This window comes from Perca flavescens, chromosome 12, assembly GCF_004354835.1.
Source record: "Perca flavescens isolate YP-PL-M2 chromosome 12, PFLA_1.0, whole genome shotgun sequence".
NCBI lineage: Eukaryota > Metazoa > Chordata > Actinopteri > Perciformes > Percidae > Perca > Perca flavescens.
This window is the reverse complement of record NC_041342.1, coordinates 877,600-949,688: the sequence shown is the minus strand read 5'-3', so window position 1 is coordinate 949,688 and position 72,089 is coordinate 877,600.

Genomic DNA, 72,089 nt, shown 5'->3' with positions numbered 1-72,089 from the left:
GTTTTGCGACTGGGGCTACGAGGTGCAGAGGCGATGCTCTGGTGCAATGATAAGCTGAGGTTTCTTCCCCCTCCTCCTTTCTCTCTTTCACTTTTAGGATTGAGGTTTTGAAAAAGAATAATAAAACAACTGTCAGCTAATTGGCAATAGGAGTGCACTATGGAGGAGTAACAAAAAAAACTACAAAGTGACTCCACAAGGGAAATGTAGAAAGCTACACTGTAAGCACATACACACGCACATGCACATACAGTCGGGTTTTAAGGGCTTTCTCCTGGTGCAGAACAATCCCCAGTCAACTGCTTTTATGCTTTCATTGTTCAATTTTTCATTTATTCTTTTCTTGAACGACACAGGGAGATACTGACATTAAGTCTCCGTCTGAAGAAGTTGACTTGGAGCGATGGCGGTCCATAGCTGAGTTTTTTGTTTTAAAGAAATGCAGAAATATATGAGAGGTAAGGTTTGTAGCAGCATACAGGTGATTCAGATACACTCAGGGAAGTCGTCACTCAGTTGTATATGCTTATTAAAGGAGGTGAAGGTGCACTCGGTCCGTATAAACTTTTAAACAAATTTGGCTAATGAAGCCCCCCGTGGGCTGTTTTCTATGGTCCATCAGCGTTGGAAGCTGATAACCCAACATAATGGGAAAATGTAATCTTTATTTCTCCGAGTCAAGTCAAGAGACACAAGCAGGTTTTTAATTAAAACTAATATTTAGGTCTGTTCTACAGAGATATTAGCAGACAGCTTTTAACACATTTGAGTGGGCGCATCATATTGTTTGTGTTTATTACAGTTTACAGTCATGCCGATGAATCTGAGGTTTGACTGACTGATGCACTGCAAAGCATCCAGGGCATGGAACTCTCCTGACTGAATCAGCAGTACAAAAGATTTGTTAGAAGATTTATTTTCTTTACGAAAATCAAACACTGTGTGCATAGAACTACAACCCCAATGAGAATTTTGGTAAATGAACAATGTGGATATGCAGTGCATAAGCCAAAAAGTTATACCTTCCTTGTTTGCTCTTGCATTGTGCAGCACATTGCTTATGCACACTAATGTTTCTGTCCCTCGCTGCGTGGGCTCAGGATTATATCACACACATAAAAAGCATTGTTCTAGGCTTTGGGAATTTTTTGCAAATATAAAACTTTCAGGGTTAATAAAAAAACATACAAGTACCAAAATAATAATTGACCTTGTTTGCAGATGGAGGTGTCCTGTCTCTTTTACAGATGTCTCTTTTATTATAGCAGCCTGTGCGGAAAATGCTTTTTTGTGCAGCAGGGTATTGCAGCACCACAGTTTGCCACTGGGGGGAATTGGCAGTGTGGTGCAGTGTCCAGCACGCTTTCTGTATATACGTCCATGGTAGACACCTGTTGATTACATAAGAGCCCTATGAAATCCGTTTTATTTTTTTTCAAATTCCGTTTTTTTTTTTTTTTATTCCATGTTTTCGAAGTTATCGGATTTGCTTGTTTTCTTTTCTTCCCTAAGCAGTATTAACCTTTAAAAACTCAGTGACACAAACTCACCATTCAGCTTTTTTATTTAAACTGTTAATACATTCAGCAAAGTATAAAAAAAATTACCGAAATAAAAGCTAATTGGATGCTTACCTATAACAATGTTGAGGACAATGCGATCTCGGTTGTCAGAGGTTTTGTTGACAACAACGAAGATTTTCTTTCCACGGATCTCTTGCAGCACTTCTTGCACGTGTGCTGGTCAAAGAGCTGCGGCAGGTGGGTCTGCCTGAGGCCGCTGGCGTTTTCTGGAAGCATGCCTTGCAATGTTTAACAAGAAACGGGCGTATCCTCTTCATTTTCTCTTGCGGTATGTCAGCTTCAGCACACATTGCAACAAAATCTTCCACAAACTCACACCTTGTATGTATTGATTTTGTTGTTGCCTCGATGGTAACATGGAGGGATTTTCCTGCTGTAGATTTAGCTTTGTTCTTGAGATGAGCTTTTGACTTCAAATGGTCGTCAAATGGTGTCTTTGCAGGTCCAGTCAACAGTCGTCCTCCAGATTAATGGTAGTCGCTGGGGTATTGTTCAGCCCGGTATTTAGCACTTAATTCAGAGTTTCTTCATTTATTTGTCTCCGTTGTTTTGACAAACTCAACATGAACGTGATGACGTATGGTTACTAGGCAACAGGTTGTGCCATTTGGCCACGGTTTAGGTAGAAACCTGTCTCTGCTTGTTGTTGAGACCTTTCTCTGCTTGATGTTTTAAACTGAAAAATGAGAAGGAAGTAAAAACTAATTGTTTATTTAATATGTCAACAAAATATATGCAAATTCTGTGCGATTCCGCGCGTATAACAGAATTCCATTTTCATGTGTAGATTCCGCAATTCAGTCCGTGTTTTCCGGAAATCATAGGGCCCTAATTACATAAATGAAGCACACAGCTTTAATTTGCATACAAATCTGACTGGCTCCTTTTCCACAGCAGTGGAAGCAGTGAGGCTCATGGTTATCATAGTATTAAAACTGGTGGCCATAATATGAAACTATATATAGTATCACCAAATCATCAAGGACTCCAGTGGTTCTACTGAAGAATATTGAGGATATCTTCAAAAGAAACCTTTCAACTGGAATAAGCAGAGGGGGAAATAAGAAACCTGGCTGCTACAGTATGTAGTGGACAAATCAAAGAACTATGGATGACATTTTGGCAATGAATTATATTCACCAATGATTAAGTGATTATCATTTTGTATCTTCGTAATGCTATTTTTCTGTGCTTGTGGGAAAACCCAGCATCTGGGATGTCAAAGCTGGCTTCGCATTCATGTAATGTTTTGAAAGAAAACCAAGCCAAGACAACAATAAGCTTTACAAATCTGACAGTTGTTCAGTGTCATTGGAGGCTGGCCTGCGTTTTAGTTGTTTCAGTAGAAGTGAACATTTTTGCAGACTTCTTTGAGTGTAATAAAACGGAACACCGAGACTGATCACAAGCCTTTATTTGATGCTGGAAGAGGCTTGAAACAATAAGTTTAAACAACACGTTCAGCAGTCAGCCTCGTTACCAAGGCCCGGACCCCCACTGACACTGACTCTCAACCCCCCAATCCCTAGTCCATCCTAGACTATACATCTGCCCATTGCACACAGTGCCCAAACAACTTAAACAGCTATATTGTATATATTTGTATCTGTTTCTGTATTTATGTTTATTCTTATTTAAGGGTTAATGCTCGACAAGGTGTCCATTCTCAGGTATGACAGTTTTTTCCAACTGCTTACACACGTTTTCAAAACTATGTCTCCTTTTTTCAAAACTCTACACACAATTCCTAAAACGTCTCCCACAAAATGCAAAATGCCTCACATCTCTTTCAAAACTCTACACTGCATTCAAAATACCATAAACACATCTCAAAATGAAGCATTTGCATCAAATGGCAAACACTTTTTTCATAATAGTAAATTTTTGGATATACCATGTATACACTGTTGTTCTAAATCTAAAGCTCTTTTGTCTTTCACAGGCTTATAGCTATATTTACAATGTTCTAGAGAGAAAGTCATCTGCTGAAAGTGGCTGAAAAGTGCACTGTAAAAAACAATCTAATGTTACAGTAAAACAGAAAATATTTATTGGGCACAACGTTACGTTTGTAAGAGTAGCTCAGTGTTGTATACAGTAGCATGACACAAGAACACAAAAGTACAAACATATGTAAACCAAAGGTATCATTTTTAGAATAAAGAATATGTGTGTGTGTGTGTGTGTGTGTGTGTGTGTGTGTGTGTGTGTGTGTGTGTGTGTGTGTGTGTGTGTGCGTGCGTGTGTGTGTGTGTTGTGAGTGTTTGTCCGTGTTTGTGTGTCGGTGCGGGGGGGTGTGTGTGGGGGGGGGGGGACAGAATTGTGTGCACTTTGTGCAAAACAAAGTCTGATTTGTAATGCTGAAATAGTCATTAGATAGTTGCATGCAGTATGGACGCCACTATAAAGCTACTCAAGATGGGCTTCTCTCCCTGATCTCATCAGAGATGGCTCTCCTTACTCTTCTTCTCTCCTCCTCCTCCTCCTCCTCCTCCTCCTTGTTGTTATCCCCTGTTTCTTCCTCCTACTCCCCTTGCTCTTTGTCTATTGTTGGCATCCATTGTTCAAAACAGGTAATCTGACCTTTGACCTATGTATAGGCCTATACTAAAGCAATGATTGGTTAGTGTTCAGTTATGACATAATGTGTTTGCAAGTGTGAGAAGTGTGTGTGTGCCCTGGTAAATAAGTGTAGCATTTTTATTGGTTGTGTTTAGAAATGGATAGCAAGTCACTTGCTGTTAGATTTTTGTGTCTTAGGTAGAGAATTGTGTGTAATGTTTTGAAAAAAGTGTTTTATGGAATTGAAAGATGAGTGAAAGGCTGAGAAATAGCTCATGGTTTTGGAGATTTGTTGTGTAGTTTTGCACTTTGAGTGAGAGGTTTCAAAAATTGTGTGACATGAAAAGATTTTGTGTGTAAGCAGTTGGAAAAAACTGTAATGGATGACAGCGAGGTGTGAACCGTCCAACACGCCAAAGTTCATTAATACCTGACAATGGACACCTAGAAGGGCATTAACCCGCTTATACCATGCTCACTTGCCAAATTGTTTTGTTTTTGTAACGTTTTACAATCAAGTTTTTCCAAACGATGACTCTGTTTCCCTGGCAACGCCTGAGGGTTTGACTAATACCTGGAACAATCATTCCCATCCCATAACATTCTTATGCAAAGCAAACATTATTCCCTGCTCCAGGAAATAAGAAGGACCTTAGATACTACTTGCCACCCTTAGCAAACAGTGATATTCATAGTCCACTCAGCTCGTAGAACCCTTCAGCTCAGCCATGAGCCAGAAAGCTAACGCTATGCTAGCAAGATCCAAAGTCAATAACATTGTGTACAGTTGGAAATCAGTATGACAGTATGTTTAACATCAAGACAAGCGAGCTATCAGACATGTCATTGTCCCCATCAGAGTAATTACATCACCTTCGGTGAATATAGCCTTGGCTGGGAGGAGTTGATGTCGTCAGACGGTGTCCAATGTTAATTGGATGTTTTGACCCTGAACCGTAACACCAAATCACTAACCATCTCCTCCTCCTGGCTTCCAGCTTGGCTCTTCCCTCCTGTTCCATAATCAGCAGGAGGCTCTTTCTGCTGACTCCCCCATCCTGCGAGCTGCTGACTTCCTCTCACTTCCTGTCATTCCAATGGCTGTGAGCATTCTCCATACTGACCGGGCAGGGAATCCTCTACAGCCAACCTTGACTGGGAAAGGCCATCCTTTCCCCCTGCAGTCGTGCAAAAGGTCCTGGTATTTGGCGCTCTTCCTTTCAAAGGCTTGATCGTACCCTTCTTCTCACGGGACTGTAAGTTCTATCAGGATGATCTTCTTTGCCTCTTCAGACCACAGTCCCACACCCTCAGCGTTGTCTGGACGACTTGGGGAAACTGCAGCCTTCCTCTCAGGTCTACCTTCATATCCCATAATACTTTTGTAGTAGGTTGTTTCTTATTGTTCTTGCTGTGGTTAATGGCTTTTCTCCCTCACAAATTTGATTGGTGATGTTGGTTTCCTACGTGTTTGGCGTTTCTTGTGTCTCTCCTGCTACAGGGTGTTAGCGAGTGTCATGAACACCTTGTCATGGCGCCATCTGTATCTTCCTTGGGTGAGTGCTGTTTTACACTCTGACAGAATGTGTGCCATGGTGCCCCTCACCCCACAAAGCTTGCACAGTGGGTCTTCTCTCATACCCCACTTGTGCAAATTAGTTGGAGTCGGGAAGGTGTCATACACTGATCACAGGAGGAAAGAGATGCGGAAAGGTTCCAGTTTCTATAGATCTGCCCATGTGATCTTCCTTTTGGGGAGGTCCCATTTGGTCCAGGCTCCCTGGGATGCTAATTTGCCTGCATATCTTACTTTTTCATCCTGGGAGTTTCTGGATGTCATTACAACTCTGCATTTTGCCACCTTGAATTTCTCCACCACAGATGACAGAGGAAGTTGGAGTTGTTCTGATCTTATATAAAGGCCTACTGAAGTGAAGCTTGGAGGGATTCCCTGCCACCTTCGGAGGTACTTGTTGATCGTCCTCTCTGCTCCTTCCACACTTGTTATAGGAACTTCATACACTGTCAACAACCACAGGAGTTTCTGCAGCAGTCGGTGTTGATAGAGCCATGCTTTGAATTTCCCTGGAAGTCCTGATTCTTCAACCTTCCTCAGCCATTCTTCTGTCTGCTTTTTAGTGTTGGTGATGTTGTTCCTGACTGTAAGTGAATAATCAAACCACTTTCTGAGGCATTTGACTGGATTCTCCTCTATTGATGGAATGATCTCTCCCTGCACTTTCAGCTTGAACCTGTTTATTACTTTGCCTTTTGTGATCACCATATTCATGGATTTCTTTGGCTTGAACTTCATTCTGGCCCACATTGAAAACAATTTAAGGAATTTTACGAACAATTTTGTCCGCGATGTGTAACGTTACTGTCGGCCGCTGCCTGAAGTAGCGACCTGAACAGTGAATGGAATGTGAGATAACGTTATTCGCTTTGAAACCAAGTCAGTTCAGAGGGGCAGTGTAACTTACTTCTTGCAGCTTGTTTGTTAACGCCATCCCGTGGTGTTACAGTTTTTTCCAACTGCTTACACACGTTTTCAAAACTATGTCTTCTTTTTTCAATACTCTACACACAATTCCTAAAACTGTACACACAAAATGCAATGAAACACTGCATTCAAAATACCATAAACACATCTCAAAATGACACACTGTTGTTCTAAATCTAAAGCTCTTTTGTCTTTCATAGGCTTATAGCTATATTTACAATGTTCTAGAGAGAAAGTCTGCTGAGAGGGGTTGAAAAGTGCACTGTAAAAAACAATCTAATGTTACAGTAAAACAGAAAATATTTATTGGGCACAACGTTACGTTTGTAAGAGTAGCTCAGTGTTGTATACAGTAGCATGAAACAAGAAAATACAAGTACAAACATATGTAAACCAAAGGTATCATTTTTAGAATAAAGAATACGTGTATGTGTGTGTGTGTGTGTGTGTGTGTGTGTGTGTGTGTGTGTGTGTGTGTGTTTATGTGTGTGCGTGTGTGTTGTGAGTGCTTGTCCGTGCTTGTGTGTCGGGGCGTGGGCGTGTGTGTGGGGGGGGGACAGAATTGTATGCACTTTGTGCAAAACAAAGTCTGATTGATTTGTAATGCTGAAATAGTCATTAGATAGTTGCATGCAGTAAAGACGCCACTATAAAGCTACTCAAGATGGGCTTCTCTCCCTGATCTCATCAGAGATGGCTCTCCGTCTTGTGAGAAGTGTGTGTGTGCCCTGGTAAATAAGTGTAGCATTTTGATTGGTTGTGTTTAGAAATGGATAGCAAGTCACTTCCTGTTAGATTTTTGTGTCTTAGGTAGAGAATTGTGTGTCATGTTTTAAAAAAAGTGTTTTATGCAATTGAAAGCTGGGTGAAAGGCTGAGAAATAGCTTATGGTTTTGGAGAATTGCTGTGTAGTTTTGCACTTTGAGTGAGAGGTTTCAAAAATCGTGTGACATGAAAAGATTTTGTGTGTAAGCAGTTGGAAAAAACTGTAAGAGGACGCAGCACTCAAGCACCACACAGTATTTACCCAGACCATGGTATAATGTTTAATATGTTTGTTTGTATATGTATACACCAATCCCCAAGACACATTCCACGTAGTGTAACTACTGTGGCAATAAATGTCTTTCTTTCTCTTTCTCTTTCTGATTCTGATTATATATAGACTGATCAATTATGATAGACAATATCTATGTCATATTTATTTTCAAATCTCCTGCAGCATAAAAAAGTCATTCTGGTTATTATACCTGCAGTCACATTTTTGCAGTCACACACAAAGAAAAGACACACACACACACACACACACACACACACACACACACACACACACACACAGGGTCCTCACTTTTATAGGTAGATGTGGTGTACAATACCAGTTTGTGTGTAGTTGTAAGTTCTTCATATCAAAGCCATCACTTCCTTATTTACTGTTATAGACATGAAAAGCACCCCTCATTCAGGCCTTTTCATAGTTAGGAGAGAAGGCACATATACACACACAGACACACACACACACACACACACACAAAAAGGCCTATTCAGTCATCCACAAAAGTACACACACAAATCACTCACACATCAACAATGCATAAAAAACTATTCAAACTATTCAACATTGTTCCTTTGTTGGATCAAATGACACAAGCCATCACACAGTGGAGGACACATTTGGTCTCTTCCACCGGGCTAATAATATGCTATCATCGGGCCGTACCAAAAATGCACCGCTCATGGCCATAATCTTGTTGTCAGCTGTCTCGCACTGTGGATGACATGCAGACACTCAAAGCCATTTGGCATGTAGGACTGAGATCCCACAGCCCTAGCTTAATTGGATTTTGAAATGTGGTGCGTGTGTGTGTATGTGGGTGGGGGGGGGGGGGGGGTGTACATACATGCATTGGTAGTTCAGCACATCTTAATGTTTTCATGTGTGCATGACATTGTGGGCACACATCTGACACAAGACATATCACTGTCAGGTGAAAATTTCATAAATTACATCTTTTCAGGAGCGGAGAAACACAGCCTGATGTTAAATAGCTTGTGTTTTGAGTTTATGTAATTGGTTTTGAAAGGGTTTCATCAGCTCAGGCCTTGTGAAATGTTTTCTTCCTAGACTGGTGGATGAAGCACTAAATATTTTACTTGAGTAAAAGAAGCAATAATGTCAATCATGCAAGTAAAAAAATGAAATTAAATTATTTCAACTTGAAACTATATCATAGTTTCAAGCAGACAGAAAGGTTCAAACAAACCTCCAGGTTATTGAAACATATTTGGAGGACAAAACAGAAGCAAACAGTGAAATTATGTCTCAAACTGTCTGTTAAACATCTATAACAGTTTACAGTATGGCTGGATCATGAGAGCTGGATTCCAGACTGCACATTGGCAACAATTAATTCTAACTAAAAATCCTGACCCAGTTCAATACACCCATGTAATTTACAGACCAAATTGCTGTAGCTGTGCACATGCACCGTTTTCCTATGCCAGGGCTCTTCAATGTTTTTAGACCAAGGACCCCTGAGCTGAAAGAGAGATGGAGCAGGGACTTACTACATATTGTATAAAACTGAGCTGCATATTAAACTTGGTGAATGGATATACATTGTTAATACATCATGTTTTAATGTTGAACATACATGTGGAAGGCAGAGGGTTTCATATTAATGTATGTTTTCATTTTGATTTTTGAAAAATAATAATTTGGCGGCCCCCCTGGAGTAACTTTGAGGACCCCCTAAGGGTCGCAGACCCCCTTTTGAAGATTTCTGTCCTATGCAATAAGGGATTAGTACCAACATTCAGGTGCATAGTCTGTAAGTTTTACCTCTAAATAAAGTGGGTTAGATAATCTGTTTCTTTTTTTTAATAATCGTTTTTTGTTTTCTGCCTTGTTGGATGCTTATGTTATGATGTTTACTGATCGTAGCAATTCATTTTTAACAATTCATTAATTTTATATAAATGATAAATACAATAGCAAAAACATGGCCCAATTTGTAATGAACCAGAACAACGTAGTCTCATCAAAGGGATTGTATGATATCGTATAAAAATATATGCACAACAACTTGTATGATATTTTATGAATTTACGACGATTGGTCACTGTTATGCTTACGTCACAGTTAAAAATTGTGGTTTGGGTTAAGACAGTGGTCCCCTTAAGTAGTACTTCTGGGACAAAGACATCTGTTTCCTGGATGAAAGTCTTGTGTTTTCCCCTTAAAGCTTTGGTGCGTATCTTTTTGATATTAATGACCGTCCGTTACATTCAAGCCATTACCAAATGAGTTGCTACAAAGCTAATTAAGACAACCAAATAAAATATTGACTTCTTTTGAAATAAGATTTTCCAGTTTAAAAAAAAAAACACAAATATTGAACAGGTGGTTGCCGAAGGGGGCAACCAGAGGCCACAAGCCCTGGTTACATTCAAGCCATTGCCAGATGAGTTGCTACAAAGCTAATGAAGACTATCAGCTCCACACAACTCTCTCTGGATTTCTCAGTAGGACTATGTTCAGAAGATTGGGGCATCAGGTGACTTTCCCGCGCTGAAACGTGAGTGAAGATAATGAGCTCTTCTGAAGAGTCCATCATGTTTTTTAATCCTCCGTGTCCTCCTTGGCTACTAGCAACTGTGTGGAGGAGGGGGGGGGTGCTATCACCGAACGCTTGTATCATGTGGACGCACCCACAGTTTTGTTGTCCATCCATCCATCCATCCATCTTCGTCCGCTTATCCGGTGTCGGGTCGCGGGGGGAGCAGCTCCAGCAGGGGACCCCAAACTTCCCTTTCCCGAGCAACATTAACCAGCTCCGACTGGGGGATCCCGAGGCGTTCCCAGGCCAGGTTGGAGATATAATCCCTCCACCTAGTCCTGGGTCTTCCCCGAGGCCTCCTCCCAGCTGGACGTGCCTGGAACACCTCCCTAGGGAGGCGCCCAGGGGGCATCCTTACCAGATGCCCGAACCACCTCAACTGGCTCCTTTCGACGCAAAAGAGCAGCGGCTCTCCGAGCTCCTCACGGATGACTGAGCTTCTCACCCTATCTCTAAGGGAGACGCCAGCCACCCTCCTGAGGAAACCCATTTCGCCGCTTGTACCCTGGATCTCGTTCTTTCGGTCATGACCCAGCCTTCATGACCATAGGTGAGGGTAGGAACGAAAACTGACCGGTAGATCGAGAGCTTTGCCTTCTGGCTCAGCTCTCTTTTAAATCACAACGGTGCGATAGATTGAATGCAATACCGCACCCGCTGCGCCCGATTCTCCGACCAATCTCCCGCTCCATTGTCCCCTCACTCGCGAACAAAACCCCAAGGTACTTGAACTCCTTCACTTGGGGTAAGGACTCATTCCCTACCTGGAGAAGGCATTCCATCGGTTTCCTGCTGAGAACCATGGCCTCCGATTTAGAGGTGCTGATCCTCATCCCAACCGCTTCACACTCGGTTGCGAACCGATCCAGTGAGTGCTGAAGGTCGCAGGCCGATGATGCCATCAGGACCACATCATCTGCAAAGAGCAGCGATGAGATCCCCAGCCCACCAAACTGCAACCCCTCCCCACCCCGACTACGCCTCGATATCCTGTCCATAAATATTACAAACAGGATTGGTGACAAAGCGCAGCCCTGGCGGAGGCCAACCCTCACCTGAAACGAGTCCGACTTACTCCAGGATCCTTGCGAGAGTGAAGAGCTGGTCCGTTGTTCCACGACCAGGACGGAATCCGCATTGTTCCTCCTCAACCCGAGGTTCGACTATCGGCCGAACCCTCCTTTCCAGCACCTTGGAGTAGACTTTACCAGGGAGGCTGAGAAGTGTGATACCCCTATAATTGGCACACACCCTCTGGTCCCCCTTTTTAAAAAGGGGAACCACCACCCCAGTCTGCCACTCCTTTGGCACCATCCCAGACTTCCACGCAATGTTGAAGAGGCGTGTCAACCAGGACAGCCCCTCCACACCCAGAGCCTTGAGCATTTCTGGACGGATCTCATCAATCCCCGGGGCTTTGCCACTGTGTAGTTGTTTGACTACATCAGTGACTTCCGCCTGGGAAATCGACGACAATCCCCCGTTATCCTCCAGCTCTGCCTCTAACATAGAGGGCGTATTAGTCGGATTCAGGAGTTCCTCAAAGTGCTCCTTCCACCGCCCTATTACCTCCTCAGTTGAGGTCAACAGTGTCCCATCCTTACTGTACACAGCTTGGATGGTTCCCCACTTCCCCCTCCTAAGGTGGCGAACAGTTTTCCAGAAGCACCTTGGTGCCGACCGAAAGTCCTTCTCCATATCTTCTCCAAACTTCTCCCACACCCGCTGCTTTGCCTCTTTCACGGCAGAGGCTGCAGCCCTTCGGCCCTTCGGGTACCCTGCAACTGCCTCCGAGTCCTCCGGGATAACATATCCCGAAAAGACTCCTTCTTCAGTCGGACGGCTTCCCTGACCACCGGTGTCCACCACGGTGTTCGTGGGTTACCGCCCCTTGAGGCACCTAAGACCCTAAGACCACAGCTCCTCGCCGCAGCTTCAGCAATGGAAACTTTGAACATTGTCCACTCGGGTTCAATGCCCCCAGCCTCCACAGGGATGCACGAAAAAGCTCCGCCCGGAGGTGTGAGTTGAAAGTCCGTCGGACAGGGGCCTCCTCCAGACGTTCCCAATTTACCCGCACTACACGCTTGGGCTTACCAGGTCTGTCCAGAGTCTTCCCCACCCCTGACCCAACTCACCACCAGATGGTGATCGGTTGACAGCTCTGCCCCTCTCTTCACCCGAGTGTCCAAAACATACGGCCTCAGATCAGATGAAACGATTATGAAATCGATCATTGACCTTCAGCCTAGGGTGCTCTGGTACCAGGTACACTTATGAGCATCCCTATGTTTGAACATGGTGTTCGTTATAGACAATCCATGACTAGCACAGAAGTCCAACAACAAACAACCACTCTGGTTTAGATCAGGGAGGCCGTTCCTCCCAATCACGCCTCTCCAGGTGTCTCCATCATTGCCCACGTGTGCGTTGAAGTCCCCCAGCAGAACAATGGAGTCCCCCACTGGAGCCCCATGCAGGACTCCAGTCAAGGTCTCCAAGAAGGCCGAATACTCTGAACTCCTGTTTGGTGCATATGCACAAACAACAGTCAGAGTTTTCCCCCCCACAACCCGCAGGCGTAGGGAGGCGACCCTCTTGTCCACCGGGATAAACTCCAACACAGCGGCGCTCAGCCGGGGGCTTCTGAGTATCCCCACACCCGCCCGGCGCCTCACACCCTGGGCAACTCCGGAGAAGAAAAGAGTCCAACCCCTATCCAGGAGTATGGTTCCAGAACCGAGACTGTGCGTAGAGGTAAGCCCCACCAGATCTAACCGGTAGCGCTCCACCTCCCGCACCAGTTCCGGCTCCTTCCCCCACAGAGAGGTGACGTTCCACGTCCCCAGAGCCAGCGTCTGCCGCCCGGGTCTGGTTTTGTTGTCATGACTTAGAATTCCTCATTAGGGAGACAGAAACTACACACTATAGCTTTAACATCTAAATACTCCGTTTCCCCGCTTGAATGTCCTGTGTTTTGGGACCCATCCACCACCACAGCACCCTCCCTACGTGTATTTTTGCAGTCTTATACTAGCATCTATGGTTACTAGCAGTCGCTGCCTACAGTGGCAGTCAGTGTGGGGCTTACAGTAATAAATATGTGGAATATGAATAACAGTGCATTAGTTTTCATAGCTATATGTACGAATGGTTCATGAGAACAGACTGACCAGAAATGCCTTTTGAGTAATGATAAACAAAAATCTACTGAAATATTAAATGTTGTTATTGTGACAAATGTTAAATGTTTGAGTCATGATCAGTTGAAGGATTCCACATTCCTTTACACAGTGAGAAAATGACCTTACTTTAGACTGTTCAGATAATCATAGATGCATTGTGTTATTCAGAGCAAAACGCCTTGAACAAGAAGTCTTGAAAAGGTGACATTGTGCAGCGGCAAGATTTTTACCTGAACGTTTTGGATAATTTTAGATGTAAAATCTGAACAGGCACTCCAGTCACTGTATACTGTAAATGTAATGGAGTACGATCTACAAGATTTCTCTTTATAATGTAGTGCAAAGATCAAAACAAGTTCAAATATATTCAAGTAAGGTAACAAAACCTCAAAACTGTATTTAAGTAAATGCATGAAATCATCTCAATTTCAATCTCAAGAGGTTGCCACACCAAGAGCTATGTGTGTTTTCACTTTCCTGTTCCCCGCGTGCATGTGTTCGCTCTTGCATGCATGTGAGTTCATAAACCCTAAAATGAAAGGTAGGAGATAGCTGGCAGTGTGTGAGATAGAAGTGGACGCTCCACTGCCTCCCGGAGAGACAAGGGAGCCGGCGTCTCGCCTGTATTCACCCAAACAGTGTTACCTGGCCTCTCCGGAATTTGCCGTCCCCTGTTGACTCCAAACAGAAATGTGTGTGAGGGAACCTGCGGCAGGAGCTACGCCGCTGACAGGTTTTCAGACTGTGATCATTCACAGTGTGAAGAAAGGAGACTGTTTTCTGGTGCCATTTGATGGAAGATTCATTGGCTAGACAGGGAACACAACTCAAGGAATGAACTCACGTACGGACTTTTGCCAAAAGTAAAATGTAAGAGAAAGAGAAACAGAAACACTGTAGACAAGTTTTCAATCTTCGGTTTCAATAGAATATTGTATGTGATGTGGAAAGTCTCAGTGTGACTACAGTTTTTTTTCTCTAATCTAAAGAACAAACAGAGATGCACCAAACTAGAAATTCCCACATACCCCATTAAAAAAAAAAAATTCACAGCAGCAGAGACATTTGAAAACTTTTCATTCTGTAATCTTTCACAGTGAAGAGAAAAGAAGTCATGCTGGTGAATAGAAGATTGAAAAACTAGGCATGAATAAAGACATAAGAGATAAGCCAGTGCAAACTCAGGTTGTGTTGAAACAATGAGTGGAAACATTTCTATTTCCATTCCCTCTTGACAGCAAGTCTAACTGAAGGCAGTTGTTGTTAGAGTAATGCAGAACATTGTTAGGAACTTTGCAATCACCACCTCGTTTCTCATAAGGAGATTGTCCCCACTGGCAAATTTCTTTACAATTATGTTTATACCTTTTGCAGTTATGTGAATAATAACAACTGTCCTTTTAGGGCGCCTGGGTAGCTCACCTGGAAGAGGCTTAGTCCTCGACGCAGCGGCCGAGGGTTCAACTCCGACCTGCAGCCCTTTGCTGCATGTCATTCCCTCTCTCGCTCTCTCCTCTTTCAAGTCTAAGCTGTCCTGTTGGAAACAAAGGCCTAAAATGCCCAAAAAAAATCTTTAAAAAAAAAGAAAAAACTGTCCTTTCTCTATAGCAACAGTGGAGGGTGTGCAATTGTTCCTAAGAATTAAAATGTCTAACTTTTGCGGGGAAATCAAGTTTCAATGGATTTGCCGATCAGTATGTTTTTGTTCACGGGGGCAAAGTCAATCTGCTTTAATCTGTTGCATCGAGTTTAACTTTGGTGTCCTTTGACACAGGAATTTGCGCCATTAATCAATAATAAAAAAGGACCTTTGAGGGGATGGAAAGACTAAACAAAGGATGACTTGGTAGCTAAGCTGTGGTGTACTTTTTATCTTCCTCTGGCGTAGTATAAACAGCTCCATGACAGAAGCATGGTAGCTCAGTTAGCAAGGCAGCTAGCTCGAAAAGCTATGTGATTGGCCAGGGCTACCATTTTAGCGGTTAGCTCACCAGCTACAGTTGTTTACTTACATTATGTTCACACAGGCCAAAGTGGCCTTAATCCAATTTAGTTGATCATATGTGACTCAGATCTGTTTTTAGTTTTTTTATAACTGTTTGAACAGCAAAAATAACATGGAATCTGATCTTTCAAGGTTCAAGGTTCAAGGTCACTTTATTATCCCTGAGAGGCAATTTGGATTACAGCCAGCAGTAACAAATATATATATATATACCAAACAGCAACAAATAAACACAACCACAGTACAACATCATTTAATTTAATTTAATTTAACTTTTCAATTCAGATTTGGGCCACTTTCATATGTGGTCCTAAATCAAAAACGGATCTGATTTGTTGCAATGCGACCTCAGTCTAAAGAGTCATATCAGAATTCATGCAACTTTTACATTACACTCAAGCCCCCGGCCCTGTTGCCAGCCAATACTACCAAACTCCTACGCTCTCTCTCAGGGATTTCTCAGGGAGATGGGTTGCCTGAACTCAGTGTCTTGCCGCGAGAGACTTGTAGCGATATGCTGACAGATGTAGTTAAAGTAGCCCGTAGACATCCTGATATATGAGGTGAAATCTGTTTCTCATTATCCTTGTTATCATCTGTTCACAAATTCGCTGGCTTCCACTGACTGCACATCAACTTGAATTGAAATGAAACTGTAAACGCTGACTTCACTGGCCGCTGTCAGCGTGCTGCTGCTGTGTAGGATGTCTTTGTCATTGGTCTTTATGCAGTGGTGGAAGAAGTATTCAGGAAGGAAAATATTTCATAATCAATCTTTTATTTCTACTCTCTAAATATCACATCCATAAATGTAAGTTCAGGAGCTCTAAACCTGTCTTTCATGTGTTTGAGAGTAAAGTCATTGAATATTTGGACTCCATAAGATACTCAAAGAACTGTAAAGCTCTGAAGACTCTGTGCAGATATATTCAACACTGCTATGAGTTGGACTGCTTATTGATTAGCCATGCCAGACTTTGCAGACTCCCTGGGATATGAATTGTTTATGTATTTATTTTGTAGTTGTGTGTATGTGGATTTGTATGTTTAACTGCAAATGCTCTCAATAAATTATAAAAAAAAAAAAAAAAAAAAAAAAGCTGTGGTGATTTTGTTTTTCCACTTCCTGGTTTTAGCAGGCCAATAGGAAGGAGATCAGGTTGGTTTAGCGAGTGAAGCACTGGCCAATGACTGTCTTCACCAGTCCCTGTTGGTTTCTTTTTACCATCAAGTTGTTTAATTTAGCCTTAGCTACTGAAACGTACAGCTATAGTGAGTAGTTTCTTTCTCCCCTGTGAGGAATTCTAAGTAATGACAACAACACTGTCCAGCAGCACCCCCCCCTCCTCCACACAGTTGCTAGTAGCCAAGGAGGACACGGAGGATTAAAAAACATGATGGACTCTTCAGAAGAGGTAATTATCTTCACTCCAGTTTCTGCGCAGGAAAGTCACCTGACGCCCCAATCTTCTGAACGTAGTCCTACTGAGAAATCCAGAGAGAGTTGTGTTGAGCTGATAGTCTTAATTAGCTTTGTAGCAACTCATTTGGCAACGGATGTTCATAAATGTCAGAAAGTTGAGCACTAAAGCTTCAACCAGACTTCACCGTATCAGTGGCAGTTCAGTAAATGCTTGTAGGGGTCTATCAACCAACATATTTTGACATTTAGGTATGAGGACAGCTTCATCTTTTAAAAAAAAAGTGCCCTCTTTCTGCTACTTATGCTATAAAGCAATGCAGCAAGTTCTCTGCCAAATGACAGAGTATATTGAATAAAATCAAGTTTAGAAGCTTTTCTTCCTAACACTTATGCAGAGAAAGCACTGAAAGATATAAAGAGGCAGAGATGGGTATAGATAGATAGAGGGATAAGGCAAAGCAAGGGAGACAGACTTTCTTGACTTTCCCGGAAGCCATCAGTCTTTGTTTGAAGCGTATGGACTGCTGTCAGGTAGCTGTGATAGAGACGTAAACAAACAGGAGGATCACAGCTCCTTATCTCTGCTCATTTCTCCTCCCTAACAAGACAAACACCAGCAATCCTGTCATGTTGACTGTGTGCGCATGTGTCGGGGCGGGCTCTTTGTGTGTTTTTGTTTGACTCGCTGTGTGTAGTTCAGTAATGTTTGACCAGAACAATGTGAATATTTTAAGAAGCATGATGCAAATCCAGAGAAATGCAACTATGAGCCCAGCAGGTGCAGGTGCTGCAGAAAGAATACATTGGTTTTTCTATAGAGACCTCATAGTAGTGTGATATCCAGCATATCTGGAACTGGTTTTATGCAGTCTGTCTTCAAACTTTTACAAAATGAAAGTTCATTCTTGACCTTTGGGAAGAGTATAAAGTCAGTGTAGAAGACCATATGATGTGGTTGAAGGCTCAAAAAATATAATAGTGGACTTTTGAGCAGTATATACAGTATATATATATATATATAAACTAGTGCTGTCAAACGATTGAAATATTTAATCGCGATTAATCACATTAATTGACATAGTAATGTCAATGTCCCTTGACTTCTTTTTGTCCCATTATATTTTCTCATTTTAATGCTCTTATCAACATGGAAAAGTGGATTGGCTTGCTTTGTGCAAATTATTTTTTTTATTGGAATGGAAATGGAAATAATATGGAAATTGATTTATTTGAAACAGGGACAATGCACAAATAAACATTAAACTTGTTAAACAAGAGAATATGTCTTGCGCCAGGTTATAGCAACAATTGCTAATTTCCACCTGTCGTCCCTGGGCAGGTAAACAACAAGGTAAAACCAGGTAAAACAACATTGGCATATATATACATAGTGTTCAATTTCACACTAACATTCACACTTGGAGCTAATAATCTGTCACACAATGTAACACTGTTACCTCCATTTTCCATTGCAGATAGTACTGCCTCATGCCTGAGGCGAGCATGGCTGGTCGTTGTAGCGACTTCCGGGGGCGTAGTTTGGTAGCGTTGCATTTCTCCATAGACAGTTTCCCCCGACTCATTTCCTGGTTGTCCTTCTCCATAAAGTCAAGGAGAGGGGTAACTTTTCCTGCTCCAGATCTCCCACCGTGGTCAGAAAGAACAGGGGAGACTCTTTGGTTCTCTCACTAGGACTCTAGAGTCACTACTCGCACCGATGCTAATCGCCGTGACGAGCCTACTAGCTACACGGCTCACAAGCCCAAACAAGTGTGTGTGGCCCATAGACAGTATATAAGAGGTGCGGCCGCGGCATGTGTCTGTTTTGTTTCCGGTCTGTGAAATACCCACCCTTCAATCACTACTATTGGCCAGGCGTCCAAGGTAAGGTAACCCCATTTGTTCAGGTCCTATCCCATGACCAATCGGCTATCCTAACCTTAACCACTCAAGGTGAAATGCCTAACCGCAACCAATCGAGCTGCTTTGTAGGGCGGGTCTTGGCGTGGCCATAGTGGGATTCATAATTTTGCTTCCGGTCTAGCTAGATGCAAAAGAACGTTAATCTCGCGATTAAAAAAAATTGACGGCGTTAAAATGAGTTTGCGTTAACGGCGTTAATAACGCGTTAAACTGACAGCCCTAAAATTAACATAACGTTAAGCAATATTGCAAAACAATGCTTTGTTTTGCAATACTGCTTAACGTTATGTTTATTTCTGTGCACCAATTATTAATTGGAGGGGGCAAATGAGCAGTTTGTGTGCATGGGTTAATACTTTTGAAAGCATTTACAGTACCTTACCAACTCCACATGCAATGTATAAACCAGTACGGGCCCAAACATTTCTTATTTTAATAATACATATATAACTATATAGCATTTAACTATGAGAAACATCAAAAACCTTGTTAAAGCTCATCTTGAGTCTGTGTTTAATTTATACTTCAGCACAAAAGTGTTGTGTGATGAAGTGACAGCTGCAAAGCATTTTGGGTTCGGAGTTCATTTTTAGTGCATGTTGTTACCATAGCAACCACAAGCCGAGCTGAGTTAAGAGCTTTGTTAACATTTTGCTTATGATGTAATGCTGGATATTTTGGAGGAGAAGGTAATCGGAGATCCAATGCCTTTGCCCATAAAGTTTTATCAATCACTCCGACCCTTCATGTTTCCGAGCGACATGTATACTGTTTACTCAGCAAAAAAATGCTACACTCAATCATAGCTGTGCACACATGTAGCAGCATCTGCAGCCTTTCTTAGAAGAGCAGGTTTACGACAGCCGTCTCTGGATTGATGTCAAAACAGCATCTGTGCATCATCATGCCTTCTTCTTCTCCTAACTATGACAAGGCTTGAATGAGGGGTGCTCTTCATGTCTTTTACAGTAAATGAGGAAGTGATGGCTTTGATATGAAGAACCTACAATTACACACAAACTGGTATTGTACATCACATCTAACTAAGCGAGGACCCTGTGTGTGTGAGTGTGTGTGTGTGTGTGTGTGTGTGTGTGTGTGTGTGTGTGTGTGTGCGTGCCTATTTCACACTTGGCGGGTGTATAGAGACAGAGTGCATGTAAGTCCTGCCCCCGCCGGAGGGGAAAAGAACTCTCTGTTCTATTTTGTATAGGCTTCGCCCTCTAAGAGCTGTTGCTATTGGGTTTATCCCTCGCGCATGCGCAGTGGTGAAGATTTCTTTCGTGCCCTTGTGCCCTGCACAGGCCTCTCTTACGTCCGCAGTTACTGTATATTACAGCTGCGAGACCAGATATTTGCTCCCGTATTTTATTCTCCACCTCCCAGCTGATTACGAGGATTGGTGAGAGTCCTGAGTACCCCCCTTAGCGGGCTTTGTTTTGGTACTCTGATCCGAGGATCAGAGGCAAACGAGAGGGAGGAGACCGATGCTGGACCTGTCTTTGTTCAACCGGTGCATCCTGGAGCGACCGTTCCACATCTTGACTGCCGTACATGCGTCGCAGTGTGTGCACCCGGCGAATGGTTCACTTCCGTCGACCTGAGGGCACGTTCCAGTCATCCCCAAACACAGAAAATTCCTGTGCTTCTCCTTCCTGGGAGTTCAATAGACATTTGGCTACTTTCTGGCCTATCGTACGCCCTCCAAATATATCAAGGCGGTTTTTCAGCCGTCTGTTAGACTACCTAATCGTTATGACACCCTCAGAGAGAGCTGCATTCCACACAGTGGAGGCTGTGCAGCATCTACAGACACTGAATTCGCCATAAACTGGCAAAGGGTTTGCCGATGCCCTCACAGGCGGTAGTTTATCTGGTGTGGACATAAACTCCACCAGTATGAAAACCAGGCTGGAGGTGGTGTCGGCGCTGTCAGTGATGCGTCTGCTGATTTTGATGCCCACGAGTCACGTAGTGGCTCCTTTAGGACACGAGTAATCACACACACGTTGCACATGAGGAAAAATTCAGAGATGGTTTGGCCGCCTGCGCCTCGACCCATCATGGCACAAGAGGCACATGCTGACCATATGTTCTAGCCTGGTTGCCAGCCAAACTTAGCCCCACCCACAACATTTGAGGTTGGGAAGTTCGGTCTGGACTTGATCCGTTGTGGAACAACTATGCTCGAACCAGAGTTGTTCAGACCAATCAAATTGTCAGGGCGGGCTTTATACGATGATGGACAGATGATCAACAGTAACGTAATCAACCACGTCACCAAAGGGCGCTTAGGTTGAATTTGTTTACAACAAAGATGGCTGCCACTGGAGAATTGAGATGTGTAGATTCCGCCATCGTGTCTGTTATAGAATATATCGACAGCGCATTCATTTTAAAAGAGGAACAGAGAACCACGATCACGTATGTATACACATTGCCACACCCGTCCGCACGACATGGAAACTGCCGCCTCTGCCTTTGCTCTGTCAAAGCCTGCCTTTGACTCGCAGCTTCTGTGACGTCTGTCTCCGTTGCTCTGATTGGTTGTAGGTCTATCCAATTGAGTGCAGAGGCATTTTCTTTCCTGGTTCAGTTGAAACATGCCCCATAATCACAGCCCAAAGGCAGCAGTATCAGACTCATATTCTGAGTATGACAACGTCAGGCTACATATCTTCCTCTTTACAGTCAAACCTGGCCTAGTGGAAACCCCCCGTGTTCTATTATTGGGGGTTCCCCTTGGGAGGGATTTCCCACGTAACAGACACAGACGCATTTCTCGTTGGATGGCCAGACAAGATGGGGAGATCCTCCATCTCTCCACATTGCCTGGAGCTTGCCACGGGGCTAAAGTGCTGAAACCCTTTGCTCTGAGTCTGTCAGGTAGACGTGTCAATATGAACAGACAACATGACAGTGGCGGGTACACTCAGCCCGGCTATTAGAAATAGCCAGGAGCCTGCTGCTGTGGTCACACAAACACCTGCACTTAATCAGAGCGGCGTACACTCCGGGGTTGCTGAACAGGAGCGCTTAGAGAGGTTAGGGTGTCTTGTTGCGCTACTTAGGCAACAGCTCCACCCTTGGAATTGTTGATCTGTAACAGCAGAGCCCACTGTGTGAGCCAATATGCTCTATGTGAATACACAGATCTTAAGTCACAGAATGAATAGCGACCTTAGCGCTGGTGTGTGGAGACAGGCTCGGACATCACCTTGTGTCCTCTCGTGTTAACCTACCCTCAGACACTCCTGGATACTGATGAAGTTTTTAAAGCGTATGTTGCGGCCTTTTTCGTCGTGCCACAAGGACTATGGAGAGTGATTGGGTTTTGCGCATCCCTTAGTGAAGCGTTTGTTGAAGGGGATCAGACGACAGAAACCTGTTGTGCGTTCTCTAGCCCCTTAATGAGATTTAATCCCAGTGCTCCAGGCTCAGGGGTTCCCCTTTTGAGCCTCTGGCACAAATCTCTCTCAGAATGTTGTTCCTGACAACCCCCTCATAGCCTTGACGTTGGCTAGGAGAGTGAGTGACTTATGCACGCTGTCGGTCTCACCGTCCTACTTTTCTATTAGAGAGGAAGGGAGCTTGGCTACTTTACAGCCAAATCCTTCAAGTCAAAACAAACTATTTGCGGCTGAGAATTTCTTTCCTTGAGGGTTTCTTCCTTCATAACAGAGAAGCGGAATAAGTGTCTCACCGAGCATGAAATAAAACCTGTACAGTGTGAGAAGGAAGAGGAGCTAGTCTGTGCTATCTGCTTGTAGATTTTGGTGTAACAGGTGGCATTGACTACATCAGCTTCGCCCTTAACCCAATAGCAACAGCTCTTAGAGGGCGAAGCCTGTACGGAATAGAACGATAGTTACGTATTGTAACTCCAGATTCTATAAGTATAGGCATAGCCCTCTAATATCCAGGCCACCTGCTTCACTAACATTGGCTGAAGAAAAATGCTGATGTTGGGAGCAGATCTCTGGTCTCGCAGCTGTAATATACAGTAACTGCAGATGTAAGAGAGGCCCGTGCGGGACACAATGGCGCAAAAGAAATCTTTACAACTGCGCGTGCGCAAGGGATAAACCCACTAGCAACAGCTTAGAGGGCTATGCCTATTCTCATAGAATCTGGAGTTACAATACGGAACTATTGCTCTCCATTGACTTTTATTGCATGAAGGTTCCTCCTCGTCAATTTTGTTTGCTAACGAACAACAGAAAAAGTGCCTAAAGGCTCCTGTGTGGTGATATTCACTATATACAAACAATGTAAAGTACCCATAAATAAAGTTTTTAGAAGCTGCCTGCTGAGCTTTTATGAAGACAAAAGAGGATACAAACGCCAGCAGGAAGAATGGGAAGACTGAGGGATCCTGACACTAAGCTAACGTTATGTCCGACGTTACAGATGGAGAGCGGAGAGTTGTTTCCCCCCCGAGTGGGTGTGGCTTTCAGAATATGACGCAATGCGCTCTGTCTCTTATTGCTGGGTACTCAATGAACTTGGCATTTGGAGCAGTTTCGACAGCCTTGGCTGAGCCAGGCTCCCTTCGGGCTCCCTGCAGGCCACATTGCCTTCTCCTACCTGGATGTGTTACCGGTTGTGTTTTATAAATCAAAAGATTAAAAAACAAACAAATTCACAAGGCCCTTTACTTATGCCATGTGGTAAAACCGCCTGTGAACGTACAGTACAAGTCCTGCATTCAAATGTTTACTTCAAGTGAAAAAAGAGGCATTATCAGCACAATGACTTCTGTTCAAGGTAAAGATATCTACTCTTATTTAATGCTGAATAGTTTAATGAACAATGCATCATATTTTAATTATGATATTTTGTGAGTAAAATCTGAATCTGCAACATAACCAGTAACATTTATCTGTCAGGTAAATGTAGTAGTACAATGTTTTCCTCTAACCAAGAAGCACACAGTAAGTCAGTAGTATACAGTTGGGTTGCTTTGAGGGCCTCTGTAAGTCACTTCGGGGTACAGTGGTTCTGGAGAAAGCTGCAAGCAGCAATACAGGAGGCCAAGCAATCGTCCCGTTCCAAACAGGCATGTTTTGAACAGACACTGCACTAGTTAGACTAATTGAAGAAATTAAGTTTTATCACAGTATGAGTGTATGTACTGTATAGCTGAACAGTATGCATGTATACACCTGGGTTTGTGTGTATGTCTTTGTATAAAGCCAAATGTAATGAGACCCCTCTCATCCTCAGGTCTGCTCACTCACAGAGATGCTGTCATCTGCAATTCAAATGAGCAATTCACTGATTAGTTAACAGAGCCAAAAGGCCTTAATGCAGACAAGTAATGACTGAAATGCAATTTCCATTCAATCAAGGTTTTTATTTATAATGAGCGAAATGGAACTCTGCCGAAAAGTAGAGGACAGATGGAACTTTGTGCAAATACTCTCTTAAGCAAACCCACACAAACAAATACACACATGCATTTTGCTCTGAATGTGGGATAATTGGCAAGATATGGGGGAGAAAATGTCTTTTTGCTGCTTAGCCTAATTAGGGAGACAACATTTTCATAGCTGCCAAACAACAGCAGACAAACCAAAGGTGCCCTATAAAGAATCTGTGGCTTCATTATAATGTGACAACGTGGAGTTCATCTGTTGCTGCGGTTGGAAGAGGAGCAACTGTGACACCCACAACTGCCAAAGATCAGGAATGCTAATGTGAAAGTTATTTTAAAGATGAAAACTTGTAAATGTGTAAAATGTGTAAAAGTAATATTGCGGAACAAGGCTACAGAGCGAGCATAGTGAGAGATCAATATGATACTCGCTTCGATCTGAAAAATGTTGTTCAGAGGAGTTTTGATGAAGCACCAAAGGTCAAAGGCCACTGTAGGCATTGATCACTAACAGCTGAAGGTCCTCAGAGAGCCTGTCCTGCTAGATCAATGATACATTAAAATAAATGGAGGACATTTTTCTTATCAGAGATGTCTCCCACAAAACTGGGTGTGGTGGGAACACGTGTATGAAATTAAAAAAAGGCATACTTCTACTCATCTTTCATCTATCTTCAATTTGCACATAAAATAAATGTGGTGGAAATGCCAAACAGTAGAAACAGAGCCAAAAATTACAAAAATATTTTTGAGACTAAATATGAAGATAAATTTAAAGAGAAGATGCAGCTGGAAACAGATTTTCCAAATGCCCCTTGACATTGTGGAACCTACAGTACGTCTTCTGCTGAAGACCAAGCTTTTATGTCATGCTGCCTCCATTCCAAAACATGAAGAATAAAAAGACAGTCCAGATGGGGCCCCTTGTAGCACGTCAGGCTCTCCTATTTGACGTGAAGCAGCAATAAAATGTATCAAGGTTACCGATGCTGGTTCAATTATGTAATCTAGTCACAACCTCAAATGTATTTCACTAATGGTTATTTATTGAAAGAGGAAATACTTTGCGGAAATTTTTAGAAATGTGCTTCAACCGTGCAACAATTTAATTTTATTTTTTTATTTATTTATTTGTTCATTTAACAGGGACCATACAAGCAAACATAGTTATAATACAAAGCCCGTAACTGATGCGCAGCATATAGAGTTTATAGCTAGTGCTAATTCTCAACTCTTGTCCCTGGTTGGGCATTTCTAAGAACATTATAAAACAGATACATACATAAGAAAGAGAGAAATAAAAAAGAAAAATCATTGGCATTTCTTCATACACACACACCTTCACTAACTACACAACTAAACAAAATAATACTAATAACAATAGTTAAAAATAGTTACAGTTTAGATTTGCCTTTAGCCACAACTTAATGCTGGAAGTAAATTTTTTGAAGTCCAATATGACCTTAATGTCAGCTGGTAATGAATTCCATAGTCTACAGCTCTTAACAGAAAAGGCAGTCTACTGTCCTATAGTATGGTATTGTACAGTTATGATTTGTACTGCTTTTAGTAACTCTTTGGCTGCTCTGTATTTGAATAAATCTACTAAGAGGCTCAGGTGCTAAATTATTAATACACTTGAAAATTTATTTAAGAAAACATAAATTACTAAAGCTTTCAAAGCTTAATATATTATATTTTTCAAGAATGTAACAGTAATGGTAACGGATTGGCTTTTTATCCATAATTTTTATTGCTCGATTGTAAAGTGAACCAATACGTTTTATTTCAGACGGAGCTACTTGCGCCCAAACTGTCATGCAGTATGAAATATGTGAAAAGACCATAGCATGCATGTACAGCAGGGCTGCCTGGTTTGGTATATAGTTTCTAATTAATTTAAAACAGTTAAGATTGCTTTTTATTGTTTTAGAGATTTTCTTTATATGTTTAGCAAATTTAAGTTGAGGATCTATGACCAATCCGAGATATTTAAATTCTGTTGCAGATTGAATTTTTTCAATTTGTAAATTAATCTTAAATCTTTCATTTAAATCCAATTTCTTAATAGAAAAACACATGGAAACTGTTTATGTAAAATTTAGCACCATCTGATTATGATTGAGCCACTGTCCAGCCATACATGCAGAGAGTACATCAGCTGCCAGCTCTGGTGACTTAGCAGGTACATAAAGAACTGCATCATCTGCATATAGCTGGAAGCTGGCACCTGAACAGTTTAGGACCAAGTATAGAACCCTGTGGTATGCCCATTTTGATGTTCTTGATTGAGGATTTTTCCTGGTCAACTTTGACACACTGTACTCTAGCCTGAAGATAGGATGCAAACCATTATATTATTATATTGCCCTTAGCCTTACCTATAAGTTGAGTATAATAGGAAGCTTTTGCTTTACGTAGTTCTAGTACCACTTTATTTCTTAAACCTTTGTATGTTAACAGATCAGTATTCATTTTTGAGCATAATTTTTTCAGAGCCAAATTACTCTTCTTCATAAGCTTTCTGATTTCATTACTTATCCATGGTACAGTTTCTTTCTTACTACATCTTTTTTTATTAAAAATGTATCTATTAGTCCTGAGATAGCTGTAGTCATAGAATTACAGCACTCGTCTACATCATCCACAGCCAGGATCTGGTCCCAATTTAAGTTATTAAGTTCTCTTTCGAACTGCACAGTTTTAGTTTCAGGAATGATAAATGTTAATTTATCACAACCAGATTTGCCAAAATACTGTAGCTGGTTAGTTTTCTAACTGTCAGAATCACGTGGGGTTGTGGTCTGAGAGACCTGTTATGAAATTGCACATCCTTATTATACGTTCTGGTTTATTAGTAAATGCCATATCAATCAGGGTCTTGGTCTGTCTTGCTATCCTAGTGGGCCCTTTAATCATGTGTAGATAATGTTTCATGATTGTTTTTATTTTTTTTTTTACCACTTTTTTCAGACCAATTAATGTTAAAATCACCATACCATACAAGTTGTTTAGCTACAACATCGTAAAAAGCAGTGTTATGTGAAGGTGGGTTATAAATAACAACAATATTAAAATTCATTGTAGGTGATAAAATTACATTCAAAGCTAGACATTCCAGAGGTTTTTTTAATTCAACTGTATGACATTTAAATTGATCTTTCATGTATATTAAAACTCCTCCCCCTTGCCTGTATTTCTGTCCTTTCTAATACATTGATATCCAGCAATGTCTATCATATTAGTTGGTACCTTACTATGAAGACAGGATTCTGTTAGACAAAGATAATCCAAATTTGAGTCCAAGAGGAGTACAGAAATCTGATCCCTTTTGGAGATTAGGCTGTGAATGTGTCCACCTAGTATTCCTTTTGGTTTAGACTTAACATCCCAGAGCACTCTAGCGTGATTCACAGTTTGGAAAAATAGATATTCCTTTTGATTTTGTACAGCACCACTGTCAAAGCCATTTGAGTGCGTTAATGGCATTTTATCCGGTCCTCTACGTGAAGCAGCACGCCTCACATTAGCCATGGCTCTGTCTTTCGCCCGAAAGTGGAAGTCCACGCTATCATTCCACGCCACCACAGCCTCGCAATTAGCAGCAGTTCCCGGTACAGTCCCCGTATATGATACAATAAACTGAGTTAATCTCTGTGGTTTGTGTCTGAATACATGTTTTTCCATTAACAGCCCAACTCTTGAGTTTACAACTTCATCACTGACATTGAACGTTACCCAAGGGAAATTTCCAGGTAGTCTTTTTTTTGTTAGCCATGCTAGTAGCATGGCATTGTCGGTCAGAGGGTCAGTTGGTTCACCACTTTGGACTTTACACTGAAAATATCTGGATAGCCATGGGATTTTGTAGATACAATCAGGGCCCCCAAAGAATAAATCCTACTGATTTTGGTGATCCCATGACTTTTCCTATAGTGCCCTCATGTGATTGCCATTAGTGGTTTTTAGTGAAATGTGTCAACAACAATTGGATAGACTGCAATGGAATTTAGTAACTCTTCCTCTCAGGATCAGTTGCAATAATCATGACAAAATATCATAAACTAAACTAAATAACGAATCACATTTCTATTGGCTGTGCTTTGTGTCTTTTTGTGTTATTAGCAAATGTTAGCATGCTCTCACGCTGAACTGAGATGGTGAACATGGTAACCATTACACCTGCTAAACATGCATTATCAATGTAAACATGTTAGTATTAAGCTCATGGCATCAGCATGGCTGTAGATAGGGTTGGGTACCTTTCACATTTTTATCGGTACCGGTACCTGAAATTCGGTTCCGGTACCTTTTTCGTTACTTTCCCTCTGTAATTACATGAAAATTATTTTAGTTGGAAAAATAATTCCAAACCTATTTATCAATTCAATTCAATTCAATTCAATTTTATTTATAGTATCAAATCATAGCAGAGTTATCTCGAGACACTTTACAGATTGAATAGGTCTAGACCACACTATATAATTTACAAAGCCCCAACAATTCCAACAATTACAGTAATTCCCTCAAAAGCAAGCAGTGCGACAGTGGCGAGGAAAAACTCCCTCTTGGGAAGAAACCTCGGACAGACCCAGGCTCTTGGTAGGCGGTGTCTGACGGGCCGGTTGGGGATATGATGAACAGTGGTGATAATAGTCAAATTAATAATGGAACAGTGATTTCAAATGGTAGTCGTAGTAGTTCATGTCATATCAGGGCGCTGCAGGGCGATACAGGATGTAGCGTGGCCCAGCAGAGCATGGATGGACGTAACAGGAAGCTGCAGGGTTCAGCAGGAAGCTAACTATAAGTTTTATCAAATAGGAGAGTTTTAAGTTCATTCTTGAATGAAGTTACAGTTTCTGCCCCCCGAACCCAGACTGGGAGCTGGTTCCATAGGAGAGGAGCCTGATAACTGAAGGCTCTGGCTCCCATTCTACTTTTAGAGACTCTAGGTAGCACAAGTAACTCTGCATTCTGGGAGCGCAGTGCTCTAGTGGGACAATAAGGTATTAGGAGCTCTTCTAGATATGATGGTGCTAGACCATTTAGAGCTTTGTAGGTCAGGAGAAGGATTTTAAAATCAATCCTGTATTTTACTAGCCTCGTGAGACTGTCCTGATCTGGCGAGCTCCAGTTTTCCACTCGCAGATCAGTCTGGCATCTTGAGGCAGAGAAAATTTGGAGCCGTTAGCCAAACGACCGGGCCAATCAGCGTTGGTTTTGAGGTGGGTTAGCTGGTGATAGACAGATGGTTTATCCAATCAGCTAACCAGTATTTTCAGACAGCGGTAGCCCTAATTCTGTTAGCCGCTCGCTAATGCTTTTTTTCTCTTGGATCCTTCTTTTGGAATATGGTCCGGGAACCTGAAATGGTGCCTATTATTCCTAAATTCTCGTTACACAAATGGCAAATATCCTTTACCGACATGTTGCTTGCATGCTGAGCTAACGAGCTATGCTTTGCCTGCAGCAGCAGGGGCGGGCTTGTGGTTGTATTTTCATACGCTTCGTGGATCTGATTGGTTAATTTGGCCCGTCTATCACCAACATAGGTGATAAACAGATGGTTCATCCAATCAGCTAACCAGTATTTCCACCCCTTCCCAAAAGTTCTCCAACGGAAAGTTCCCTGATAGATATGCCGAGCAAATGCGAAGCAATCCATCTGGCGGAGTCAGGTTAGTATTTTACAGGAAGCCAATGCAGAGAAGCTAATACAGGAGAAATATGATCTCTTTTCTTAGTTCTTGTGAGAACACGCGCTGCAACATTCTGGATCAGCTCGAGAGTCTTAAGGGACTTATGTGAGCAACCTGACAGTAGGGAATTACAATAGTCCAGCCTGGAAGTAACAAATGCATGGACTAGTTTTTCAGCATTGTTTTGAGACAGGATATTCCCATCCATCCATCTTCGTCCGCTTATCCGGTGTCGGGTCGCGGGGGGAGCAGCTCCAGCAGGGGACCCCAAACTTCCCTTTCCCGAGCAACATTAACCAGCTCCGACTGGGGGATCCCGAGGCGTTCCCAGGCCAGGTTGGAGATATAATCCCTCCACCTAGTCCTGGGTCTTCCCCGAGGCCTCCTCCCAGCTGGACGTGCCTGGAACACCTCCCTAGGGAGGCGCCCAGGGGGCATCCTTACCAGATGCCCGAACCACCTCAACTGGCTCCTTTCGACGCAAAGGAGCAGCGGCTCTACTCCGAGCTCCTCACGGATGACTGAGCTTCTCACCCTATCTCTAAGGGAGACGCCAGCCACCCTCCTGAGGAAACCCATTTCGGCCGCTTGTACCCTGGATCTCGTTCTTTCGGTCATGACCCAGCCTTCATGGCCATAGGTGAGGGTAGGAACGAAAACTGACCGGTAGATCGAGAGCTTTGCCTTCTGGCTCAGCTCTCTTTTTGTCACAACGGTGCGATAGATTGAATGCAATACCGCACCCGCTGCGCCGATTCTCCGACCAATCTCCCGCTCCATTGTCCCCTCACTCGCGAACAAAACCCCAAGGTACTTGAACTCCTTCACTTGGGGTAAGGACTCATTCCCTACCTGGAGAAGGCATTCCATCGGTTTCCTGCTGAGAACCATGGCCTCCGATTTAGAGGTGCTGATCCTCATCCCAACCGCTTCACACTCGGTTGCGAACCGATCCAGTGAGTGCTGAAGGTCGCAGGCCGATGATGCCATCAGGACCACATCATCTGCAAAGAGCAGCGATGAGATCCCCAGCCCACCAAACTGCAACCCCTCCCCACCCCGACTACGCCTCGATATCCTGTCCATAAATATTACAAACAGGATTGGTGACAAAGCGCAGCCCTGGCGGAGGCCAACCCTCACCTGAAACGAGTCCGACTTACTACCGAGAACCCGGACACAGCTCTCACTTTGGTCATACAGAGATTGGATGGCCCTGAGTAGAACCCCCTCACCCCATACTCCCGCAGCACCTCCCACAGTATCTCCCGGGGGACCCGGTCATACGCCTTCTCCAAATCCACAAAACACATGTAGACCGGTTGGGCATACTCCCAGGCTCCCTCCAGGATCCTTGCGAGTGAAGAGCTGGTCCGTTGTTCCACGACCAGGGCGGAATCCATTGTTCCTCCTCAACCCGAGGTTCGACTATCGGCCGAACCCTCCTTTCCAGCACCTTGGAGTAGACTTTACCAGGGAGGCTGAGAAGTGTGATACCCCTATAATTGGCACACACCCTCTGGTCCCCCTTTTTTAAAAAGAGGAACCACCACCCCAGTCTGCCACTCCTTTGGCACCGTCCCAGACTTCCACGCAATGTTGAAGAGGCGTGTCAACCAGGACAACCCCTCCACACCCAGAGCCTTGAGCATTTCTGGACGGATCTCATCAATCCCGGGGCTTTGCCACTGTGTAGTTGTTTGACTACATCAGTGACTTCCGCCTGGGAAATCGACGACAATCCCCCGTTATCCTCCAGCTCTGCCTCTAACATAGAGGGCGTATTAGTCGGATTCAGGAGTTCCTCAAAGTGCTCCCTCCACCGCCCTATTACCTCCTCAGTGGAGGTCAACAGTGTCCCATCCTTACTGTACACAGCTTGGATGGTTCCCCGCTTCCCCTCCTGAGGTGGCGAACAGTTTTCCAGAAACACTTTGGTGCCGACCGAAAGTCCTTCTCCATGTCTTCTCCAAACTTCTCCCACACCCGCTGCTTTGCCTCTTTCACGGCAGAGGCTGCAGCCCTTCGGGCCCTTCGGTACCCTGCAACTGCCTCCGGAGTCCTCCGAGATAACATATCCCGGAAGGACTCCTTCTTCAGTCGGACGGCTTCCCTGACCACTGGTGTCCACCACGGTGTTCGTGGGTTACCGCCCCTTGAGGCACCTAAGATCCTAAGACCACAGCTCCTCGCCGCAGCTTCAGCAATGGAAACTTTGAACATTGTCCACTCGGGTTCAATGCCCCCAGCCTCCACAGGGATGCACGAAAAGCTCCGCCCGGAGGTGTGAGTTGAAAGTCTGTCGGACAGGGGCCTCCTCCAGACGTTCCCAATTTACCCGCACTACGTTTGGGCTTACCAGGTCTGTCCAGAGTCTTCCCCCACCCCTGACCCAACTCACCACCAGATGGTGATCCGTTGACAGCTCTGCCCCTCTCTTCACCCGAGTGTCCAAAACATACGGCCTCAGATCAGATGAAACGATTATGAAATCGATCATTGACCTTGGCCTAGGGTGCTCTGGTACCAGGTACACTTATGAGCATCCCTATGTTCGAACATGGTGTTCGTTATAGACAATCCATGACTAGCACAGAAGTCCAACAACAAACAACCACTCTGGTTTAGATCAGGGAGGCCGTTCCTCCCAATCACGCCTCTCAGGTGTCTCCATCATTGCCCACGTGTGCGTTGAAGTCCCCAGCAGAACAATGGAGTCCCCCACTGGAGCCCCATGCAGGACTCCAGTCAAGGTCTCCAAGAAGGCCGAATACTCCGAACTCCTGTTTGGTGCATATGCACAAACAACAGTCAGAGTTTTCCCCCCCACAACCCGCAGGCGTAGGGAGGCGACCCTCTCGTCCACCGGGGTAAACTCCAACACAGCGGCGCTCAGCCGGGCGCTTGTGAGTATCCCCACACCCGCCCGGCGCCTCACACCCTGGGCAACTCCGGAGAAGAAAAGAGTCCAACCCCTATCCAGGAGTATGGTTCCAGAACCGAGACTGTGCGTGAGGTAAGCCCCACCAGATCTAACCGGTAGCGCTCCACCTCCCGCACCAGTTCCGGCTCCTTCCCCCACAGAGAGGTGACGTTCCACGTCCCCAGAGCCAGCGTCTGCCGCCCGGGTCTGGTCCGTCGAGGCCCCTGACCTTCACTGCCACCCATGTGGCATCGCACCCGACCCCAACGGTTCCTCCCACAGGTGGTGGGCCCATGGGCTGGAGAGATGGGAGCCACGTAGCTTGTTCGGGCTGTGCCCGGCCGGGCTCCGTGGCAAACCCGCCACCAGGCGCTCGCCCGACGAGCCCGCCGTCTGGGCCTGGCTCCAGGCGGGGGCCCGGGCTTCCTCCGGGCAGGGTCACTCCATCTCTACCTTGCTTCTTCATTGGGGTTTTTGAACCATTCTTTGTCTGGCCCCTCACCTGAGACCACTTTGCCTTGGGAGACCCTACCAGGAGCACAAAGCTCCAGACAACACAGCCCTCAGGTTCACAGAGACACACAAACCTCTCCACCACGATAAGGTGATGGTTCACGGAGAAGCCAGGATATTCCTAATTTTGGCAATGTTACGAAGATGAAAAACGCTGTTCTTGAGGTTTGTTTTAGATGGACATTAAAGGATATATCCTGATCAAAAATAACCCCTAGATTTCTGACAGTAGTGCTGGAGGCCAGGGCAATACCATCCAGAGCAGCTATGTCTTTAGATAATGAGGTACGGAGGTGTTTAGGGCCCAGCACAATAACTTCAGTTTTGTTAGAGTTTAACAAAATTATAGGTCATCCAGGATGTTATATCTTTAATGCACGCTTGAAGTTTAGCTAGCTGACTAGTTTCGTCTGGTTTGATTGACAAGTATAATTGGGTGTCATCCGCATAACAGTGGAAGTTATCCTATTTACTTAGAACATCATGTTATTTAAAAAAAATGTACACTCTAAAGAAATTAATCAAAAATAAAAATAAAACCCCTCCGTCTCTCCTCCCAAACCTCTCCCTACAACCTAAATTGAATAATTATTCATATCTTACTCACTGTAACTTTTTTTCTTGTATTTGTATTCTTTTTGTTTTATTTTTATCATGACCATTTTTAATTGCTCTTTAATGTTTCATGTAAATCACTTTGAATTGCCTTGTTGCTGAAAGGTGCTGTAGAAATAATGTTGACTTGCCTTACAACCTCAGTCACCAGGGCACAGAAACCACTGTTGTGCCTGCTTGTCTCAGAGGAAGTGTAACGTAAACAGCACCGCGACCGCTTTTACCTCGCCATTAATATCTAACGGTGTCTGTGTGAAGTTTTGAAAAACTGTCACCACGCTTGAAACCACTTTATTGTCATTTCTGTGACTCACTGTGACTTCAAGAAAACTGCAGAGCCGACGTAGTTTGCTCATGTTTGCTCCATTCGCACCTCTGCGTGTGTGTGTGTGTGTGTGTGTGTGTGTGTGTGTGTGTGTGTGCATGCATGTGTGTGTCGGAGATCCGCTCTCTGTCAATATGCAGAAAGGACAGATAAGCTTGCGTGTACGCACTCTCAGGTACCGAAATTTGGCACCATTTGATTTTACGTGAACCAATGTTCGGTAATACCGACGTGATTTGGTCAGTACAGGTAAAAGTACAGGGTGCGGTACCATACCCTAGCTGTAGACTCTTAAGCTGTGTCCCAATTCAGGAGATGCAGCCTTCGGATGCTGCAGTCGTAGACCAATTACGTCACACCGGCACGACGAAGGCTGTCCTATTTAAATTCATTTTAACACAGAATTCGGAGGATCCAACTGGTGTATCCTTCGCAACCTCATGATTCCCAGCATTCATTGCAAAATTCAACAGGTACAACATTTGTCTTATTCCATCATTAAATTCACATCTGAGAATGTATTTAGCAAGAAATTAATTGTGTTGTCAGGGACCAAGCAGTTAGGCATGAGGAGTCGCAAGGAGATTTCAAAAAGGGGTTTTTATTTTACCCACAAAATCATGACAACAAATAAAAATAAAGTTTGGGCCCTTAAAAGAGGTCAAACAAACAAACAAACTGAACTTAAGCTCTGACCATAGCAAACTCAAAAATACAACTGACCTCCTATACAAAAAAACAAAGGGGACTTATATACTGGGTGATCAGACCAGGTTTGACACCCAGGGGGAGACTAACAGTAACACTAATATATAAACTACAAATAAAAGAAAACAACTAAACACTTACTCCAAAAGAAATGTAATCTTAATTAACATTAACTGAATAAATGTACTAAAGACAATACAAATCAAAACTCAAATATCTTGAGGACAAATAAAGCTAACTCCCCCCCCTGACATAAAAAGTAGTGGTAGAGTCCAATTTAGCCACCACCCCTATAAACCCGCTGTTGTTCCAGATGCCACCCCTTTGTCCCTGCAGCCTGCATGCCTCACTCCAGGGTGTGGAATCCGCAACACTGGTAAGCTCAAAGAAAACAGTTATTAGAAAACCAATCCGAAACTAATAAAGTATATATGTAAACCAAATCCAGTGCCCTGTACGTTATTTCAAACTAAATAAATGTTTACAACAAAATATATAATGTGTCTTAAAAGATATAGAAACCAATCTTAAGGAAAACAGCATGAACTAAGATAAATGTGAGTGTATGAGGTTACCACCTTTAAGATGGCTGTGTGCCCACAGCTGTGGCCATCACATGTGTAGATGTTGAATATAGCAGTGTTATGAAAATTGATGGCGAATTGAAAATTTGTCTCAAATTTGCTTCAGAGTTGAGGAGCTCCATTACTGGCTTGATGCGTTGTTTTGGCCTCGGTGTTCAGCATAGACAGTATATAAACTGGACAAACAGGTCTCATTGCTCTGGACGGAGACCAGTGAAGGATATCAGAAGTCTCTTTCCTGGTGCTGGCTGAGCGTTACTGAGCAGCCTCCAACTGAGCTTGAAGATATAGATGTGACATGAGCAACCTGTCTGAAAGTTGGAAGTCTTCTGGTTTGCCGAAGAAAAGAACTAAGCCTTGTGGTGACGACTGCATTGAAGAAGAAAAAGAGTATACTAAAGCTTCTGTAACTATGGGGAATGAAACCTCCATGTGAAGCATCAGGACCCATTGTTGGTGAGATGAGCCAGAAATATTGACAGAACTGCTTGAGATGTCTGACATATTGGTCCTTTCTTTAATTAACCTATTTTATCTGCTTTTATATGTTTAACTGTTTTAACTGTTCTTTATTTGCGTATTTATCTCTCAGTTCTTTAAATTCTTATACTGCACTTTATAACAAATTTATTCTTGTCTTTTAAATTGTTTTTAATTGTTTTCTAACTTCTCTTTCATGTTTTATGTAAAGCACTTTGAATTGCCCTGTTGCTGAAATGTGCTATATAAATAAAGCTGCCTTGCCTTCTGGTAGCTGTGCCAAGAGAAATCTCAATTATTCCCAATCTTACAGAGATGGAGAGCGTAGATATACAGTATGCAAGGAGATAACATAGGCACAGGCTAATTATTGCTAACTAAAATGCTAGTTAACATTAGTAATTAAACCTAAACAGCTAATGCAAGTCCAAACTGCCTGCAAGCTTCTCCTGTTCTATACGGTAATTCCTCTACTGTGGGACAGTAAGTCTCTTGGTTATGACACAATCGTTAGCCTATTTTTATAAAAGCGTCTGCTACGGAGCCATAATGTGAGGTACAAGGTAATGGAGCCTTTTATACATTGTCGTGTTTCTTTAGAAATAAACAATGGACAAATAGAGTCTTTAAATGCTTCAGATGGAAAGTTATTCACTGTCAAAGTGACGTCAAAATGAACGGCAGTCAATGGGATGCTAACAGGAGGTGATGGCTTGTTAGCATCAAAATGGTCACATGGGAGGTTCGAGTTCTGAAGCAAAGCTTAACCCCTTGGTGTTCAGCTGCAGCTGCAAAGGTTGCTAGGTGACAGGAGCGGCACTTCGTGACGCAAGGGTAAAGCGTAACCGTCTGACGTAAACAGGAAATGCGCCGTGGACTAGACCGTCGACGTTCTAGTGGGCTTCGAAGGCTGTGGCCCCTGAATTGGGACACCGCTTTAGTCTTGTTATGTAATGACATTTGGAGGGAGACTAACCTGACATTTCCCTTGTTGGCGTATAGGCATTTTAAAGAATTGATTTAGCTGTGTGCCAATGATAACCAAGTGCATTCTAGTGATTTCAGAAATATTATACCTTCAACCAAAGCCAAACGTATTAGTGGTGTAGGCCTAGTTTTTATTTGCAATGCAAACCTCATACAGGGATTTATTTGGGATTTACTGCAAATATGAGCCACTCTGGAGAAAATACTGTCACATCAGCCTTCTGGTATTCATAAGGAGGAAATATGAAATTTGTTTTGCAGGCTTCAGTATCTTGCAACACAGATGGCAAACAAGACAACAAGCAGATGCCAGCACTTTAAGGTGACAATAAATTAAATATGGGAATAACAGTCACACTAAACCAAAGGTGGTTATCAAATCCAACAAGTCCAAGTTGGCGCTTGTTTTAAAAAAGACAAAGTGAGGACAGTGTTGTTTTATATGTGCTGGGAGTCTCATGATATGCAATCAATTAAGATGTGTTCCTTATCCCAACTGAAACTGTACAAAGCACTGCTGTGCTGTTTGACAATGAATAATGGGGTTTCCCTCTGCGTCTTCAGTTATTGTGGAATAGAAACCTGCAGATTCTTAGGTTCTGGTTAAAGAAGCATGTTTGAGGCTTAAAGATCAGCAGATTTAAGGGAAAGGTTGGAATACTTAAAACGGTGATACCAGACAAAAGACATCTGCAACAGAAATCACTGAGTCAACCTAGAACGAGCACTAAATCCCCAGAATGCTCCACTGGAGTCCTCTATGCTGAGAGGACTCTCCATGCACCTTGGCTGTTCGCTGCATATGCTTTCAGGAGAATGAAGTCCTGTGCCAAAACACACAAGCACAAGAATTTTTTAAAACATGACCTATTTAGCATAATTTAAATGATATGACACAGAAGTATTAGGGCATATATATGGCAACAATGCAGATTGTACTTAGGTATTCTCAACTACAGCTACAAAGTTAAATTTGATTATATATGTTAAGTATATATCTTTATAAAGTGTTAAGTTATCTTTGTAAAGGAAAAAGATTACTGAGATATCAAGTAGCTTTAACGGCCCTTATAAATAATTTTATATCAACAATTGATCTCATCAACCTTGTTTCCGTCAGCAGGCACAGCACACTACCTGCACAGCAGTAAACAGCAAACAGACACAGAGACTAGCTGGACACAGTTGAGCATTTAGCAGCTCAGTTATTTTTCTCAGCAGTTGGGGAAGACCAAAATAGTACCAAAAGAAGAGTGAATATTAGGCTACATCCCTAACTGGGGATTTCCATTGAATGCAGAACGTCTGCGGACCGGCTCCGCTCCGTGTCGGCTGCGGCCATGACTGACAGCTGTAGTCACGAGGACCCACGAGATCTCGTGAATTCAGGTAGAATAGAACTACAAAACCAACAACAGTTAGTTTCCATCCAGAGGAGTAGAGTGGAAACAACTCTGTGCTGTGTTTTCAAGGTGTAGTGCAGGGAAATATGATCCCTCTGTGTATTTTAATTTTAATTTTGAAAATGTTATTTTGCTAACCCTAACCCTGGGGGAACGGGGGTTAACAGTAACAAATTTCAAATTAGAAATGAGTTAATTTATTGGTTTTGCATTTGAAGCAGAAGGTTTTACATCCAATCACAGTAAAGGTGTTAACATTTAAATCAGACAATGCACTGATATCCTTTAGGTTGTGGTCTTGACCGGTCTTGAAATTCCCAAGTCCTCTTCATCCGAGACCGAGACAAGACCGAGTAAAAATGTGGTCTACTCCGAGACGAGTCCTTTGAAAAGTGGTCTTAAGACCAAGACTGATCTTGAGTACTACAACACTGCCTTTCAGTAACAGTTCCACCTCGTCATCGCTCCAAACTAATAAATCCCTGCTCTTAATTTTTGCCATTATTTTCTGTATTTTCAGACCACAGAGTGATGGTAGACAATCTGCTTCCTGTTTACACCAGCACGCACATGCCCAGTGTATGCCACTGGTCATGTGATATGCGCTTTCAGATGTGTTAATATGGACATAGATTAGTTTTGTACAGAGCCTAAACACAGTTTTGTGTGACGCATTCACACGTGATAAGCGAAGCCTGCTTTTACTTTAATTTACATGTACCACGAGAGTTGGGTACCCGGAGGTGCGCGGAGGATGACCAGGGCGAGGCCAGACTTGGGTCGGGGTTCCGTATCTTTTGGGCCAGACCCAATAGAGGTTACCAAAAGCGCATACCTTATCCCCACTGCGTCAACTCGGGGGCGGGGGTCTCCGGTTGGGCTGTGACCCAGACTAGGTTGGTCATGAAAGGTGTCGTCCGCAGCCCCATGTGATCCCATATTCGTCTTCACGAGAAGGGATAAACCTTGAAAAAATTATATACGACCCCGCCAAATCACAGACATGTTGATTTGCACGAGACTAATATTATCACAAGACCTTGATGTTCGGCGAAATACGGTAGGTCATTTGCGGCGCAATTTTTACTTTACAAATTACAGACATGGCCGATTCGCACAGGATTAAGATCACAGCTAACCTCCGTAATTATTACAAATGACTAGTGGTCACCAGGTAATACTAATCCCATGTAAAAATGGCTTTTGCCAGTTTTTTGTTTAGCGCTTGTTGTGCTGCCCTCAAGTGGCCAGAAGGTGCAGGTTTAATGGTATTGAATATCCATGTCTAGGTCTATTTAAAGGTCCCATGACATGGTGCTCTTTGGAGGCTTTTATATAGGCTTTAGTGGTGAAATGTTCATGCCATGGGACCTTTAAAGTAATTTTACCTTCTACCAAGGAGGTTGGTTGGTTGGTTGGTTGGTTTGTTAGCATACTGTAACTCAAAAAGATGACAACTAATTTGGGCAAATTAAATAAATCAGGATGGCATGAACCAGGGAAAATTAAGTAAATTAATCTATATGTAGATAAAAATCATTTTTAATAAAAAGAAAATTTTTTAAAAGTCTTAAAGAATTACTGAGAGATATGGCCCTTTGAAATTATTTTTTGCGTGAAATATAGTGCACTTACTTGAATGACTAAAATCTGGCACATGCATCAGATGATTGTCTATAACTGTGTCTATTTTGGCACAGATCTGGATCCAGATGGGTTGTGATGGATCAATCAATTACATCTAACATTTACAGTATTTCACAGGATAAGTCCCATTGAGATCAGGCATGTGAGGCCTGTCCTTGAAAACTGCAGCAGATGTACTGGCAGACACAAGAGCCGTCAATACATTTCATAATGAGGAAAGACAATTAAAGTAACAGAGGAAGAGGATAGAGAAAAAAGAAGCAACTGTTGAGAAATTAGAACAGAGCAACATACATTATTCACTTTTACACGAGCCTGTACAGAACAAACATAGAAGCACTGGCTTCAGGTGCAGCAGCGAGCTTTTGATTAAATGTTTTTTTATAGTCGCATACTATATAACAGTGAGCAATGATAAAAGTGCATTAGTGAGACGGATCTGTCCTCGAAATGAAGATTAATTAGACAAAGAAATGCTGCTGGAGATGAACATGCTCTTGATGGAGTAGCTTTCGGCAGTTTTTTTCCTCAGCCTACTTAAAATTCAACGTCAAACGGCGCTGCTATTGGCCTATAATTACAACATCAGTCATTATTGATCATTGTCACCTTAATAAACAGCTCTCAACATTCTGAAGAATTTGCCAAAGATACAACAGCAGGCAACAAAGCCGGCCTCTCTGCATTTATTTTGCAGTGAACACACAATGAACAGAATGGGCCAAATCAAAGAATTGTGGGATTTAAAGAGGCTCCGAAATCAACGTTCAAATGGTTAGTTTAGAAAAAGGGAGAGTGTAATGTCTGCTGAGCCTCAAGATAGTGCTTCAAGGATACACTGCTTTTGTTTGCATTGTTTTGTTGATGCGTGTGTGAGAAATAGCTGGGGGGAAATGTCAGTGTCATTCCATTATATACCAAGGCAAAACACAGAAAGATATGAATTTCACTCAAAAAAAAAGTGTGTGTGCGTGCGTGCGTGCATGTGTGTGGGTGCGTGCTCGTGCTTGTGTTTTGGAATACACAGAACAGTGTGTTTCAGGGCAAAGGGTTTGTCTTTGCTTCTGTTTTGTCTGTCAGTTATTATTGTAGAAGGACAAACAGATACTGTACAAAGCCAACAGCACATGCATGCATGTCATAGTTTCTAAATATTACTGCATGGATGTGTTGAGAGATGTGTGGAACTTAGTGCAGAGTGATTCTTCAAATTCCAGATTACATTTAACATTCTATGTACTGTATTTATTGCTACAATATCTCTGCATGTAAAGTGCAGTATGGCTAAGATTCGAAAAATCCAAAAATGTTAAAGCTAGCCTGTGGAGTTCCTAAGCACAAATGAAGCTTAGCTAAAGTTAGGCCTGTAACAATTCCAAATACTGCTGTACAATTGTACAAGTGTCTCAGAATTGATTGCGATTAACAATATAATTGTCTCTTTCAGTGGAATTGAAAAATATTTATTTATTACTTACAAATTAAAGTTTTGAGTTTGCAGGATACATCTGGTGGTTCTATCACTGTCATGTGATACAGGTAATAACACAAATACACAGCCTATGAAGTAAACTATGCCTGTTTATTATCATAAAACATTTTTCTAATTGTATCCCCCCTTGTAATTTTAGTTGCTATGAACCTGTGTAGGGTCAAGTACCAACAACAAAAAATTGAAGTAATAATAAAAACATATATTCCGATCAATAATCACTTATATAATTACAATTTGGCACATCTAAACAAAATCAACATGTAACACTAATGTCAGCAATTCATTGTGGTTAAACAAAGAAACAGCGATTATGTAAAAAAATATTGATAATTAGACACTTATGTAGTAACTGCTACAGGCCTAACTAAAGTTACTCTTTATGCTCTCAGTCATTCCCAATCTCTCTGTCTCTCACTCTCTGGTTTCTATCAGCTGACTCTGGCATTTCTGCATTAGCATTATATGTTGGCATTGGACATGAATCATTGCAATCATATTTCCTGGTAAGTCAGTATTTTCACTGCATACAATGTAGACATAACAATAATGGATTGAAACAGCCTCACAAAGACAAGACTGGATGCGGAAAATGCTGAAATGTACAGAATACACTTTAAAGCATAGGCATAGATTTAGAAGAGGTGGATTTATCCACTTAAAAAAAAATATTGGTTTTGGGAAATGAAGTCTATGTTGTCGCTTTTATTTATTTATTATTATTCGCTTTTTATGACATTTTTGAAGTTTTTTTCAATGTTTTCAGTTTACTAAGTTTACTAACTGAGCATCTTTGTATGAGAGAATTTTGTTCTCATAAAAATGTATTTTAACTGTAGCTACACACATAATTTCCGTTTTTTTTATTTACAGGGCAAAGTCCGGGTAATGAGCTGCAAGTCCTTTTCTGTTATTTAAATCAGGAGAGTCTTCGTTGCAGATATGTAAATATTTATTGTAGATAAGCATAATATGAAATGTACATGAAATGTAGAAAGTCTTTGGGGATTAGACTCCATCATTAAAATATTTAAAGGGGTAGAGAAACAGACATATTCCCCCCCGATGGTGCCTAGACACTGGTGATGGCGGCAAGGGAACCAGGAGGCCGAACGAAGGACCCGTCCGCCGGAAAGGGACTCCGGTTGCCGTGGGTGATGACGCCCGGAGGAACAAGGGGAGGAGGAGGGCTGCACGTTAGCCTGAGAAGCCAGCTGATAGCAAGGAGAGACATTTAAAGCAGGATGTCATGCTGTGATTGGATCATGAAGTTGTGGCCAATTCTGATTGGTTTACTGAAGAGTGACACCTCTTAACAGCTGATAAGATTTAGGGAGAGATGGTGGTGATTTCAGTGATTAGAAGTCTTCCTGAAAGAATTTGCGCTGAGCTTCATTTCACGGATTTTATTCTTAGAGTGCAGGAAATAAAGTGGTTATATATGTGCCCTCCCCCCCACCCCCCCAGTGTTTAAACCAAACCTACAACCCTTGCTTTAAAGTAATTCTGAGTCTAGTCCTCTGTCCTGCAAAGCCCTGCTCCTCAACAAGCACCTAATGAGCTGATTGGAAAACCAGACTGGCCGTAGTGAACAGAGAGAGAGGAGACATTGGCAGGCGGTCCCTCCTTATGGACCTAATTGGCGATAAGCCATCAATTAGACCAATACATAGTGTATATCCTGCAGCCTCTGGGCCACTAGGAGAGGAGCAATGAGGCAGCCAGTAGGAGAAGCAGGCAGAGCCAACACAACGCAGGACTTCTGATCATCCAGCTCTTTCAGTTTCTAGAAAAAGAAAATGATTTTTGAGAAACTTCTAGAAAATTAATAATTTTGGAGTCCTTTGTTGACAATGGGATTCCACGCGGTTCAATAGTGGATACTTTTTCTTTAACTTTTTCTTGAGAGTTTTGTTGTATTTATGTCTTGATTTTTTTTTCAAGGTCTTCTGAAGATTAAGAAAGTATTTCACATTACAGTTACAAACACTCAAGTGCTATAATTGTCAAAATGCTACCAAACAAGATCAGTTGGACTGAGCTTTGTGTGTGCTGCCAAAGGTTGTAGATTTCTGTAACAACCAAAAACCAATCTGCACTCATGCCGGGCTATATGTTACATTAGTTTTAACAATTGCTCTCTATGATATCTTTGCTTCAGCATCTCCTGCATGTACTGGATCCGTAAGAGGGCGACAGCATTGTACCAGTGAACTGAATTGTTAACATGCATGGGCAGCCAGCCATCATCTCCATGATAAATCCTTCAGAGGAGAATGCACATTTAAAGAAAGAGTTCATACATCACTGACTGAGCCAGGCCGGCCCTCGTATGTGTCAATAAATCTTCCCTTTTGGTCACATGCTGCCTGTAGTTGAATTAAATGGAATAATTTTGCACTTGAAGGAACATGTTTCTGCTGTTGGAGCCTTTATTATGGCCCAGCAAGCATTTATTGCCTCAGTTGTTATTCTAAAAATATGGAATCAAGCTAACTGGCAAATCCTGAACCTGTCTCATGCAGGTTTTACTAAGATGGCAGAAAAATAATCCTGTCATCCAGGCTTCTATATTTTTTGTTATGCCACCCTATGAACGATGTCACTCACAGTGCTAAACACAGTGATAAACACTCTGCTTCTACGTTGGAAAACTACTGTAGATGAATAATACTAATGTTTTAGGTCATAAATGTCATTAATGATGCTTAAAGGGACAGTCATATCTGGATTTACTGTAACTTTAAATAGAGCATCCGATGTAGCTGTAAACATTATAATGGACATACTCAAGAATCATTAAGGAAGATTGGAAAAGCAAGGCATATGTGACCTGTGTTTGAGCTTCACTGTACACAATGATGTATGTGCAGCGTTTGACACTAAAAGGATGTGCATTGGAAATCCCATTTATCAGGGGTGGGCCGACAAGCATGATTTGTGACATCACAGATAGTTTGGAAGCCATTCCTGGTCCAATATTTAACTTGCAAAAGTGTGATGTGGAAACGGGAAGCCTCAAGCGCACATCCACTGAGAATGGACTTTACAGTGAAGTAAGAAACACATGTTGACCAGACGTTCAACTTATATTTATAGATTCATGATTTTAATGAAGGAGGAGTAGATGTCATTTCAAAGATTGTACAAGATAGTTGAACTTTCCTTTCTCTTTTTTTAAACATCAGATACAAATTCATTTTTCAAAGTAGAGTAATTTATATACAATTTACACATCTTGAAATAAAAAACTTAAAAGTAAGTGCTTGGTTCAGTGCTACTTTGTGGCTTCAGTTCCTAACTGATCATAGCTAGTTATTAAAGGGATAACAAAGAGAGAGAAAAATAAAGATATATTTGTTTTTTTTCTCAAATGTATTTTTCTAGTAAATTACTGGATAGTTTCACCTTATGCCACATTGAGCTATACTGTACAGGGGGCTCTGGGGCACAGATTTGCTGCACCAATCAATCCCACCCCACCTGTCACCCCCTGTGCAGTGGGTATGTATCCTGTCACCTCCAGTTCCCATCAGGTACAGTGCACCTGAAACAAATCAGTACTCCTATGCTGGATGATTTGGACCTCAGTCGTGCAAATTCTCAGATGAGATTTGACCAGGACACAGTCTCGCATAGCCAGACCTTCCTCCACAGCGCTGCAAAGGAGGGTCTGACTAATCCACACAGCATTCCTGGATGGGAGAAAAACGTGCTCTGGTTTATTGGCATTTCTTTAAACCAATCACAATCTCTTGGGCGGCGCTAAGCGCCGGACTGAGCCACGGAAGGAACTTGTTTTGATGGAACATGTGTACGTTCAAAAGTAATTTTAGTCGTGCAACAGAAAACTCCGATTGGACAGATAGTCTAGCTAGCTGTCTGGATTTACCCTGCAGAGATCTGAGGAGCAGTTAACCATAGTCCAGAGTTTAGAACACCAACAGGGTGAAAAGAAGGACATACGGGGAAATTTCCGGCACAATCCCGGAAGTGGAAGGTCGTGGATATAGACTGACCAGAACACAACTGACAGTGGGGTGTTTGGGGGTCCTGTCATTACTTCACTTGTACAGTACAACTTTACATTAAAATATCTAAATAAATATAAAGTAGGGTAAAGGACAGCACTCCGAATAATATGTGCTAAAGTACTAGCATTGAGAAATACAGCAAATGTGTTTTAATTAGTAATTTAACTAATCTTCCCAAAACGTTGCAGTGTCCACTCAGCTATACTTGAAGTGCATGAAATGCAACTCATGATTACCATACGTTCTTTCCTGCTGGTAGAAAGCAAATGGAGGTAGCAACTGCCAAGCAAACAGTAAATGGAAATATATTGTTACACAGTGTGAGCGAGCCAATAATGGCATCATTATCATCCGCAACAAATATAGAAAACATCATTTGAGTTCAGGCTTGTTTGAATTATTTCCAAGTAGCAAAATGCTTTGAGGCCTGAGACGCGACCCCCCCCAGCACCATCCCTGCTACTGAGTTTGCAGAAATGCACGCAGTCCCTTTGAAATTCACCTTTTGTCAACAATGTGTGTTTGTACATGCGCCATGTACACACACATTGTTGACAAAAGGTTTTCTTTTTAAATAAGATAGTGCTTGAGGTAAAAGGCCTCATAGGGAGTGTATGCCTGTGTGTTTGTGTCTGCAATATCACAGAGGGGGTTGTGCACGTTTGTGTGTGCATGCGAGACTGACACTCAGTATGCTCAGCAGTATGTGTTTTCATGTCTTCTCAAAGGCTGTCAAATTGTTGTTGAATACACAACTGTGGGCAAATGCCACTCTGGTCACTGAGACTACAGGAGTGCCAAAGAATCTTAGTGGGAAAACTGGAAACTAGCATGCCAAAGGAAATACGTAAAAAAATAATTTAAAAAAACAACTGACACAGTTGTGACATACAGTAGGTGATATTGTATTAGGGGTGGCAGCATGAGAACTGAGGCGAGCTCATCAGGAGTGCAGCTCCCCTACGTACCAGTCTGTTGTGGAACATTACCTTTTTTTCGGCAGAGAAAGGATTAGAAGTGCTGCTGGGTCTTTCTTGTATTCAACCACAGGTGCTCTTTGGATATTGTGGGTGCACTGTGTTTATTTCTCATGTGAAGGACTCATTGCATGAGTGAAAACTGATCTCATTTCCAAAATTTATTAAAAAAATGTCTTCTTCAAACACGTTTCGACTCACATCTTGATGACAAAGACGCGTTGGTCAATTTAAATATATAGCCATGTAAAATAAAGGCAGGTATCCTGGTGGGGCTCAGTCATGCTTAGTTTAAAGAGATAATATGAAGCATGGGGGGATAAGATGGGTAGGTCTTTTCCTGCCTGTGTAAAGACAGAGCCAGTGTTGGAATGTAATAAGTACTAGTACAAGCACAAATACTTTGTTACATTTATGTTATATTCTTTTGGAAATTTTCACTTTTACTCCTCTACTTTTCCTAAATAAAATGTATATTTTTACTCCACTATATGTTTCCCCTCAGCGTCTTCGTTACTCGTTACCTGCAAGAAATGTTTTGGTACACTGGAGTAAAAGATTCTTCCTCACAAAAACAAAAATAAAAATTTGGTTTCTGTTTTTCACTTTGTTGATGTCATACTTTGAATTTGATGTTTAAGGTGTGGAAACCCTGCAAATTATGCTTTACTATAGGGAAGCCACAATAGAGTTCCTAATCAAAGTTTTTCTTTACTTTTTATTTTTACTTCTAATAATTAAGTACATTTAATCAGAAAATGACTTTTGATCCTTAAGTACAGTAAATATCAGATACTTTAAAAGTTTTACTCAAGTAATATTCTAAAAGGTGACTTTAACTTCTACCAAAGGCATTTTCTGGTAAGATACTTTCAAGTACTTTATACATGACTGGATATAGCACATATAGGTTTGGACTGAAATGGATTGGCATTTGATACATTTACAGTTTATTTAGAAAAATACAACGTTTCGGTCTTAGACCTTCATCAGGTAAATTCAAACATTCATCTCAACCATAACCTTAAATAGTTCGGTTGACTGACCAGGACCAATCAGGTCCAGCTCTTGAATGATGTCATTCATTCACAAAGTGGCACTCACATCCTAGGCAGTGGTGGCCTAAAGGTTAGAGATGAACTTGTAATCGGGAGGTCGTCGGTTCAATCCCCAGACCGACAGGATAAAATCTGGTGGGGAAAGTGAAAGAGCAGCGCTTGTCCCTCCCTCATTACCACCACCGAGGTGCCCTTGAGCAAGGCCCTTAACCTCCAACCAGTGGAGCTGCTCAGTGGCCAGCAGATCAGACTGTGGTTGTACCGGGCAGCTTCCAGGTATGAATGTAGAACTGTGTGAATGTGATCCTGCAAAAGAGAGGCTGCCTCTCAGTCAACCTTCCCTGAATAAATAAAGGGTTAAAAAAACAAACATCAAATTAGCACAACATGATATTGAGATTAAATTCATCATTAAGGCCTTTTGGTGATAGTGTCTGCAAAGTAAATATCAAATATGCCTTGCGTCTTTTTAAGACGTGGTTGCCCCTAATTTGATGTTTTTTCCTTGTTTTTTTCTTATTAGTTTATCTTCAGGAACTGTTCATTGTACAGGTGTATATGGACTGCTACAATGTAATTTAACCAATGTAATGATCCACTTTTGAATGGACTGTGTCCTCTCTGATTAAGTGTAAAAAAATATTGGGCTAATGCTAAATGCTATGAGCCTTTGACATAACTGGTCTGATTATCCATTGTTTTTAAATGTACTGAGTGGCATTTTTTCGACCTGGGAGTGCCACTTTGTGAATGAATGACGTCATTCAAGAGCCGGACCTGATTGGTCCTGGTCAGTCAACCAAACTATTTAAGGCTATGGTTGAGGTGAATGTTTGAATTTACCTGATGAAGGTCTAAGACCGAAACGTTGTATTTTTCTAAATAAATTATTGCTTGCGTAATGGTCAGTGTGCAGGACTTTCTCTAAGCTTCTGATCTGCTACTTTTGATCATATCCTATACACCTCCCCGACAAAAGAGGTGTGCAAATAAGCTTTCCTACAATACATTTCCAGTTAGCATAGCTAATTTTAACAATATGAGCGCGCCATTTCGATAGTGTTAATGTGACGTAAAAACCTTGACTGATCGCTGTTATTTTATGATGTTTTGGAATTATGTGGAGCAAAACATAATTTGTTTTTCTCAGTCTGAGACAGTCATGTGAATGTGTTGACACTATTATGTCACTGTTGTCTCAGACAGACTTTGCACTGAACAAACACCTCATGGCAACAGGTGAGTTTCACTGATATATGAGTTTTGACATATGACAGCAGAGTAAATTTACAGTGTCATCTTACTGTTGGTTTAGGTCTTGTGACATTTAAGTTACATTACACTAGAGGGTGTGATTTAACGTCATTATTGGGCTGAAAGTGATGAGGCTAGGACAGAGGCGCTTGCAATCAGATTGGCTGGGCGGATCTACTTGTTGTATAATTGCAATTTCAAACCAGAAGATGACAAAGACTTGAACATATTTTTAAAACTATGTTTTCCAATATGAAGAGGAACTGGGTGTACAAACCTTTTGGCTTTTGAATCTTTAAAATTATACATTAGAGATTTAACTGATTTGTAGTCTCCCAGGGATTTGCATATTAAGACAGTATAGAAGTTACGCCACTTTTTGTAATATGAAAAAGAAAAACAATATGTGTGAATAGACAGCAGCTTTAAGATAACCCAGAAACACCAGAATAAGACATCTACAAATGGTGGAGGCAATGATTGTTTCTGGCCAGACGCCAGTAAATAGAAGGGTTTATAGAAAACTGCACAGGCAGTTAAATGACATACTAAAAGATTTGTGGAATTAATTGGATTGGCAGAGCTTCAGTAGTGGTGTTGTGGAGATTTTATATTAAATCCATGTTGAGGAGTTTTATTCAGCAAAAGACCACTTACATCAAAGAAAAAGTTAATGCACAGAAGTAATACTTCTCATTATTGGAATGTTCTTCGCTATCACAAACTATTAGAACTTTTTGCTTATTGCTGGTGGGTTATTGGTGTACTATAACATTGCATCACCTGGGAACAGTTTCAGTAGACTGTCATAAATATTCAGTATCTAAAGTAATTGAAGAAAAGCCAGCCTAAAAATGGCTAAAACAAGGCTGGTTTGAGTGATATCCCCTTGAGTGCACAAAGTAACATAATTTATGAAAATAAAATAACAAATTGAGATCTCTTATCAATTCAAACCAATACCAGTTTGAGTGCTATTCCCTGGATTGGACACAAAAAAACATCATTTAGTAAAATAAACACAGAGAAATGTGTTTTTGCAAATGAACCCTTTAATTACAGATGGAATCACACCAATGAATATGTTGATTCTGTCAGACCGTTCTCATTCCCAGGTTTACACATACTGACGTTTGTGACGGCCCTAAGTGTCCGTATGAGACGCACCGGGTTTTCAACTAACTATAGTGTAAAGCCATCAGCCGCAATATTAGATGTTACAGTAAGAGTAGTCTCACATTTCCAGACCTTCCTCTACAGTGCTGCGGAGGAAGGTCTGGCTAGTCCACACAGCATTCCGGGACGGGAGAAACCAATAACAATCATCTTGGGCGGTGCTAAGCTCCGGACGGAGCCATGGTGCCTCTGCAAAATAGTCTCAGGAAGGAACTCTTTTTGGTGGAACATGTGTACGTTCAAAGATTGTTTTAGTCGTGCAACAGAAAACTCAGACTGGACAGATAGTCTAGCTAGCTGTCTGGATTTACCCTGCAGAGATCTGAGGAGCAGTTAACCATAGTCCTCACAAATCCACCAGAGGTTAGAACGCCAACACAGAGACAGAGGAAGGGGACGGACATCTGAACAATCAGGAGACCACATTTCGTGTCCTGTGGAAAACCAAAAGTTTGTGACATATTTATGTTGACTACTTAACCTACGCACGTAACTTCAGTTATGTAACAAAGATACTTATTTCAATCCAAACCATAATCTTTTCCTAAACCTAAACAAGAAGTTTTGTTTGAATTAACAGGTATGATGGCAGGTTGATTCTGAACATTTTGCAGTGGTTTAAACATGCATTAACATTTACTGGCCACTTGGTGGCAGCACATCAAGCTGTAAACATGTATTGTGTGGTGAACCTGCTAGCAAAGTTGTCTATTTACACACTCAGCATTCACGGAGCTTTATTAACATTTAATTTGAGTTGTGTCGGTTCCACCTGGCGAATGTAAGTCCAATACTCACTGGTTTGGTCTCCACCAACTCTTCCCTGAAGGAAATCAATGGCTCTTTACCTACTGTTACACAATGTTCTACCATCGTTCACCAGCTAATTGCTAATGTTGTCTATCGTTTGGTTTATGAGAACTTTTTAGCTGAAAACAGCTGCCTGCTGCACTGTAGAAGGGTCACTGCAGTCAGGTGATAATTCCTCGTGTTTGTCACTACGAGAGACCTCTACCATATTACCCATAGAACTATTGATGAATGCAGCTTTAAGGCTGACAGAACACAGCGACCCGCTAACCCTAACCCTCTGTTCCATGGGCTGTATGATAACTAATTATCAATAGGAACCAATCAGAATGAAATGGTTATAAAGTTGTGTTTCTAGCAAAGTTACAATAACTGCTGAGTTAATTGCCTATAAACAGCTAACATCTAAGAATTCCCACATTAAGAAGCAAAGAGTCAGGGAAAAGTTCCATCTCAACTCAAACTATCTTTAGACCAGTGTTCTCATAATTATTATTAAATTAACTGTAATTACAAATAGTTTGTACGCAAAAGAAAAAATTAACCCCTGCCGCTACTAGTTATAATTGCAATTCAGTAATTCTTAACTAAACAAAAATAAATAATAGGATTACGAAAATGACAACCATGTTTCAATGCAAATGTCAACTTTCTACATTCCTCTTGCTTTGTCTTGTCATGCTCTGCAAACAGCTCCACCCCCCCCTAAACTCGCCATGGCTTTTTGGCATGCCACACACGCTCCCTTCCAGCTGCACTCCCTCACATTGCTGTGATTCATCACTGGACCCTCCTTGATCCCTATTGCAAATAGGCCCTTATCAGTCACAATCCCCCTCTTGAGAAATCCATCCTTTTTTCATATGCGCCACTTGCTCGTAAAGGAATTCCAATAAGACGGTGTAAATCAAGGCTAACGCGCTCCTGTTCTCAAGGCTCCAGCTGAATCAACATGAACCTGGCGGTGGGCCTGAAAGCAGGACCGTGTTGTGAAGCGGCGCTTGTAAAAGGAGGTATTTGATTTGGCTGGCTAGGCACAACTGCTATGGTTATGTTCAACATTCTTTAGCTAATGGTCCATGTTACAGCTAGGCTGCACTCAGGGATTAGGAGGGAGCGGATAAAAATGGCAACACTTCGAAACTTTATTCTGCTGTATCAACCTGTGTGTTGACCTGTGAATAAATATAGTACAATACAAACACAATAACACCGAGTGAGTGCACAAAATGTGAAGTGACGGTATGGGATTGGACATGTACTGAGTTACTGAGTGCATCATTAAGTTTCCCAAAGGTTGATACACTCAAATAAAAAAAAAATAAAGAGTATTGAATTGACTTTCTCTTTATTTTATGTTTGTGCTGCTTTTGCACTGCTTTCCAAGGCACAATGTGTCATTTTCTATGTGTGTGTTATACTGTATGTGTATGTGCTATATAAATATGACACAGAGTTGTCGTTGGTTTGATGCCCAGAGCCACAGGATAGATCTAGGTGTGGAAAATAAAAGAGCTTCGCTCTTTACAACAGCTGAGGTTCCATTAAGCAAGGCACTTAATTCCCCGCTGCTTTGCTGGCTCAAATGCCAGAGATCAGACTGTTGCTGTACTGAGCAGCCTCCAGGTGAGAATGGGTGTAACTATGGGATTGTGAACAGGGCGTTCCTGAAAAAGTGAAACTACGCTGAGTAAATAAAAGTTGCAAAAAACAGCTTGACTTAGATAGAGAGATTTGTTTGATGATAGTAAAGGTAAATACAAGACTGCAATCACCCAGTTATTTCAACTGTACTTCTTGTGAGAAAGTACCTTTCCCTTATGTAACTATAAGGGTTGTTAAAATCATTGTATTTCACTCAACCGGAATATAATACATATTCTAGCTTTTTATTGAAGCTATGATGTTTATACAGTGAAATATTCTGATGTCTTGTGCATCATTTTATAAACTTGTCCCTGAAATATAGCCTGGTACATTTGGTATCGTTGGTAGGTCAGAACGGTCAACAAGGTTAAAAAATGTGCAAAACTAGAAGAGCACTTAGAGAGCGCAGACCTCCACCAAGCATGCATGCGTGCAGTGTGAATTTCCCCTATTATTCCGACACCACATGAATGTAGCATAAATGCCCTATGTCCCAATGTTAATGAAAGTAGGGATGCCACGGGAACTGATACTTTGGTACCAGGTCAATACCAAAATTCTGAAAACATGGTCAAATGAAGCTTTGTGAACCACTGTCTTTATTTTCTGAGTTCACTAGATGGCGCTCTCTGTTCAAAGAAGAAGGTTAAAGGAATGGGAATTCAGTGTGTTTTCAACCCTTTGATTGCAGAGGCACCGTTGTTCCGTCTGGCGCTTAGCGCCACCCAGGATGATTGTGGGGATTGGAGGAAGGTCTGGCAATGCGAGACTAGCCTCTGGCTTACCTAGGGTGACCAAATGTCCTCCTTCGCCCGGACATGTCCACTTTTTACGTACTGTGCGGGATGTCCGGGGGGGTTTTATAAATTCATGAAAATGTCAGTTTTTCACTGTTTTTCATGGGACTATTAAGCGTGTAGTTAAATTGACTGGTGCTTTGCACACAATACTACGGTACTTTGTTGTGTGACATAATTCTTGAGAGACTATCTTCTGGGCAGCTCTGCGACGCGCACATACACAGGGACCAGAGCAGACAGAGACCAGCGCAGACAGAGACCAGAGTAGACAGAGACCAGAGTAGACAGAGACCAGAGAAGACAGAGACCAGAGCAGACAGAGACCCGAGCAGACAGGGACCAGAGCAGACACGGACCAGAGGAGACAGGGACCAGAGCAGACATACACAGGGACCAGAGCAGACAGGGACCAGAGCAGACAGAGACCCGAGCAGACAGGGACCAGAGCAGACACGGACCAGAGGAGACAGGGACCAGAGCAGACATACACAGGGACCAGAGCAGACAGGGACCAGAGCAGACAGAGACCAGAGCAGACAGGGACCAGAGCAGACAGAGACCAGAGCAGACAGGGACCAGAGCAGACAGGGACCAGAGTAGACAGAGACCAGAGCAGACAGGGACCAGAGGAGACAGAGACCAGAGCAGACATACACAGGGACCAGAGCAGACAGGGACCAGAGGAGACAGAGACCAGAGCAGACATACACAGGGACCAGAGCAGACAGGGACCAGAGCAGACAGAGACCAGAGCAGACAGAGACCAGAGCAGACATACACAGGGACCAGAGCAGACAGGGACCAGAGCAGACAGGGACCAGAGGAGACAGAGACCAGAGCAGACATACACAGAGACCAGAGCAGACATACACAGGGACCAGAGCAGACAGGGACCAGAGCAGACAGAGACCAGAGCAGACAGAGACCAGAGCAGACATACACAGGGACCAGAGCAGACAGGGACCAGAGCAGACAGGGACCAGAGGAGACAGAGACCAGAGCAGACATACACAGGGACCAGCGCAGACAGGGACCAGAGCAGACAGAGACCAGAGCAGACAGGGACCAGAGCAGACAGAGACCAGAGCAGACAGAGACCAGAGCAGACAGGGACCAGAGCAGACAGGGACCAGAGCAGACATACACAGGGACCAGAGCAGACAGGGACCAGAGCAGACAGGGACCAGAGCAGACAGGGACCAGAGCAGACAGGGACCAGAGCAGACAGGGACCAGAGCAGACAGGGACCAGAGCAGACGGGGACCAGAGCAGACGGGGACCAGAGGAAACAGGGACCAGAGCAGACAGCGGAGCAGCATTGCACACAAAATGCCAAAGCGTTTCCTGCTAAAGATTTCCCACCGTGGTCAGAAAACACAGGGGAGACACTTTGTTTCTCTCACTAGGACTCTGGAGTCGTACTCGCTCGCCGTCACTCTCTCACTTAATTCTCCCTCGCTCTATCACCCACTCCCCACACACACAGACATGCCGGCTCGACACACACACCAGCGCACAAGCTCTGCGTGGAGCCTGCGTACAACCATAAAACAAGACCTGCCAGTACGTAGGACTACAAAAATGTCCTACGTACCGTCGGAGGGAGGCGGGGTGCACTGTGTGCAAAGCTGGCACATATGTTTCAGTGTCTTTATTATTTATCTTATTACATTGAAAAGGTATTAAGAGATATTTTGTTGAAGCTGGATTTTCTAACACAAGAGGTCATATTTAGAACATTTATATATATTTCATATTATTTATTTATTTTAAAAGAGACATTATTTTGTTGTTACAGATTTTATTTTATTACAGAAGTTATTTTTGCACCATTGAGGCATAATAAAGCATGTTCTTTAACCATTAATTAAGCCTGTCTGAATTTGTGTCTTGAGGCCGGGCCAAGTGTCCTCTTTTTTGGAAATCAAAATATGGTCAGCCTAGCTTACCGTACATCTAACGTTACAGCAACGGCTTTGCCGACTTTACCTGCAGCTCCCAAACCAAAAGTAAAGTCTCATTTTCTCTGCCGTTGTCTGTCACAGCCTAACGTTAGCTCCGATAGCTGATATTAGCTAACTTTAGCGCTTGTTTTAGCGGACCTCTATAACGTCAGTTAAATTAACTTCAACCAGTCCAGTGAAAAACAACAATGTCAGAAAGAAACAGACGTGACTAAACATACTTGCTGTCTGGGTGTTCCAGGTGAACTAATGGAAGATGTTACTGTATGCTAGCTGTGTGGTGATGCCAGGCTTCAGAGCAGCGACTTTTGGTATTGAGTATCATGTACTTTTGGTGGCATCGGTACCGACTACCAGATTTTTAGTATGGTGACACACTGCTTTCTGCTGTTGCATTATAATTACCATCTCTAAAAAGGCTGTTGGTTAAGTCTGTATAGTTTTGTAAGTGACATTTGATTAGATGTTTTTCCTCTGCTAAAAAAATGATATCACCTGCAGGTTTTCCAACTGTCCTCGCAGCACATCTGTGGTTGGTTTAATTAAAAACTTGCAGCCTCCCAGGCTTTGACAGCCTTGAATAAAATCATCACTCTGGCTTATTTCTTTGTATTGCATGTCTGCCAACAGCAATCTGACTTGTGTCACTTTTAGACATCATCTATTACTGCTGCAGCACTTTGGCAGAGGCAGTATTAGACAGATTCCCTGTATTCCACGCTGACAGCCAAGTGTTGGCCAGCATAATTCATTGAGAGTAAAGGTTTGTGAAACACAGCCATGCTTTTCTCACATGTAGTTTGCTATAACTATCAATCATCATTTAGACAAGTCTTTCAACACTTGATGGTGCAGAAGCAGGGCAGACAGAAGTCAGAATATGGGTCTGTTACAGTTCAGAGCACTCTAAAACACGCCACTCAGTTGATATAATAACAGTATTTGGACAACAACTCCCAAATAAAATGTCAAGTGCTCTTAGCAAGCACAGTGGAGGTTCCACTGAGCAACGTGCTTAATATGTTCCAGTGGTGACAGGTATAATGGTGTCTAAATTGGCACTTTCCTTAGATCAATAAAAGTTAATTTAAAGAAATGAGAGCTGTAAAACAAACTCATTATTAAGAAAGTCTCCGGAAAGAAAAGCAGTTGTACTGTGGCCATAAAACGTTTGCCATTTAAAGGAAACTGGTGACAAATTAAGGAAAAACTAAATAAATAACTGGAAGACCTCAATCCTACACCAATGGGAGATCGTGGAGCAAAGTGTGGGACAGCATTCTCTACCACCTTTACCAAATGAGCAAATATCTTTTGCAAGAATGGTTTTCATCCCTCCAGTTCTTCTGAGACTTCTGAGGAGGTTGTCTGTAATCAGCCCTTTGCTGTATCTCTTTTTTGTAAAAGCCCTAATGGCCAGCAGTTTTTTGAGGATGTTGATCTTCCAATATCTGTCAGTGTAAAGTTGCCTGGTCAACTCTATATTGCAATATAAACAAGTACTTTAAAAAGAAAGTTTGTCATCATCAGTCAAAGGTGGTATATTGCTGGTTCCAATGCCAAACCTTTTACTGGCCTGTTAATGCTTCAAGAAGCTATACTGGTACATAGATGGCCTTGATATAAAGGCAGGGAGAGATTGGGCTTTGTTTCATGGCAGATTAAAAGTCATATCATATGACAACCAGCCAGAAATTTAAAACCTGTATCTGTAGCATTCAATGTACAAGGAGAGAGAGAGAGAGAGAGAGAGAGAGAGAGAGAGAGAGAGAGAGAGAGAGAGATGTGGCTCTCAGGTGTGTCACTATTTGCTGTCAGAGAAAGTATTTTGGACATTTCTTCAGGAATGATTCAGTCACACTTATCTTTTTACTGACACTCAGGGGCGTCGGACTGGGGGTAAAACCGATACTGATTACCAGGGCCCAAGGGGGATATATTTTTATTTCACCTGGATATTTTCATTTCCTAATTAAATTTCATAATGCATGTCAGATGAAATGTAAAGTTAGTGTATTGGCTGAATAACTTGGTTGATTGACTGAATACATTTTGTATACAGAAAAAGACTATCTAAGGTCTCACCCACCCCTTGCTAATGCGCCAAATGGTTTAGTCCATCTGCATGCTTGAGCGTCTGGTGGAGCGCAAACTTCTGCTGTAGAAATGTCTTTCTCAAAGAAAGTCAAATCATGCTACCAAAAAAGAAAGGAAAGACAGGAGGAGGAGAGAAAACTAAATGAGGGGAAACAATTGGTAACTGACTTCTTTTCAAAGAAAGGTGAGCACAAACTAAAAAATGAAATCCATGGTGCTAAACTGCTTGAATATCTCTGTGACTCTTAGTGCTAAAAACAAACTGAGACAACCCATATAAAGAGCAGAACATACACTTTCAAATGATAATTTGGTTATACATGTAATCTGAGGTAAAGGCTAAGTAAATAAACTACACTAGCAATGATGTTTGCATATAACACCCCATTGTAATAGCCTAATTTAAAACATGTTTAATTTTAAATTAATAGGCTATAATGTCTATAATTAGCAATATGTTGAGGAACATGGGGGCCCATCAGGACTGCCTATGCATAGGGCCCAGGGTCTGGTGCTACGCCCCTGCTGACACTCATGTATCTTTGAGATAGAAAAGAGATTGAACTTCTTTCACACACTCAAGGGTCATGGGACTCACTGAGCACATTAACCACCACTTTCCATTTAACACAGAAGCTTCATTCAAACCTCGATAACAGCGAGTGTCTGTCCTGTCCTTGAACGCAATGCTGAATTGCTAACAACCGCAATGGTGACCTCTGCCCAAATTCCTCTCCTGTGCATCTATGGCGCATTAAAGGAGAGAAAAACACCAATAACTGCAGATAAGAAACATTTACAAACCAAGCGACGTACGTTGAAGTTCAACTTGACATTTGGTTAACCCACATGTATCATAGATCTGTGAAACATAACAATAAAGGCTCAGGAATCCTTATCTCTAAAGACAGGAAAGAGAACTGAACATATTACTGTGGAGGTGCACAAAACCATCTTAGATCTCCTTCCTCACATTTCATTGTAAAACCTCAGCTCCTTTCCTCCTTCCTTACACTAAAGAACTACACCGGTACAGTAAAACATCTTTTAAAAAATCTTTTCAACTTCCATGTGGAAACTGGTTAGCTGACAAACAAGTTTGGTGCAGTGTACAGTGGGTTTTTAGAGCTTTTTCTCTGATAACAGCTGTCTGCTGCAGCAAAACAATAAGTCCTTCAAACCATACGACAATATAGGTTGTTTATTACCCTCTAATTCAAGCAACAGGAGTGTTTCCTATTCATTCATATCCAAACCAGAGGACGTAATGGTCGCGATTTTAAATATGTCATTAACGTTGTGAAAAGGTTGCAGTATGGTTAGATTTGGGCACCAAAACTACTTAGTTAAGTTTAGAAAAACATTGTGGTTTGGGTTAAAATGACATAGCTTCCTTTGTTCTGTTTGTTCCGTAAACGTGCCTTTTACTCTCTCTTTTTTACGCAACACAAACCCCCGTCTCCTGGATGAAAGTCTTGTGTTTGTTTAGTCTGGATCAATTGAAGTACATTTCCAGGATAAAGCCTGACATATTCATTCTCAAAATCCCTTCACTATGGGAAACAACAAGAAGCTTCGAGCTAGCAAGCTACATGCTGTAAATGGAAACTTTTAAAGGTCCCATGGCATGAAAATTTCACTTTATGAGGTTTTTTAACATTAATATGCATTCCCCCAGCCTGCCTATGGTCCCAGTGGCTAGAAATGGTGATAAGTGTAAACCGAGCCCTGGGTATCCTGCTCTGCCTTTGAGAAAATGAAAGCTCAGATGGGCCGATCTGGAATCTTCTCCTTATGAGGTCATAAGGGAAAAGGTTACCTCCCCTTTCTCTGGTTTGCCCGCCCAGAGAATTTGGCCCACCCATGAGAGAGAGAGACATCATGGCTTTCAAATGAGCAAAGTGGCAGTTGGTCAAGGCCACACCCCCACCCTCCACCGTGCCCCCCCTCTCTCCTCCTAACTAGTTACAGACACAGAAATGGCACATCCTAAGGAAAGCTGGCTCTAGTGGTTGTTATTCTGCACCAAGGCTGAATTTTTGGAAAGAGACTTCAGATACAGTATTAGGGGACCACTAAGGTCTATATAAAAGAGACTTCAGATACAGTATTAGGAGACCACTAAGGCCTATATAAAAGAGACTTCAGATACAGTATTAGGGGACCACTAAGGTCTATATAAAAGAGACTTCAGATACAGTATTAGGGGACCACTAAGGTCTATATAAAAGAGACTTCAGGTACAGTATTAGGGGACCACTAAGGCCTATATAAAAGAGACGTCAGATACAGTATTAGGGGACCACTAAGGCCTATATAAAAGAGACTTCAGATACAGTATTAGGGGACCACTAAGGTCTATATAAAAGCATCCAAAGAGCACCATGTCATGGGACCTTTAAAGTGCATTTGGATCGTTCAACAAGGCAGGCCTGCTTGGTTCTTTCAGTGAATGGTTGTAAAGATTTACAAAGAACATGTGTAAGACATTTACTATCTAACTGGGACGTTTTAATTGGCAGGATTGCTGTGGACCAAGTACACACGGCAATACACTGGTAAGAGCAAATTACATTTAACTATGTGTCCAGCTAATTCAGTTAGCTCACGTTAACAGTTAACTTCATTTTATATGTCATGTGGCATTTTCTTTTGCGGGGTGCAAATGTTCCACCCAAATAAGTTCCTTCCCAGGACTATTTTGCAGGACCCAGAGCATTTTTTCTCCTATCCCAGAATGTATCTGTGGTGTAGCTAGAACTTACTCCACAGCACTGCAATGCAAGTGTTTGTTTGACCAATCCACCACCCCAACTCCCTCGTGCAGAACTTGGTGCTCATACTTTGTCACATTACTACCTGCTTTGCTCCTGTGATAATTACTATGGCTATTAGAGGCCACCGCCACTATAAACGTAAATATATCGGAATTGCTGTTTGAACAAACGACCTATGGGAGTGTTTTTCGGGGCAGGACAGTCTCGGCCAAAAGCAGCGCTGTGAGAGCATTGAGAGTGAACCAAAACAGTAAATGTGTGGGCTGGACAGGTGAACAATGAGCTGACACTTACTATAAAGCTCCATGAAGCCAAGGGGAGCCGCAATTCAGGTGACCATTTTCTGGAGGTTCATCATTATGAGCGACTCCTTTCACATTGTAGATGATTTTGAAAAAGTAACTTAATACTAAATCCCCCTATCTCTAATGCTATACTATCATCTGATTTAGGTTCTAATTTTGCTTTTCAGCTACGGTTCTCAATCATCCCTCTCATACGTGTCTGACTTGAACCAGAACAAATGTGCTTCAGTTTTAATCAATACAGCTGTCTAGATGTCTCACGTTTCACTTACACTTTACATGAGTAACTGCAGTGATTGTGTATTGGACGGTGAGTTCTGTGAACAGCCCTTTGAGTACTCTGGCAAATTGGATAATGTGTAAGGGATTCAGTACGCTCCAATAAAATTAGTTTGTAAGATGTGTCATTTGATCACGTCCAATGGCAAAAAGGTTTCCAAGAACTACAGTGTGTGTCTCTTGTGTGACTTTTTTCACATTACATTTCATTTAGCTGACTTCCAATAGGTGCATTCAACCATGAAGGTACAAACTTAGAACAGTAATAATAAGTCAAACTACAAAGTGTTACATGTAAGTGCAACATGTTTGTATTTTCTTTTTTTTGTCCTGGTAAATTAATATAAATAGGCATATAATGCACACTTTTGAACCATCTGTCCTTGAAGGCCTTCATGGTGTTGCACTCAGTTGTACACAAAGTGATGAAAGTAGTTCTGTGAAGAACACAAAAGATGAGCTAGAGGAGACCAAAATGCTTCTTAGATATGCCAACAACCAATCAGAGCAAAGAAACGTGATGTAGCGCTGAGCGATGGACAAAAGTAAACCGACTACAGCATGCAGAGACGAGCTGCCATGGTGAAACATCAATATGTCTGTGAACGATTGTAGCCATTTTTGTTGTCAGTATTTGAAAATAGTACTTCAACAGAAAGTTACACATCAGCTGCAGCCATCTCGTTTTTTTTTCAAAAATGCCTCAACGGCGCTCCTTTTTACCCCTCCCCTTCCTCTTTGAGCTTGGTTTATGCTCGCCGTAGTGTCCCTGGTGCATCGGTGCGCGAGCCAAAAATGACGTCATCACGTATTTTAATAAGCGCAAAGTTGTCAGTCCGTGTATCAAAACCTGCCCCATATGAGATAAACTTTTGTAATTGGCCCGACCCAGGCCTGAAAGGCTGGAAATCTTCGTGACTGGGTGGAGGACCAGACCAATCGCCAGAGCAAACAAAATATGAGCTCGTAGGTTCATCTGGTTCCCAAGATACAGTCCTACAAGTATTTCCTTTCCTTTTCTACTGAGAGGTCTTCACACCCCGTCTAGTCACATTCCATATAACTTTGAATGCATTTTTTGAAATTGTGTGGAAGGTGTATTCAAGCTATAATGTGTCTTCAAGTTGCTCTTTAATATTCATCATCATTTTCTTATGTAAGTTTAGTTTATGCAGTATACCCACTAAGAAAGCTCCAGGATTTCCATATACCCACTTAAAAATGCTCAATGACATACAACATACTTTCCATCATATTTTAGATATATTTTGAATTGTCATCTGTGTTTTTCTTCTTCACATAGGCTACATAATGGTATTTCCACTGTAAATTGGTGCATAAAAGTGCATCCGAATACAGGAAATGAAGTCGTGGATCCTCCAAACTTCCCTGGGGAAGGACACCCAGACGCCCTACTATGATATGCCCCCCCCAAGGGAAGATTCTGGCCCATATATATATATATACATATATATATATATATATATATACATACAGTACAGTATTCCCACTACAATACATTAGACTACACCACAGACGTGAAGGCACTGAGTTGGAGAACTGCCTTTGAGTGACTTGTGAGCAGGTCGAGCTCGGTGTGAATGGATTTCCTCCCGGGTGCTTTGGATGATTCTATTTGATTGATGGCATTTTTCAACTCAGTGAGGACCGGGAAATTGCTTCACAAAGTGAGCCAATGGAGTCGTCGTGACGACGAGTGTCTTATCTGTGCCTTCGGTGTGTCATTTTTGTGTGTGTGTGTGTGGATGGTTGGCATTTACTGCATGTTCCCACGTACAGTAAATGCTTGTCAGTGTGTGTGTGTGTGTGTGTGTGTGTGTGTTGGGAGGGAGGGTTGAGGGTAGAAATGGGTCATGCCTAATCAAGGGAAAAGACATCTCCATCAGTGGCTGCTCTCGACAGATGATAACCTAAACAATGATCTCGTCTGACATCTTCTCATTCATTCATAATGCTGTTTGCTGTGAGGGAGCGTGGGTCTGATCTGGAGATAAATCATACTGCAGATACAGTTGATTTTACAAAGTTTTCTCTTGGGATGAAGATCCCACATGCTCCATAAACCCATCTGAAGGCATTTTACTAGGGTTGTCAATCGATTAAAAAAAATTAACTAATTAATTGCACAATTTGCTGTAATTAATCGCAATTAATTGCTTTTTTAAATTGAGACTGAAGCTTGTAATAATGGATATTTAAATGCTAAATCACTTAACTTTGCAAATATGAAGAAAAAAACAAACAAGGAAAGATTCTGCTAAGTTCAGAATGTTTAATATCTTTCAGAACAACAGCAGCAACAATTTGGCTTATTTAGTCCTGCTGAAGGCTGCTGGAACGGCTAGAAACTGTCACCGTCCCCGGCTGCTGTCGCCTGCTCTCGTCTACTTTACAGGCGAGGAGCAGTTCATCTCCAACGAGCCGAGAGTTCAGTTCATCTCCAACGAGCCGAGAGTTCAGTTCATCTCCAACGAGCCGAGAGTTCAGTTCATCTCCAACGAGCCGAGAGTTCAGTCGCCGGCAGGGCAGTCGGGACTCACCCGGAAATGGCGAGTGGAATGAGTGTGACTAGAGTCTCTCAAAACCTGACGAAAATCTTCTAAACTGACCTTTGTTGAGCTGAGATGAAGACAGATTCAGCAACTGCACGGCCTATTTCTCGCTTAAAATGTTTTCAGAAACATGTTTCAGTGAACTATCTTAGTACAATATGAGATCGTATTCTGAACGGCCGCCATGACAGTCTGGCTCTCAATATCCGGAGAAAACAAACCCATGTGACGCGTTCGTCCAATCAGCTGCCGGTTTTCAATACTTGGGCAACAATACAGAGTAGCGCCGCCTGCTGTTATGGAGACGTATTACGTTTCTCAGCCGCCACATGAAGTAAACAAACACAGCTGCGTTAATTTCATTAATTTTTTTTTTAACGAGTTAAATATTACAAAATTAACGCGTTAATTTTGACAGCCCTACATTTTACATTTGCATTTAGCCAATGCTCTTATCGGCTGCCAGTGAGTGAGTGCTGTGTTAGGCCGGTTACACACTGCACGCGTCGCGCGAGCGTGTCAGCCGCGTGGCGGTTTATATTTCGTCTCCCATGGTAACAGGTTAGAGCTTACACACTGCCGGCGTGAGACGCGTGCCTGCTAGAGCTAGAAGCGACGCCTATTTTTCATACGAGACGCGAGCGTGTTGGAAGCGTTTCCAGGCAAAATAGAATAGGAAAATATGTTTATATGTCATTTAGACACAAATGCATATTAATAAATGACATCTTGATGTTTGAAAGTCTAGGTTTTGACATCGATGTAGATATTAATGTAATACAAAATTTCAGAGAAATTATTTTGAAATGTTGCACTGGTCATACAGAACGAAATATTCTGTAACATATTTTGCAGTCAATACTGCCGATGTTGTCTTGCTTTAATCAAATCAGTAGGCTATATATAAGGGTAGTAGGATAGGCTACAATAACAACGTGAGTGACGGTCCAACATCAGATAGGCTGTATAGGCTCTTTACAGCTACACAGACAGCCCACTTACCCATTTTTCAGAGTTTGAATCTGTCAGCACTATGTCCCGAGATCAACCCCCCCTGTACCTAGCAGCAGGATCAGCAGGAGCAGCGCCGCGTCAGACACGCTTCTGGTGTGTAGGACAAAATCCACGCAGCTGAGACGCAACAGAAACGCCACGCTCGCGAGACACGTGCAGTGTGTAACCGGCCTTAGAATAAGTGAAAGTTCAAAGGAGCAAATCGTCATGTGAAAGGGTCAGAGCCACATCACGTTGATAACGGAGTCAACAGATAATTAGAGAATAACCAGGTGAGACAGAGGGCTGCCACATAAAGAAATCAGAGCCAGGAGGAAAATGTGCAGGCAGGCAAAATTAGCTGAAAGCTGAGGAAGATAGCAGAGCAGAGGGAGAAACCAAAATTCTAAACTACTCTGCTAGGTATTTTCAATTTACAATGTTCACAGCATTTTGATATGTGATTAAAAAAAAATTCTATTCCAAATTTTTAAACAATGAGTTATACATGTATGTTAAATTTTCAATTTTGTTTATAGTGTCAAATCACAACAGGAGTTATCTCAGGACACTTTAAAGATTGAATAAGTCTAGACCACACTCTAGTTTACAAAGACCCAACAATTCCAACAATTGTAGCTCCGCCTTAGTTCTGAAGATCTGATTGGTGCGCCACCTATGTAGCCAAGCTCCGCCTATGTATGCAGTTTTTTGTCAGGTTGACGGTCCAGTGAGTGAGTCAGAGATAGCAGCACTAAGGACGAGTATGGCGAGTGGTGGCGACCCACAAGAGTTAGAGGACCTGCCGGCCTCTTTAAGATCACAAGTTTGGGAAAACTTTGGTTTCCCAGTCAGTTCCAGTAGTAGGCTACAGGCGAGAGAGTGGTGGATAAGACGAGGACTGCGTGTCGGCGTTGTTCAGCAGTTGTTGGGTATGTGAGTGGAAATACATCTAACATGCTAACGCATATTCAACGCCATCACCCAGATGTGCCAATCACTGGAACGAGACAAAAAAAACCTGTCCAACTTCTCCTCCCTACAGTGCTTAACCAGCCTTTAGGTACACATACGAATAGGGCCAAAAAAATCACTAAAGCAATTGGCATTTACATGGCATCTTCAATGGGCCAATATTCAAACATAGAGGAACCTGGCTTCAAGTATTTGCTGTATGTACTCGAACCTCGTTACAACATGCCATCCCGTCCACACACGAGGCAAACTGTCCCTTCCATATACAACCAAACCCAGACGTTAATGGACAGTGAGCTGTCAGCTGCACCCTCTGTTTCACTAACGACCAGTTGGGAAAGGTATGCCTGTCACACTTAATAGCAAGAATACTTTCTTTTATCTTTTATGAGGGAAAGTCTTGCCTAAGTAGAATTTTCTTTTTGTTATTAGTCTATGTAATTTGCACGTTCATAACTAAGAGATGCTGTATTTTCAGTTTTATAGCTGATTGTGTTATTTTGTTTACAAGTTCCAGATGGAGTGTAGAGATGATGTGGGGTACTTACTGCTTACTGTTTACATCTTACTTTACATACTTCAGGCTGTTGCAGCTAGCTCAGTGGAGAGACTGTATGACACTAGTAGGTACAGCCTGAGACATGCACAATAAAAAAAATTGCCTTCTGCGTTTTTGTTTTTCTTTTCCCTCCATTGTACCGAACTCATACCGAACCATGATGTCTGAACCGAGGCATGAACCGAACCGTGACTTCTGTGTATCGTTCCACCCCTACAGCAGAGCAAGGCTTTTTTTTAAAAGAAAGCTTATTAACCTCACCCACAGTAACTAACTCGTCCCACCAGCGTGAGACACACAATTAGTGCAGCGGAATAAGCATAATTAACAAAGCAGCAAACACCTTGCTGAAGGCACTTTACGACAGCAATGAAACAAAAGGATGCAGCAGTCCAACTCACATAATACAAGACTTACACAGAAATAGAGCTTACAAAAAAACGCTTAACGTTATGTCGCTCGTCAAAGCTGGTCCTTCGAGTGGCAGCAAAGGATAACAGCTGAGTTGACTGTACTTCTCTTACTTGAAAATGTCGGCAGGTTAGATGAAATGCTAGTGGCACACCAATGATAGTTTGTTCTTATAGTGTTTAGTGTTGTTCCTCTTACTGGTTCCCTCAGGAAGAAGCAGCATTTACCACAACAGAACAAAATTGACGAAGAAATTCCCATTTAGTCATTAATGAAAGATCTATTAAGGAATCAATGTTCTCTTGACGTTTGTCATTGGGTCCAGTTTGGTAAAATGATAATATTTTAATAAACGAAGGCCTTACCTTATAAAGTAAGGTGTTTATTAGGTCCCTTAATTTGTAATGTTTATCTTCCTAAACTCTGCGTAATATTTTTGAACAAGAGACTTACTTGCGTTTGGGTCCATGATGTAAATATTGTAAATATGTGTGAGTCCAGGTGACATCATGAAATGGAACATTGATGTATGAATATTATGTAATACACTGATTCCCAGTCTGAGGTTCTTTCACTAGCAAGGACCACACCATCAACCAGATACGTTTAAACAATTTAATATTGAAAGATGTTTGGTATGCGAGGCATGAAGTCGCTGGTATGCGAGTCGTTTATAGTCATCAGTTGACTTGACGTTGACGCCGTTGTGGGGAGTCTTCGGTAGGGAATCCGCAGTAGCATCTGGGCACTATAGACCCCGTTAGGACCTTAACGAGAGAAGAAAGGAAAGGACTGAAAACAGGGTGGGTGGGAGGGGCGCAAAATAGATAATAGATAAATAGATAGATGTGTTTGAGGTGTGGCCTGCGATTATGGCCTATTGCCTCAGGTTAGTTGTGAGCAGACAGCTGAGAAATTCTTTCCAGAAACTCTCTATCCAGTGTTTCACATAATTTTTTTTTAAAAGATTAGAGAAAAGAACAGTTTAAAAGAAGAAAAAATAAACATATCAGAAATATGTTTTTATTTCCTATCTTTTCAATCCGACCCCAAAGATTTATTCTGCGACACATGGGAAATCCCAACCATGGTCATGCTATGAACTACTGCATTAAAATATGACACAAAATCACAGCTGTAATTTAGTGGCTTTGACATAAATCCAGTGATTGTTTTTTTAGAACCCAAAACTTTTTCTGAGCCATATTTTGTACCAAAGACCCTTTTATCACAGAAACCCATATCATTTTAAGACAACATATACAGTAAGTGACAAATGAATGTCCCATCATAATGCCTTTAAAGCTAATCTATCAAGTCGACACTGAATGCCCCATCCTGAATTGCACAGATCAGCACTTTGCTCCCCAGTCCTGACTTTCTGGATGTCGTGTCAGCAAAGCACTGCCAACTGTGTCAGGGATTACAAACTGCATGTGGCCACTACAAATTCTTGACTGGCACTATTAGACCGCTGTTATATTGGGCCTTGAACCCCTCCCCCCCATCTCATCTGACAGTACCCTTCCTCCCCCTCCACAACTCCCCAGGCAAGGCAGCGGCACTATTTTCGGCCTCTGGGCCCAATGCTTGACATACTAATTATATAACAGCGATGCAAGCTTACTTTTTGCTGCTCCATTTCTTTTCTGTGCCATAGTTTCATGTTACACTCACTCTTTCTTCGTCAGCACAGGGCCCTGCAGAGCTCCTTGCGGGCTTCTGCTCCTCCTGAAGATGTACAGATTTATACACACTGTCTCTGGCATGCTGGGGGTAGAGGTGTTGTGGCTGCATTGTTTCACACATAGAGACATACTTCCTGTAGGTACACTAGTGTATTCTGGCCTATTAACCCTTAGCAGCTGAGTGATGCATGTTGCATAAATAATTGCAACAAGCTCTGTGCCACCGGCCACAATGCAATGGCAAAAAGCCGGTTGAAAATGGGCAAAGTATATCTTTAAATTGACATAGGTGATTTTGTATCAAAAATACAGATGCTACGACTTAATTCTCTAATCAAAACTTTGGAACATAAAAAATGCTGTGAATACAAACAAAATGTACAGAACAATGACCGAAAAATATATGCAAATGTATCACTATGATGTATTATTTTGAAAATATGCATGCAGAAATACCTTTGTATATTTAACACATACACTAAACACATTAATTTATAGTTCAATAGTTTTCAGTAACAGGCCTGATGGTAAAAGTAGAAATTTGACCATTTTACTCTCAGAAAATGATTGGTAGCAAATTGCAGCATCTCTAAATAATAAATGCGCATATGTGTTACTGTTTGAAGTAGCTAGCAAGAGTTCATGCATATGCACGTACTTCACAGCAGGTTATTTCTATGTGTGTGTTTTGCAAGGGTGTATGTGTGTCAGTGCTTTTCATCCAGTGCAGTTGTTTGTGCACATGAGATAGTGTGTGTTTGTCCATTCTTATCAGTTTTCCAAAAAGTTTTACAAAGCAGTTAATCTCTGAGCAACATTACATGCTGAAAAAGGCAAGTTTTGAAGAAAATTTGGATCATGCAACAAGGCAGGCCTTCTTGCTTATTTCGGGGAGTGATTGTAAAGATTTACAAATGTTAACAGCATTTACTCTCTACCTGGGATGTTTCGGACCTATAGTCGGGGAATTGCTATGGACAAAATCCACACTAGTAAGAGCAAATTACGTTTAACCATGTATCCAGCTAATTTAAATAGCTCAAGTTACTGTATTGTGTGAACAGTTAACTTAAAGTGATTTTATGTAACTTTTTAATGTTTTTAAAGCTCTGTCATTTTTCATTTAATAGTCTTAAATGACCTGTAACAGCAAACAAGAATGAAAAGAATGCTACTTTTTATATAAATTTTTCCCCGCAAAGTCACAGAATGATTTGCGGCAAGTAGACGGCGCTACAGTAACTAGGGCTGTCAAACAATAATTTTTTTTTAATCGCTGAATTTTAATTTTAATTGCAATTAATTCCATGTTTTATCACATGATTAAAATTCTATTATTTTGCATTTCAGAACTGTTTTTAAGTACATATTAACAATGGAAAACAATTCTTACCAGTGGATCTTGATTGGGAATCAAATGAATGCAAAGAAAGTTGCTTTATGATCTTGATTTTAAGATTTGTATTTGTTTATTATTTATTTATTTACTGTAAACAAAAGAAAAATGTGTGAATCTAGTCACACATTTGAATCTAGAGTCTCTTTTGTGCAGTAACTCCTAAATAATTTTGATTACTCACTGACGTCCAGTGATCACCTTGCATCACTTTGTAGCAGTTCCAGTTTGGCTGCTTTCTCCGTGGAGAGGCTGTGTATGCATGCGTGAAAGAAGGATAAGTGTGCATAAGACGGGTCAGAACATGCCAACCGTAGTACGTCTTTAAGACCCAAGTCTGCTACGATGCTGACATGTCTGCAGTTAGTTGCCATGTGAATGTACGTCAGTAGCCGTCATTAAATTACGTCCTCCTTCCATTTAGCGCGGATGTTTTCTTTTCAGTCCGTGTTTGTGTTGGCCTACTATTTTCTGTTCCCTTGTCCCCCTGTAACGTTAATTGTGTAAGGCGTCCGTAGGTTTCATATAATTAATCTAAATTATTATTACATTGGTTGCTACAACACCCTCTTGCTAATGCCTTGGCTCGTGACCCAGTGACAGTGATACTGTTACCTGGTTCAGCTCACGAGACATCCAAAGTAGGCTAAGTTACCGTATGAACACTTGAAATGTAACAATGCGTCTGTAACTTATTCTCTTATTGTAAATGAATGATTTTCTGTCTGAGCTAAACATTCATCGTGACTATATGACCTCCTGGTGACACTAACTCAGTAATCTCCGTTGGGAAATACAGCACCGTAAAGAAAACAGCTTTAGGACAGCAGGTGTTAAAAACACTACCGCTTTAGTCTGAAGGGGCCGCTAGAATCAACACAGACTGAAAGTTCCATAGAGACACTTTAATTTAATATTGTATGTGGCATTTTCTTTTGCGGAAAATGTGTGCAAATGTTCCACCTAAACAAGTTCCTTCCTGAGACTATTTTGCAGAGGCACGGTCGCTGCGTCTGGAGCTTAGTGTCGCCCAAAACGATTGTGATTGGTTTAAGAAGAAAATGCAACCCCTGACCGTTTTTTTCCCCCTCCGCAGCCCTGTGGAGATAGGTCTGCGATGCCTGACTATATATTTCTGTACTTGCCTGTCACAGTGTATTTAGTGCAGGTTTGCATTCATGCTAGTCAGTATGCATTCAATTGCTACATACAGCTATATGCAGTACATGTACGCACCTGCTTGAATGTGTTAGTGTATGTGCATGTGTGTGTGTATGTGCATGTGTGTGTGTGTATGTGTGTGTGTGTGTGTGTGTGTGTGTGTGTGTGTGTGTGTGTGTGTACGTGTGTGTGTGCGTGTGTGTGTGTGTGTGTGTGTGTGTGCGTGCATCCGTGCATGCGTGCTTGTGTGTGTGTGTGCGTGCATGCGTGCATGTGTGTGTGTGTGAATATGTGCAGCTAACAAACAAGGGAGCAGCTGACAGAAAATATTCAAATCATGCTTATCCCCCTCTGACAGCTAAAACCTGACATTTATCTGCAACATGAGCCACTGCAAAGTAGTGACACCACCAACACACATGCTTGAACAGAGGATTTAGACCACTGTTTGCACTCTCATTCCCAGAAGCCCTTGTGGGATTTGACTCTGGACCCTTGCAAGGTGTTGTTATTGTTCCTCTCTTATTAATCAAATATTTAATTTGGGCCGATGCCAGATTATTAGCAGAGACAATGAAAAGGGGCTGATTTTCGTGGAGTGTCCTCTGTCCTTTCTCTATGTCTCTGTTGTTACTTTGGGGACTGTGCTCAAGGATTTTGGAGTGTTTGTTGAGTACCTCCTCTACCCCACATCCCTCCTGCTTTCACATGGCCAAGCTACAAGGGCAAATTTAATACTGTGGCAGAAAATAAAGCAGTAGTGTGTGTAGAGTGTGTGCGTGCATGTGTGTGCGTGTCTGTGCGTGCGTGTGTGTGTGTGTGTGTGTGTGTGTGTGTGTGTGTGTGTGTGTGTGTGTGTGTGTGTGTGTGTGTGTGTGTGCGATGTTTGCTGCTGGGTCAAAGTTTATGAAATGAGCATGCTCTTTTAAAATGCAAATACAATCTCTGTCCATGAAAACTGAGAGAAATTAATTTCACACCGCAGACGTTTTTCTTATTTTACCACAAACAATTACACAACCTCCTTCAGATGACCAGCGTGACCAATCTAGTAGGTCAGACATAATGTTTTCTTTAAAAAAATATATTTCTCAAAATGATAGGACCAGCATATGCCAAGTTTCACACCACAGGTCCAACAAAAAATATTTGTCTCTAACCTTCAGCTACATTTATAACCTGTTTATTAAATCATTTAATAACATTAGCAGCTGTAGTGTATTCGGCCAACCATGACTTTAAACTTTTATTACTGCAAAGTAGCATTAAAGAGTCTTTGACCTCCGCGAGGCAGAAAAAAATCACTACAGAAATGCAACCCTGATGTGCTTCGTGTTATGGTTATTTTTAGCAAACAGTTGCAAGATACAACGCAACTTGAGCATCTTGGAGACATGTTTCTGTCTTTTTAAGTCCGATATTTGCTCTCCTTTTAGCTCGGTTTGGTCTTCACTACTCTGGATCGCCGTCTGTTCATTTACCGGACAGTTCCGGCGCCACCGATGTTCCTCACCTTCTGCTTTCTCTGTGTTTACGTTCTAAACTCCGGTGCTTCAAGGAACAGCAACCATGTATGGTCTGGCGTGATATGTTGGAAT